The 68,985-nt window shown below is 40.9% G+C and overlaps 2 protein-coding genes across 2 annotated transcripts; both read left to right on the plus strand.

Annotated features, from left to right (window-relative positions):
• The first annotated feature begins 797 nt into the window (after positions 1 to 797).
• RNF128 (ring finger protein 128) lies at positions 798 to 27,180 on the plus strand. The gene is given in 8 exon segments (XM_088527423.1): positions 798 to 1,212; positions 14,774 to 15,021; positions 19,673 to 19,744; positions 20,276 to 20,358; positions 23,166 to 23,262; positions 24,090 to 24,258; positions 25,789 to 25,898; positions 25,900 to 27,180. Coding segments are annotated over 8 exon segments (1,227 nt in total). The 3' UTR covers positions 25,933 to 27,180.
• A 4,832-nt stretch (positions 27,181 to 32,012) lies between these two features.
• Positions 32,013 to 63,333, plus strand: TBC1D8B (TBC1 domain family member 8B). Its single transcript, XM_088527435.1, has 21 exons — positions 32,013 to 32,222; positions 38,427 to 38,537; positions 41,513 to 41,631; positions 42,141 to 42,366; positions 43,269 to 43,509; positions 45,108 to 45,315; positions 47,036 to 47,203; positions 47,846 to 47,995; positions 50,084 to 50,234; positions 51,368 to 51,582; positions 52,012 to 52,129; positions 52,822 to 53,107; positions 54,698 to 54,827; positions 57,464 to 57,562; positions 58,701 to 58,769; positions 58,976 to 59,216; positions 60,229 to 60,294; positions 60,577 to 60,660; positions 61,717 to 61,773; positions 62,032 to 62,129; positions 62,468 to 63,333. The coding sequence occupies exons 1-21, from the start codon at positions 32,093 to 32,095 to the stop codon at positions 62,876 to 62,878; spliced, it is 3,378 nt and encodes a 1,125-aa protein (XP_088383561.1). The 5' UTR covers positions 32,013 to 32,092; the 3' UTR covers positions 62,879 to 63,333.
• Positions 63,334 to 68,985: the final 5,652 nt, after the last annotated feature.

Below are 68,985 nucleotides of genomic sequence, written 5' to 3' on the forward strand. Positions count from 1 at the left end.
AATTGCGGGCAGCACTGATACCGTGCATTGCTGAGTGCTCAGCAAATATTAACTCAGCGGTGCAAAGCGGGCTGGTTTTGGCTGGGCCCTGGGTGCTGATGGTGGTGGGGCTGCCTCGTGGGGCTGCCGTGGGGCTGGGCCCACATGGGGGTCCCGCAGGCCTGCTGGCAGCGCTGGTGCTTGGCTCCCATGGGGACGTGATCTGGGGGGTAACCTGGGATGGGAGGGGGTAACTGCCCTGGGAAGCAATGCTGGGGCAAAATCCATCACCACAGGGGGTCGAGATAGGAGGTGGGATCCAGCGCCTTGAGGTGGCTGAAGGGTGCAAAGCATTGCCCCCGAGTGATGCAAGGGGAACCCACTGCTCCCCACAGGAGATCCAGTGGATGATCCACTGGCCAGGACCACAAAGGAGACCTTGCCCGTCCCCGGCAGGTGATCCAGGGGCTGAACCGCGGCCCAGGAGCTGATCCGTCCCGGGAGGCGGCTCGGGGGCAGACCTGCTGCCCGTGGAAGGCCGGGGGGTGGCGGTTGCCGCCTTCCCGGGAGGTGGCTCCGCTGCGCCGGGAAGCGACCGGGGAGGCGATGGCGGCGGGCGGGGTAGACCTGCTGCCCGCGGGTGCCGGTGCCGGAGCCCCGTGCCCCGGGTCGGTCCGGCGGGGGCTGCGGGGCCGGGCCAGGCCGGAGGGGGCTGCGGGGGGCGGGCCGGGCCGGCGGGGCGGCCCCGCTCCTCCCCGTGGGCGGCGGCCGCGCTGATTTAGGCGGCGGCGGCCGCGCGAGCGCGGAGCGGGCGCGGGATGGCGGCGCTGCTGTTGCTGCTGCTGAGCGCGGCGGCGGGGCCGGGCTGGGGCCCCGGCGGGGTGGTCGCGGCCGTGTGGACCGCCTGGCTCAACGTGTCGTGGGAGGGCGGCGCGGGCGACAACCGGAGCGGCTGGGAGGCGAGCGAGAGCGGCCTGTACGGGCAGGACTCGCCGCTGCAGGCGGCCGCGGGGCTGCTCGTGCTGCCCGACGGCCGCGACTCCTTCAACGCCTGCAGCGCCCTCACCAACTTCAGCGGCGCGCCCGGCGCGCAGTGGCTCGCGCTCATCCAGCGCGGCGGCGGCTGCACCTTCGCCGAGAAGATCCGGCTGGCGGCGGCGCGCGGCGCGGCCGGCGCCGTCATCTACAACTACCGCGGCACCGGCAACGACGTGCTGCCCATGTCGCACGCCGGTGAGCCGCGACCTGCCCGGGGGGACGGGTCCCCGCGCGAGGAGGGTGCGGGGACCCGCCGGGAGCACGAGAAATCCCGCCGAGACCCGAGCGCTGCCTTCCCGCCGTGGAAGCGGGAGCGCGGGATGAGCTCGGGCCAGGCCAGGTCTCTTCAGATACTGTCAGCTCGGGTGCCGAGCAGCGTTTGGGGTGTTTCCTCATGGCTGTCCTGCTGTACCAGCACAAGAACGCATTTCTGTCTGTGCTTGTCGGCCTTGCTTGGCCAAGGTGCTGCTGCTGCTGTTGAATTTTCTTTGATTAATGAGTAACAAAGCTTGGTAGCTGGAAAAGCGGTGGTGGGGTGAGCTAGGGCAGGAGCTGCCCTGCCTTTTGAGCCAGGGTGGGCTGGGCATAGGCTCCAGGCAGAGGTGAAGGCAAGGCCTTCACCTGGACACACTGCACCTGGTGTGTTTGGGTTTCCAGCACCCCTGTTTAACTTGGTACATGGCTAGCTTATGCTGGACACTTAAAGCTAGTAAAGCTAGTGGACTGGATTAGATTTCCCCCACACTTGGACACAGATTTTTCCCCATGTTCTACTCGCCAGCCAACTCTGAAACAGGCAGAGTAGGAGGCTGATTTGCTCTTCCAAAGGTCATTTTGGGCAGGCAGAGTGCTGTCTCCAGCATGAGGGTTAAAGCCCTCTTAAAGGGTATTTCCATTTTGCAGAGGCTGATGGAGTTTCTATTCTCTTGCTATAATAAGCTTCCCACTTGCCAGCAGTGTTTTTTTTTCCAAATTGCCCATCATTCAAATGAAGAATGAGCTTTGGCAATGTTCAAGCTAATGCTTCCTGAAAAATAGCCCATGGCTGAGAGGTGTATGGCTGATTTCTCTTTATGTAAAGAATAAGTTTCCTTTTTGTGATGGAGCAACATGAACTTTTTCTGACAGCTATGTCCAGTTCTCATCTGTTGTATTGACGTGCACACACCTGGTGTGGATGTGTTCTGCTTGCTGGCAATGTTTTGAGAGTCCAGATCTTGGCAGAGGTAGAACAGTGAGAATGGGCAGTGAGTCATCTTAAACTTCAGACTGTTTTGAAAAATAATTATATACTTACAGCCATGTGTCTTAGAGCAGGTGAGAAGGACTTTTGCCTGTTAGAAGCAGAGATAAGTGAGACAAAGAAAACAGCAGATGGCTCTTGAGGTTTGTTGCGTGGAATCGTAATGAGCAGTATGACTATACTCGGCTTTACGAATTTAAAACGTACAATCTGGATAGGCTCTGACCCAGGTGGCAGAGCTTTCTTATGTAATAAAATCACCTGCTGACAAGTGCTGTTGAGATGTGGGTATTGCTGAGCATGTCCCTCTTGCTGAACTGACAGTGGCGTCTCTGCCTGAGCCCTGTTAATGATATGACTGTGTAATCCAGCAGCTCTTTTCGTGCTGCTGACCCAGGGAGGTCAATGCTGATCCCTTCTGGAAGGGTAGTGTTGAGTGCCCCCCAGCTGCTCGGCCAGCTGGGCCCCGAGCAGACCTGCAGCATCTTTGTTAAGCTTCCTAGAAGCTGCCTCTCGTTGAAGGGAGCCATCTGTTCTCTGCAGGGTCTGTTCGGATCAGAGCTGCCTCCCTCCCTGTGTTGTGCTTAAGCTTTATGCGTGGGGACTTAGTTTTGCTGGCTGTAGCTCTCATCATCCTTTGTGACTGGTTACAGGCCCAAGGGCATGTTGAAACTTCCCAGCCAAAACACCGATAAAAAGAGAAGGGCTTCCTGAAGATGACTATTTCTGTCAAACTGCTCATTTCGTCTGTGTGAGTCCTTCTATCTTGTAGTGCTCCTATCTCCTAGTGGGGCTAAACTTGTTGCTGCTGTTCCTATTCCTTGTCCTTTGTTTATTACTATCTCTTCTCTTGCATGCTCACTTTCTTTCCTTACACTTGTTTGTATATTCTGTTGTCTCAGTGAACCTTTATGCCCCCTTGTTGTTCCTCCAAGGGCAATCTTCTTGCTCCTGCCTGTGTGGTTTACCTGACTGTTCGCTCCTCACAGGAGGGCAGAGTCTCTGTGGCCTCTGGTTCTCCAGTGAAACTTGGTGCTGTTGCAGGCTTTCTGCACACAGCGTGGTCAAGAGGAAGCGGAGTCTTGCTAAGTGCAGGATTTTGCTGACAAGGGACACTGCTGTAGTCTGAGTTCAAATGTAGGAGATGAACAGGTCAGATTGCCTTTCTCCACACTGCATTGTCTTGGCTTCATCTCTTCTGGCTTCTAACGGTGGTGCTGGGATGCTTCAGCTTTTCCTGAGGCCATGGGGAACATAGTCCTTCTAATGAAAGCAGAGCTTTTGTGCAACTCCACTTCCTGCCGTTTCTGTAACGGCGGTAGCTGTTCTAACGGTGAAATCGGTCTGTGTTTCCTAAATGACTTCATTTCTCCTTTAATTGGGTCATTGTATGCTGTTGCATGAAATCAAGCAAGGACAAGCACTTCCTGCAGCCTGTGGCTGTACGGAGGAGTGCAAGGCAGTGGTGCAGCTGATGGGGTTGGGAGAGCTGAGCCTTGGAGCTTGCCTGGTCTCCAGCTGTGCCCGGGTAATCCCTGTGGCTGCGTTTGCTTTGGCAGCTGGCACGGCCCCAGGCTGGGAGCTCTGTCTGCTTAGCAGAAAAGGAAAATCCCCGTCTGTGGGCTTTGGATGTACAGCACAATACACTCAGTTTTCTTTGTGGAATTTCTTTAGCAACAGAATGCCTTGGTTGTTAACAGAGACTTATGTAGTAGTGTGCTCCATGGGTGTCAAACTTGGCTTTTTTAACGCAGCTTTTTATTTAGAGACTCAAACGTGTCTGCACTTGAAAGTAGTGTTCGTCCTAGTCATCCTTATTCTGCTATGAGAGACTTCTGCTGTCAAGTTATAATATGTTTAGTCTGATGAATTCTTTATTGCTTATATCAGTCCTCTGTGTGGAAAATTTTTGGTATGCCAACTTACTAGAAGTGCCAGTCAAAACAGCAGAATACAATAAATAGCCAAATCAGATATGATCAAATCCTGCCTAATCCCCTCTAACATGTAGAATGTCAAACATCTAACAGAGTCCAAAGTAATATTTGCTTAGCAATTTTATAAGCTCAAAACCTTATCAATTAGCAAACTTCAGTTTTAATTGTGCTCATTTTAAGAAGATGGTACCTCTCTGTGGCAGGCTGAACAGAGTTTCAAAGTACAGTTCTGTGTGCTTATAATTGCACCTCTCTAATCTATATTGACCTTCCGAAAAAGGCATTTGATTGGAGAAAAACAGCAGTGTGTGTGTGTTGGGGGGGAGGAAAAAGTGCACAATAAGAGTCGGTTTGTTTTAAGGGTGGACCTTGGTTTAATGCTGTTGGGTGGTTTTGGTGTCAGGGTATGTGTATAGCTAAGGAAGGTTTTTCAGTGTTAAGTGCATCTCTAAAGCTGGCAAAGGAGGACTCCTTGCAGGTTATCAGGTGCCTGGGATAGTTTCTTTTGTTTCCCCTGCTCTCCTGCCTTGAGCAAACCAGTGCCTGGTCTGAGTGGGGCTATGTCCTGGGCTAGCACAGGGGAGCAGTTCTCACAAAAATTAACAGTAGCAGTGTGTCCCAGGCTAACAAGATTAAGGGCCTGATTCCAGTCTAAACTTGCATCAATGCGTGCAAGGGTTAGGAAAAGGTTAAAAATGTAGCACTGCCACTTAAAACTTGTTCTGCAGGAATTCCAGAAGGGTGAAGACTAATAAGCATATGCATAGAGGAAACAGCTAGGGCCAAAAAAAAAGCGTAATTATGCTCTGTTCAAACCTTGTATGAAGCACTATCTTTAGAAACTAGATAGAACTATGTTGTGATATTAAAAGGCTGATAGGGCCTGTTAAACTGGTCCTGTGGAAGTGAAGATTGAGATGAAGTGGTGATCCCATGGCAGGCTGTGCTTGGTAAGTGTTGTTCAGGCAACTTCACAGTGACTGAAGACTTGAGCTGAGTGCCAGGATGAGGAATGAAGATGCATTTTCAAAGATTGTTGGTTGTCTTCTGACCATGCTGGGTGCATTTCTGCAGATTACTTAGCCCCTGCTACCATCAGGACCTGATTTGGAAGGAACTTGAATGGATCCATGTGTCTGGATTCAGTTTCATTGGTACCTCGAGTTTGATCTCTCTGCAACTAAGAAAAGCTATATGTTCTGTACTTATTGCCTTTGCTATATGCTCCATTTGGTTCTCTTGGCCCTCTGGTACAGCTGATTAAACTAATGTCACAACTGGCATTCAGACTGCTGAACAAGGTACACTAGTCTGGCTGAGAGCCCTGATCTCACCGCCAAGGAACCTGGTGGGGTTATGGTGACAAGTTAGGGTTGCCCACAGCATAGCCCGGTCTGTGCTGCTGGACAGCTGCTGCTTCCTGGCCTTTCTTGTTCAGGTCTAGCTTAGGTACCTCAGGCATGGAAGACTCAGCCCTGGAACAGGTTTAAGTGCCCTTGCTTTTTGGTTTGTTGAGCTGCCGAAATAGAAGAGGATGAATCAAATCCTACCTGGCAGCTGTGGTAGCAGAGGCTTCGCAGTGGGGCACCCGCAGCCCTACATCAACAGCAGCGTGTGTTTGTGCCACAGAGCAAACAGTGACGTGGCTGCAGTCAGGCTCAGCGCCGTCCGAGTGCATCAGTGTCACCTGTCTCTTTGCAGACTGATGCCCTGTAGTTTACGCTGTGCTGACTTGCATTATTTTGCTATTAGCATTCTCAAACTTGCTTGTTTCCAGGGTGTGTTTGTCTGCTGCCAGTATGTTGAGAGGAAGGAGTATTAGCTGTGGGCTCAATCTCATGTGCTAAAAAGCAAGCTGAAATTTTAATTGTGCAAGCACTGCTGATAAAGCATGACAGTCCTGTGCCACGTGCTCTAGGTGACCCTGCGTGTGCACGGGGTTGGACTAGATGACCTCTAGAGGTCCCTTCCAACCTTAAGCATTCTGTGATTCTATGATTGAGATCTGGAGGACAGCTCTCTTCACATCTTCGTGCCCTTAAGAGAACTGCTTTGGCTGATGTTTCATATTTTCTCTGATTTCATATTTTAAATGCTGTAAGAAGTGGGGCCTGATAGTGTTTATGTAAATATCTCAAAGGCTTAGAAGGAAAAAGCCTGGCAATTGGATTCATTTGGCAGATGATCACTTCTAACGCTACTCGAACCAAACAGGGTGTGGGTGGATTTCCACTTCCAGAACACACTTGGAACCATGGAAGCTCATGACATGTAAAAACCACATTTGGTCTTGACATGCTCCAACAACACCCAACCTGTTTAGTAAGTTTTCCACATTTGCTAGTGTGTTACTTGCTAGCAACAGCTGTGTCTGGTCTGAAGGCCAAGCTGCCAAACATTGTCCCTAAAGAAACAGGGATGGTGGTACCTGAGCTGTATGGTACTTATTGCTGCCATGCTGGACTGAGCTTCCAGCTCTCGATGATCAAGACAAGCCTTTTCTCTTTACTATTTAACTTTGCAGATAGTGTAGGAAGTGTTGTTCAGACAGCATCTTCTGCTTGGTTGAGTAGGAATGTGAAAGCTTCATGTCTGAGCGTTGCGCAGAGCAAGATGAGTCACTAGCCACAACTGGGTTGGGAGCCCGTTAACCAGAGATTGCTGTAAATAGCTGTAGTGCTGGCGGGGACTGCAGACTGACCCAGGCAAAGGTAAGTAGGTCCTTCCAGGAAAAGACTGCTGTGGACATGAACTCTCCAAGAGAGTTTCTTCTTTGGCCCAGTGTTGTTACCTGTCAGGAGGTTTCTCTTGCCTCTCTTCTATCTGCACAGTTTTGGGATCTTGTAAGGCTGCTTAATCTTTAAAGAGAAGGGGCATTAGAGAAATGTACTTCCTTCTTTGGGAAGCTCTCGCTTTCGCTGCCCACTCATGAGCACTCCTGCCAGTTGCTGCAATGTTTTCTACTGTCTTGCATGTTTAACTCTGAAGTTTGAAAGACTTGTGTGATGAGGATGAAGAGATCAGGCATATTGTCAACTCCCATGTAAAACAAGCTGAAAATGGATTTCATTAAGTGTAGGTGACAGTGTCAGCAAGAAAACAATTCAATCCAAAAGCTGGGGTGGAGTGGCTTATTTGCCTTAATTACTGAATAGTATCCTGGAAGTCAGTAATTCTTTTATCTTTGCACTCGGCAATATTTGAGGTGAGGAAGAAAGGAGTGCAAAGCAGGAAGAAAAGGGAGAGGACTACCTGCATATCAGCTGATCTAGGCTAAAAGTGCTCCTGGAACTGTGACTTCAGTTGCCCTTCCTTCTTGCAAAGGGAAGAGCTTATCGCATGCTGCATAGGTGCCTTGTGTCTATGGCTGAGGGCAAGTGCTGGGATAGGTGCTCTGCAATCAGATCTGCTGTAACAGACACCAAACAAACTGTTACAATTGTTAACTACCAGAAATAACATATCTCTTGTTGTTCCAGTGCATGGTGATAAGCAGTATTCAAAATATTTCACGTCTAAATAAAAAGTAAAAAGTAAGGTGGTATAGCAAACATGCTGCTTGCCTGTCAGAACTGCCAGCTGTGCTAGTCCAGGAGGAAACTGTTTGGAGTGTCAACTGACAGTGGCATCTAGTATGGTCTGTCTTTTAAATACAGAGATGCTGGATTGCTCTCTTAGTGACATTTTGTTCTGGGTTGGAGAGGTGTCTAGGTGACTAATGAAAGCTGGTGAAATACTAGTTCCTTCTGACCAAGATTGAAAGCAGAGCTATTTCTGTGATATGAACACCATATCATGTAGGTAAAGACAAAGATCCAGCCACAGTCTTGACCAAACACAGGATTTCTATAAGCATTTCATTTCTCTAGAGCCTTTGGATGGTGGTTCTGCTGTGGCTAAGGGGAGAGCCTTTCTTTGAGAATTTACACTCAAATCAAAGCTAGCATTTTTGCTTTCCTGTTTATATGTGAGAAACTGTAATCAAAAGCATTTTTGTTTTCTTTTTTCTCTCTGAGCCCATGGCTTGCATGATGATCAGCTAGGCTTTAAGTACTGGAAAAAGGGTGGTGATGAGTTACTGCCATGGCACTTTGAACATCATGTGGCTGCACTCTCTAAAGATTTCTCTACAAGGTAATGCAAGCTTTTTAAAAGAAAAATCCTTCTTTCCGTAGTAGTTCTGACAATGCAGTCTGTTGTAGCAGAATACCTAGAGTCTTTACTCTTAATTTGGCCTCTTAAAGCAATGACTGAAAACAATTAATAGGCCCACTTCTGAATTGCTATTTAATTCCTTTGGGGAAAAAAGGAGATCCTTCATCCTACTTCCCCTCATTTCAGGGGTCTGGCCTTTGCTATACAAGAAAAGTTGCACTTGAAGACTTACAGATATTGCCCTAGGTTATCCTTGTCTTTAAGCTGAATTGTGCTTTAATTTAAGCTAAATTTGCTTAATTAAAACAAGTTAAGCAATGCAAAACAGTTCCAATGCTGAGTTTCATCTGAACAAGCTGAGAAAACAATTCTGTGAGGGTTAGTGGAGCTAACTTTAACTTCTGGTTTTGAGTTAGCTTCAGTGATGTGCAAAATGGTCAAACAACTAGAAGTTAATTATTCACCACAAAAGGCTTTGCCAGTGTCTCAGGTTTGGCAATCACTCTGCATTTGTCAATTCTACCTTGCAGTATTGCACAGAAGATGTTAGATATTTTTTTAGATTGAATTATGTTTTCTGTGGCAATAGATACTGAAGGGTAAGAGCACTGGTATATTCTTAGTTGTGGAGGAAGATGATATGTGCAGAGACACCAAACTTCCTAACTGACTTCCTTGCTTAATTCTCAAAGGCATGTGATGTTTTATGTTGGTTACCAGTATATTAGACCTTAAAATGCATCACTCCAGAAATCAGTGTGCGATGTAAGGAGCTGGCATTGCAGTTAGCAGGCTCAGCCAGTGCTGCTTTCCTGGTTATGGAACTCGGTGGTGAATAAGAAATATGGGAATGAAACAAAGGTTCCTTTAAAGTAAACTTGTTTTCAAGCAGTTAATTAGCTGAGAAACTTAAATATGTCCTTAATGACATGAAGAGTTTTGGTAACATAGCAAAGATGTTAATTACTGTAGGCTGTTTTCTCCCCCTCCCAGATTGTGCTTCACTTTTATTAAATATGCAGAGTGAAATACGTAATGCAATTCACCCTGGAGAGCACATTGCTATAACAACCCTTTCTCCTAAGGGAAGATTTGCCTACCAAAGCTGCCTCAGAAGAGATGGTCATTATGAAAGTAGGAATGGGTGAAGCGTAGAAGACTCCTTGTTTTGATGCGTTGATGCAGTAAGAGGCCCTAAACTGTGAGGCTGGAAATGCAGGACACTAGAATTAAATTTTACTCATGGTAAATAAGGTAATATTCAGCTTTCATCCCAGGCGAGGATATCTTCCTGTTAAACTTGTTTACGTGGATACCCAGCAGCTGTTCTTGAAGGCCTGTCATGGCCTTCCCATGCTGGTGGGCTGCCCAGTTGCATATTTTCAAGTAAAAAAAAGTGTGAGCAGGTTCAGTGATGCCCATTGCAAAGTGTCTCCTGGGCAAAACTTCTTTGTCGCTGCATGCCAGAGCTGTAGTCTCTGGGCTTTTGAGTCTTACTCTGCTCTACCATTCTACCTCTGTTGTTGGTAGCTCCCTTCAAAGTTCTGTCTTCTCTTTCTGAATCACAGTAAGGGCTTAACAGTGGTGTGTCTTTAGGGCTGGGCAGAGAACCTCCAGCTACATAACTAATAGTTACTATAAAACCTGGTGCATTGCATCCCTTAATCTCAGCTCCTCTTTGTTGTGTAATTCCATTCCATTTCATAAGCTTCCCAGACCACATGGAAGCTGTCCTTACAGCAACCTGAAAGGGTGAATAACCTAACAGGTCCCACCAGAGAAGTGAGAAAGGAGTGTGCATTACTGCCTGCTGCTTAGGATCTGCACAAAGCCTGATTCCATTTTCATTTAAAAAAGGCAAAAAAAAAACCCTAAAAAAATTGTTTTTTGAAATTGTAGTTGTACTTGTGATATGCCTGAAATAAGATGTTTCCTATCAGCTGCTGGGGGTTCCCGTTCCCATACTGTCACGGGAAGGAGGGAGGGCGAAGAATTAGGCAAGTCTGAAAGTCATCTTGTGTTGGAACTGGCTGGTGCCTTGCTTTGGCCTGACCACTTTGTGCCACTCTTCAGAGTTGCTCCTATGGGGGGGGACTTTGTTAGCTCTGCAAGTCACGGAGACTACGTAGGGGTGGTGTGGGTGCTTCTGGCAGGGACCTGCTATGCAAGTGTTGCCTTGATGTTTACAGCAGTCTCACCCCTCTTAGCGATGGTGCATAGGAGACTACTCACAGAATCACAGAGTTGGAAGTTGGCAGGGACCTCTAGAGATCATCTAGTCCAACCCCCTGCTCCAGCAGGGACACCTAGAGCACGTGGCACAGGGTGGCATCCAGGCAGGTTTGGAAGATCTCCAGAGAAGGAGACTCCACAACCTCTCTGGGCAGCCTGTTCCAGGGCTCTGCCACCCTCACAGGAAAGTTCTTCCTCATATGGAGATGGAACTTCAGGAGCTTTACCCACATCATAGCTAAAGTGATGGTCATCCTGTATATTAAACAAAGTTGGAGTGGGCAATATCTCCAAGGCACAGCTTTGCCATACTTTGTTTTGAAGCAGAGAACTTCTATTTGGACTCAAGACTTAATCCTTGCTGTGATATGTTTCAACCTATTAACAGATTTTTTTTTTTCTCTCCCTACAAATGACTGCTGCTTAAGGCATTGATTAGGCTTTATTGTAGTCTGTGGAACATCTGAATGGCTGTTCTCAGGACCTGCTTGGTTTGGCTCAGAGTTAATTTATCTGTAGCACACACAAGAGTAGTGCTTGACTGCAGTAATCCTGTTAATGAAGGTGAAAAAACAGACGTTTATGGTGTAATTTTGTTTTTGCAGGTGTTTATTGTGGTTACCGCTCAGGGTTCGGTACATGTATTGGGCATTGCATTTCTCCAGTGAATCGCCAAACTTGTAACTTAATGTTTACAGACAGCAGAAGTGTAATGGTGGAATAAGCAAGGTCTTCACATGGCAGAGTTTAATATAGTTATTTAATATTGGCATAAACAGATGCAACTCTGCTCTGCATCTAACCAACCCTAAACAACAAGGTAAAACACTGCTCCCTAGTCATGCACTCTTGTGTGCCAAATGTGCTTGTGCCCCATTTTTTTCTGTGCCCCAACAAACCATTTGAGGTATTGTGCTACATTTGTGTCAGGCAGTGTCTGAAAAGAGCATTTTTTCAGACTCAGGAGCATGCTGACTGGTTTGCAAGGTACTTTCTGCAAAGCTCCGTCTCTACAGAGGCAGATTGTATTTACTGAACGGACCTGAATCAGACTCTCTCTCCTATTTCATAGGAGATAGAAGTGAGGCTGGGAAATGTTTAACTGGAGCAGATTTTGCTTCTGTGTACCATGACTCCATTATTAGCTAGAGAGGCAGCAGTTTAATTTTACTCTCTAAATTCCCTTAAAAAGTGTTACAGAAAGCCTACCTGAATAACAGAGGGCAACTCTTCGGTCAGGATCTTGGGTTCCTGTGGGAGTATGTGGTATTCTTTTTTCCTCTGCGCAAGTTAGTTTTTTTTTTCATTCCCGGAGGGGGAAAAAGACAGTTCAGGGTAACTGCCATGGTTTAGATACTTCTTTGGATGCCATCTCAGGTGGCTTTTTTCAATGAAAATCCTCAAGTGCTGTCAGAAGCTTCTGTCCAGGTTGATGGTTTTCAGGTCACAGGGACATTATTTCAGCACATGTCATCTTGATGGAACTCCTCTAGCATCTCAGGAGGCATTAGGTATGGATCAACCTAGCTGCCTTTCCTCTAGAAGCACAGCAGTAGACACAAATAACATTCCGGACTTCTATCTTAGCTCCAGGCTAATAAGGTATCACTCAAGCTCCTGTTGCTGGCCACAGAAAGCCCAGTTTCTTGCCAGATAAGGACTGTTCCCGCCATGAGAGACTGTGTCATAGTGCCAGAGCTTTGTTTCTTCCTTTCCCGAAAGGAACTTCTGAAGTGAAGTCACTTCCCGAGCGGTACCAAACTGTTTTGCTATGGGTAGTCCCACTGATCTGGGCTCAGAAATGGGTTCATTGCCCTGTTTGTGGCACAGGGTGTTCAGTTAACTTTGTACAGTGCTAGGTTAGCTCTCTTAAGATCACCCTCAGGAAATAATAGTTGGTTCTAAATGTCTGCCCCCAGAGCAGGAAATGGTGGAGACTGCTGATTTGTATCATTAAGTGCTTGGCCTAAGGCAAGGAGTGCAGCTGCTCTAGGAAATGACCATCCTCTCAGTTCTGCCCTGGCTGCTCGGTGTCAAAGCTCTCACCTAAAAGCAGGTTCTTAGCAGCCCTGTCTGCAGCCTGAGTGCTGACTCCAGTGTGCCCCAGTTTGCTGTTCCTTGATGAAACAACCCACCTTCCCTAGATGTGGGATGCACTGAAATGTTAACTGAGGGGAAAGAAAGCAGGCCAGCAATCTCTGGCTTATAGCAAGCATGTTTGTATGAGGAGCAGCAGGATATATCCACTTAAATTTCCTTTCTTTAGCGACTGCACTGAGTAATTCTCTGAATGCTAATAGGTGGCTGCTCACTTGTGTTGCTGTAAAGCATTACCAACCTGAGCTGAAATTGCAAAAGGAACCCTGGGCAGAGGGAAGGAGTCAGAGAAAAATGATTTAAAACTGTCTAATGACATCCTGCATCATTAGAAGCCTGAAAATTAATTTTTTTTTCTCTCTCTCTCTAGTATGGGCTGGTAAATTTATAAAGTTAGTTAATAACTGATGGGTTGGTAGCTAAAGTAGTTTTGCAGACTGATAATGACATTACATTTACATGTGGTACTGCATTTAACCATACCCTATATTTGCCTGTGAGGTTTATTCAAGGATGAAAGGGCAGAAAGTGTTTCTTGCTTTTTGGCAGTTTTCTATAGTGTCTTGTCACAGCCTGTTCTTTCACCTTTTCCTCCAGGGCTATGAAAGTAAGAAGCTCCTGGCTTGAGCCAGGCTGAATTCCTGCAAGCTCTTGACTCCAGCTCATTTCATAACTGGCCTGTAAACCCAAGCTCATCATAAATGACAGTAGCTGCAGCCTGGCTGACTTTCTTCTGTGTGATATACTTCTTACAGGGCACTTTCTGAATAAAAAATGAGTTTTAGTCACACTGCGGAGAGTTGCTAGACATGATGCTTAGCCATCTTGGATCAAAGGTATTACATGAACAAACTGGAAAATTAATAAGTGCTTTCTCAAATGACAACCTTGGTGCTTTAACACAGATATTTGGGGTTTTTTTGGCTAGCTGAAAGTTGGTGAAGTTTCTCTTCCTGGGGAGGGGAGGAATTTGGACTCCCATTAAAAATTGTTTTGACTGCATTAGATTAAAAATAGCAGTTCCGTAATGGCCTTTCTTCCTTCTCTATGTAGTATCCATTATGAAAGTTGCATAGCTGCAAGTTTAATGCTTTGAGAGTCCTGACTGGCTAATCCTTGAATTTAATTTTCTTGTTTTAGAGAGAAACCAGTAACAACTGCATATTGCTTTTTCTTTTCTCTTCTCCCCATATCCCTTTCTCCTGAGGAACTCCTTTTACTAGGATTGCCTTAAGTTCCCACAGACACTGCAAAGGGTTCTTGGCATTATTTGTCACTTGAAATGAGAGCAACTTTGTTCTGTGCTTAATGGCCAAATTTCCTAATGTTCCTTCCTACCAGAAAACATCAAGGGACCCCTTGGTCCCTCTGGTTTGTCATGATGTTCAGCCAAGGAAATTCAATGTTAAAATTGTGATGGAGTGTCTGCCGCACTAACAGACTGCTTAAAGGTCAACCACACCTCAGGATTGTCTTCCCTCCAAATTTGCATGAGAAACCCACAAAAACACTTAACTCACCGCTGAATTTCACTGAAATATTTTTCTTCCCAAAATAGAAAAGCGAAGGGTTATCCACGTTTTTTTTTTTTTTTTTTTTTTTTCCAGTGCTTAGATAAGTACTAAGCATACTTTCCAAATCAGGAAGGAGGTGGTAGGAAGTAGCAGCAGAGCAGAGGCACACACAGGAATGTCCCTAAGCCACAAGCTGTGTGCCCAGGGTGCGAGTGCTCTGGGAGATGCTGTAATCTCTAGTGACCTCACTGCACAAGATACTGTTTTGAACTTCATGCTGTTCAAAAGCATGTTATAATGTAAATCACCAAAGTGTTGCTTCTGTAATAATTGAATGTTCCAGGTGGGAATGAGAGGCTTTGTGGAGAGGAATGGATTCTAACAGCAGCTCTTTTATGCAGCCCATAGGTAATGAATGCTTTTCAGATGAATGTGTCACTTTGAATCCCCCAGCTCATGCTAAATTTGCAAATGCCACTTCAACTTTCCAGTCTGCTGTATGGTGCTTGAATTAGAACTGTGAAAATCACTTCTGTTCAATGCTTGGAAGCTGAGTATGGATTCCCTTTCTCTTGCAGGTGCAGGAAGCATCGTTGCAATTATGATCGGCAACCTGAAAGGCACAGAGATTTTACGCCGGATTGAGAGTGGCATGAAAGTGACTATGGTTATTGAAGTGGGGAAAAAGCACGGCCCTTTGATGAATCACTACTCAATATTCTTTGTCTCAGTGTCATTTTTCATTGTCACAGCAGCAACTGTGGGCTATTTCATTTTTTATTCTGCCCGGAGATTCAGGATCACAAGGGCCCAGTCCAGGAAGCAGGTGAGTGTGTGTTGCATTGCTTGTTAGTGCTCTGAGATAGCTGTGGATCTTGAGGGTGACATACTCGTTGAGCATCAGAATCCCTAAGTTTGTTACTTCATCATGAAGGAGAGTGTGATCTTCAAAATGCTAATAGGTACATTTTTAAACACTTAAACCTTTCCACAGATGTGGGCAAAAGACATCTATCTAGGGAATGCAACTGATTATGCTTATTTTTTTTGTCTTCTGCAAGTGTCATTCCCTGAATGGTGATGCAGCAATAATGCTGAGATACTGAAAGAGACCAAGGGAAGTGATAGGAAAGTGCCTGGGGACCTTGACCAGAGTTGAATGCTGGGCTCTTTCTAACCACAGAACTAAACTTGGCTGAGTTGGTGTGTGTTCTCAGTCTGTTGTCTAAATGTCATCTTATGGATGATGAACATTTACTGTATTTACTAATTGAGGCAAGAACTCAGTGAACTGAAACTGTTTGCACCTGGCCTAATCTACAGCTTCTGTCTTCTAGGCTAGGCTTCCCATAAGTGGTTTGTTTTAAGCTTGTTCTTGTGTTCAAACATCATGTTCCACCTGGAAATGATATGAGTACGATAAAGGAATAGTTGGAAAGAGCAGCATGGGAAACTATTGACTGCCTGTAAGATACAGCAATGTTCCAATGCTGAACAGACTTGGGCAGGAAGACCTGGGAACCCTAGAAGCCGGTCAGCAAGTGTCACTGAATTGAATCATAAAAGTCTTCCTTCCTTTGAGGATAGTTATAGCAGTCATGGAAGTCAAGCTCTGCTCTGAGCTTGCAGGCTTTCAACAAGCTACAAATGCTCTTAATGCCTCAGTGGTAGCAAATACTGGGAAAACAGTCTGCCTGGCTCGTACCCTCACAGACTATTTCCAGCCTGGCTCCTATGTGCACAAGGAATTTACTTTAGGTTGAAAAATAACATTGGTAAATGACATGCCATTTTCACCTAATTTCAGCTGAATTGCTAAAGATACAGACTTTAGAACAGTGGCTTGTGAAATATAAAAAACAAAGGAAGCTCCTCTATCATTTTGAATAAAGTACTGTCTTATATAAGCAAAGCTCAGACAACCCAGATTATTTTTTTAGTACTTTTCCAATGGTGGTATCTAAAAGCTGTGACCTTGCAGTGATTAGGTAAGTAAAGAAAATAAAGGTGTTGGTGAAGGTAAACTGGCAAAACAGTGTTTCTGTGGCTATTCTCTGTTAAACAGCAGGTTGGATTTTTTTTGTATTACATGCAAAGTCTCAATTAACACTTTCAGTTGCTTGGCCCACTTAATTAAACCCCAAATATTAGTCAAACACTTATGAGCTTTCACCTTACACGTGGAACTTGCCTGTCATCATTCAGCCTTAGAAACTCCAATTACTTGGACTTTAGTCTGTTGTTCAGAGGTAGGGAACGTGTTTTTCCTCTTGAATCATGAAGATGCCTAGGGGTTATGCATCCTTCTAGGGGGTGTATTTAAAAAAAGGAAGTTAGGTGTCTTGATAGTTATAAAATATTACATATTTTCTTTTCCAGAGGAGTGCTACAGTTCTGAAAGTATCCCTTTACCAAGAAGTATTCCTTCTCAGATCCCTTCATTCCCATTTTTTTTAACATACCCTGAGGGGAGAAAAATGAGTTGTTATTGAAAAGTCTCAAGTCAGACTTTTTGAGCCAAAAGGGACACTTAATCGCTTTGTACGGAGCGCTGCAATGAGTGAGTTAGAGAAGAGTGTTACCACATCCTACTTGGCCTCTTGCTGCTTGAGATCCTTGCATACTTGGCATACTCCTGTGAAGTGATCCTCAGACCTGCGGAGCTCAGTCTGGACTGAAAAGGGCTGTGCCATGGGTGGGACAGGAGGGACTGTTTCCTGGAGGCTTTGTCCCTTCTGCCAAGGCCTCTTCATAATCAGACTGAGTAGCAACAAGACTTACCCAAGACGGAGGGATAAGCACAGGCTTAGTGGCGACCCCTGCTTGAATTGGGTAGTTTTCAGGTGTTAAAATATTGGCAATGTTTTCTTCCTTTGTCTTGAGGAATGATGTTCAGCCTTCAGTGCTTGCGGAAGCAGGCTCCTGTTTTATAGACAGGCTGTTCAGTACACTTAAGCGTCACTGTTTGTCAGCGGATTCTGTGCTTCTGTATGACTACTTGTGTTTTCTGGAAGAAAGGTTCCCTGCAATTGGTTTGATTTCATCGAGCACTTTCTGCAGTGTTTTCTTGAAGCTAGCACGTCTGGCCCTCACTCAGCTTGAGCAGGAATTGTGTATAACTTAGTATTGTAAAACGGCCACCTCCTTTTTTGAAAGCTGAGTAAATATTGAAAAGTGCTAGTCAAGCATGTTGTGTTGTAATTTAAGTGAAAGCAAAAATGTAATAACAGGTGATCTGTCTTAATTGAACTGAATTTGAGGAGCTTTTTCCTTGTGAGTCAACTAATTAAGCTGTTAACAATCTACTATATTTATTTGAATACATTTTTCGTCTGGGCTTAATGCAAGTCACCACCTCTGCAGAGTCTCCTACTACATCATAGGGTCAAGGAGGAAAAGCAAAGGAAAGTTAGTGTGATAGGTGGCTTGCTACTATTCCAGTCACCAGAGTAGTGACAAACTTAACTCTGTAATACTAGCTTTCCTTAATGCATCAAAATTGATAGTGGTATACTAAGGCTTGGTTTCTAATTTAAGTTTGAGTCTTCACTTCTGTTGATTTTATGAAAATTAGATGTTGCTGCTGAAAAAATGACCCATAAATGGCCTTGGAGCTAAACTGCTCAGCTTGCCACAATTCAAAATTCTTTCCACAACAGTATCTGTGGGAACAGTATCCTTAGCTTGCAGGAAGGAAGCAGGAGTTCCTGACCTCTGCAGAGCTTGCCATGCTACACTGTCCTCATGGAATTCACGAGGCACTAGGGAGGCAGCCTTACGGAGCTGGAGATGGGATTCGCAGTCCTGGATTAGGAAAGACTGGAGACTAAGCAATAGCAAATCTAACTTGCCCAGTTAGGTGCCTCTCTACTCAAACATGCCAGAGCTCAAAGAACTTGACCTCATAAAATACATTGACATTCCAGTCTTGAGTATCCTGGATCTCATGATAGGCTATCCCATAAAAGTTTCTGCGTGCAACCTTACTTCACCCTGCTAGAGGAGTGTTCTGATGTATTTCCTAAAATAAGTGTTAAAGGTGACTTTGCCACTGGTGTTTTTCATGAACGGCTATTAAACTTGTGCCCAGGCAAAGCTTAATATTGTTTCAGTAAATTATTAATGATGCAGCCAGTTAGGTCTTGTCTAATAGTCTCGACGAGACATTAGGTGCATAGGTTAGGTACTATATGAGGGAGTGCCCTCCTGGATAGTTTAGTTTACAGCTTATAACAAGAAGTTGTGACCTGTAGCTCTAGCTGCATAGAGAAGTGCAATATTGCTGCACTCCTGATGACACCACACGAGCTACTGAAGCCCCAAGTTGTTGTAATGAACTGAAATTTGTAGGTGGAAGTTGGACTGGAAATAGGTGTTGTCATCCTGACCAGTGTGTTTGATTATCTGTGGAACTTTACTCCTCTGTCCCACAGAACTGCTGTGTTGGGCCAGCATGTGGTAGTGCTGCAGCAGAGCTGGAGTTGCCTGACTTGCTCTGTGTTCGAGGCGGTAACTGCAGCAGGAAGGGAGAGGACTGTCATTCTTGGTGTTGGCGCAATTCTTGTGACCTTTAAACAGATGTTGCTCCTGTGTTAATTAAATGCTTTGTAGTGACAGCTGAGCAGAAGCAGTTGCCAAGCAAGCTGGGCTCCCGATGTCTGGTTGTCTGTGTCTTAGTGCAAGAGAACATCAAACAAATCGGATGAAGGAAAGTGCAATTCAACTTCCTGCTCAGCTTTTGTTAGAGCTGTCCTGTGATTCACCTGAGGCTAGTCATTTGATTTGTCACACCTTGTTTCAAGAATTTGTTTTTTTGTTTTAAAGGAGAAATAGCTTTGAGGGAAATAAGGTTCTTTTGTTTGTTCTGTTCATGTTCCTTTGAACCAATATTAAGATAAAACTGAGTTCTTTCACTTGACAGGAGTGGTCCATGCTGAGCAGTGGGCTCCTGAGCTGTTAGTGCTCTGTAGAGCAGTCATGCCAGAGGACTAATTCAGGTGTGCTGGTGGCACTCAAGCTGATTGATAAGGAAACTTGTCTTTGTCAGGATGCAGCTTGTGCCAGGAAGCTGTCATAAAACCACTAGTTAAACTTACTGATTGTCTGTCACAAAACATTTAGTCCTTTGTACCAAGTTAATTTGGAGATTTTGGTTTGTTTTGGCAATCTGACCTCCCAGTTTCTAAGAAAAACCTCTGACATTCCTGTGCTTCACAAAAAAAGCTCAGTAAAAACAAAGCATACCTTTTTTTTTGTTAGTAAATCATTTGAGTTCAACGATGTAAAACCTCATTTTCTAAATAGCAAAGTAATGTTTTTTTGAGGTAGGTTTACTGGGGTTTGCGTGGTTTCTTTTTTTCTTTTAACGTGCGTAGTTTAAGTGGGTGCCTGCTTGCATTAGGTGCTTGGGTAAATATTTTTAACCACTACTTCTGAGAAAAATGATTCTTTTTAATCGAAACTGCTTTCTTTTACAGCGGCGATTAAAAGCTGAGGCAAAGAAGGCTATCGGACAGTTGCAATTGCGCACCCTGAAGCAAGGGGACAAGGTATAACTGGCTATTATCTCACAACGTTATAATGCACCTTTGGCACAGAATCTTAGTACTGGGGGAGCAGAATACAGAAGCCTCCTTGAACCTCTACCCTTAGCTTCTTGCTGTAGGCTTGATTTGTCCTTCAGACCAATCCCTTTTCAAAGTTTCAAGTTGGCACCTTCTTAAATCTTAGCAGCATCTCAGGTAAGCACCTGAGGCAGAAGGTGCTGCTTTTCTGGCATGGGGGCTTAAGGGCAAACTAGTATAACTAGTCAGCTTTCCAGGCTATTCTTTTTGTGCCCAAATTTGAAGGTGGTAATTTCTAAACCTCTAAAAAAATCCAGTGATGACTTGCAGCTGTTTCTAAATTATGGACTTAAACTTTGGATGTTTCTGTTCAAATATCTAATCTAGAAAATGTATTTGAGAAACTATATACTGAAGCTATTCAGATTGCTTTAAGTAGACCCCTTTGCAGTAAATCTGACTATAGTTCAAGCAAAGCTTTCCAAGGTGGTTAACGCTCTGAATTCCTTGCTTTAGGAAACTGGCCCTGATGGAGATAGCTGTGCAGTGTGCATTGAGCTGTACAAGCCAAATGAAGTCGTGCGCATTCTCACTTGCAAGTAAGTTGTCCTCTGAACTGCCCTTAATCCAGCATCTTGGAACATGCCTCTCCTGATTTTTCTCCTGCTAACAAAGCTGAACAAACTTTAGTCAAGCTGTTGCACAGCAAGAAGTCTTGAAACTGTGTTAAGCGGTGTTTTAAACTACAGGAACTATGTAAATACTGCATTTGTGGCGTGCTACCAGTTGACAGTGTTTAAAACTTCCACTGTGAACGGATCAACAAGTAGAATGTAGCTGATCACAGTGCCTGTGTGAAGGATTCTAAGGGCATATAAATTTTCCTTCTTTGCTAGTATAAAGATGTTACCTCTGAATTACAGATGACTGGCAAAATATGCCTATTTCTTGTCACTGAGTTTACTGATTCGTTGGTTACTGAGAGGACCATATGGATGCCAGTCTGGTAATCTCAGTTTGTTAAACCAAGCTGACTTCTGTAGTTTGGAGGAAAGCTGATCTATTCTTGCATGCATTTTTTCCAAAATAAAGACCAAAATAGAGCTCTTGACTTTTTTATTACTATTAGTATTCCTCTAGAATTTGCTAGTACTGCATCTCAGTTCTCTTCCTGTGGGAGCTTAGTTTTGTAGTACCAATGTTTTAATTTGTGGGCCCATTTAGGCTTGTTGATATTTTGCAGTACTTGCATGTAAATAACTGTAGCTTTGAGTCTACTTTTGAAAGCTATTTATAACATGTCTCTTCCTTTACTGGAAGTACTGACCAAAACAGTCCACTCCCCCTGAAGTATAAAATTGCTTCTAAATTGAGGAGAAAAGCTTTGTTAGGGCTTAAGGAAACTTTCAGTGTGATTTCTGCATAAGCCTCCTGAACAGAACTGCTTTGGCAAATCTTCCAAAATGAGCTTCTTACAAGAATGCCTTAATTGAAATGCTGTTCAAACTGCATGAATTTTGTATGAGCATGCTTGAACATGGAAAGGGTTGCAAAAGCAGTTGGAAGATTTTTTGACACAGGAAAAATCAAGCTCTGAAGGATGGAAAAAAACAGAAGCTGTTGATCAGCTCTGAGCAGTGCTACCTATCAAATGTTATCTAATTTGAGCTGTAGTCATCTACAGCCTTGGACAAGGTTAGTTTTGCAAAAGCTTTTTTTTTTTTTTTTCCAAGTAATAGGACTTCTCTGCTGTTTTGGTACCAACAAGTCAGTCTATTAAGGTGCTACCACCAAACTTCCTTGTTCTAGTGCTTAAAAGTTTAGAATAAAACAAAAGCGAGTAAGCTTTCAGGAATGTTTGTTAATGATTATTCAGTTGTCTTGTCTGGTTTATGCTGGTGGGTAGTCCTGTTTAGTAATGCATTAAACCTCATGGGTGGGGAGGCATTTAGACAAGCTCTAGATACTTTTAGCTGATAGCAGAGCTGACTTTGCATGTTAGCTCCCTATAAACCTTCCTAACCTTGATTATAAAATTGTGAACAAAATGAGTTAAGAGCAGAATAACTTATTTTGAATGTATTCTGGATGTATGGAATGTACATGGATTCTGGATGTCTTCTGGATATGTTCAAAACTTTGCTGTATACTCAAAGTTTTGTGGTGTGCTTTGTCCTGAGACTGCTTTTGAATATATTTGTGATGCTTCATTCATCTTGAGCCCAAATGTAGCTCTTACAAGCATTAGCTTAAGGCGCTTGTGCTAGCTTGATAAACTCTGCCAAGACTGTATTGAATTGCTCTCATGTGAGCTGTTAACTAATATTTACTGCAAAAACCTACTTGGTGGTGGTGGTAGACCTCAACACTGAGAGTCCACTTGTTAAAAGCTGGTATCTGTGAGGGAAACAGGCCATCAGATGCTCCTGTGAGTCTAGCTTGAGTCACATGAGTGTTATCTAAGTGTGGGGTGTATGTGTTTGCAGAAGGCATTCTCATCCTGATAGTCAAACCCTAGACACTTACAGCAGAGGCGTATGAAACCAACGCTAGGTACAATTACTTAAAATAGCCTTGCGTCAAAGAAGTTTATTTTTAGTGGAGCTGGAAGAATGTGCTGCTTATAGTGGCCTATTTGGAGAATCTTTGTAAAAGATTGGAGTGTAATACTGATACTTAGCACTGAATGTGGGCACAGTCTTGACTTTTCTCATAGTAGAGTTCTGATTGATATTGAATGGTGCCTGCCTGCTGTGCTGAAGGGATAGATATGCTGCAGCTGGGAATAGAAAATTCAAGTAGTTTTTCAGGTAGTCTTCCCATCATATGTCCTAATTGAGACCCATTTTGGAACCAAGTGTCTTCACAACACCCCACAATTGCATTTCTAATGGCTGAACTGTTATTTATGTTCCTTGTAACTACTTGAAATAGACAGTGGTTCCATAGACAAGGTAAGTGCATGACACTTGGGTTTATCTTGAGGAGTCAACTTTCTTAGATGATTTCCTATGTAGCTTTAACAGAAACAGCGACGTTTAGTCATGCATGGCAAAAGTTGACCTTGGAGCTATGACTGAGGTATAGAATTTCATGTCAGTACTTATACTTGCATTAGTTATCAGCTGAGAACCTATTGTACAGATTAAAAGAAGTTTGTAGAACAGGTGATAGTGCTGAATGTTTTAATGAGCTGTGTAGAGGTACTATTAAGCAAAAAAAAAAAAAAAAAAAAAAGCTATAGGCTGAGTGATAAACTTGTAATTAGTTTAAGCAGTAGCTTGGAACAAAATAAGTCATTCTAGAATGAATGAATTCATAGTGTTTCCAAATGAGCCTTGACAGCAGCCGTATAAACACTTTTCCTGGTGTGAAACTAAACTTCTCAATTACCTTCTCCCCCTAGCCATCTCTTCCACAAGAACTGTATTGACCCCTGGCTTCTGGAGCACAGGACATGCCCCATGTGCAAATGTGACATACTCAAAGCTTTGGGCATTGAGGTAAGTCAGTGTTCTTTGCTTGTGGCAAATGCCACTAGCAGTATTAGGCTTATGTGGTGACAGCGTATGAGCTGTTTTCTGCTGCCTGTAGAATACAGATAAGCGCAGACCTTGTGTGTCAGCTGTGGGATGCTACATGACTAATGATGGAGCGTAGGCCTGTTAGTGAAGCCTGCAGCCAATGTGCTATCTGAAGCTATCTGAGCTGCTATCTAAGCCTCAGGGAAAATGACAGCCTAAATCGGTGGTTCTGTGTGACTGAAGAATTGCTTTTAGTTTGCAATTACAGGTATTTCTCAAAGTTTTAGGCATACTCGGATAATAAATACTGCCCTTGGAACCAGCCTCTGTTCAGTTATAAAATACCCACGGTCCTTGAAGAGAGGATAGGTTAGTACATGTGGCTTTTGGGAAGCCATGTGACTTCCCAGGATACACAAGAAATGCCTGTGTGTTCTGTCACTGCTCATGGTGCCAAGTGCTGCACAATAGTGTTGCTATTGCCTACCACAGCCTGGACCAGCTGAAATGCATGCCAGAAACCTTGGGAGGAGGTGGAGAACTGCACTCAGTGAAAGGATCTTCCTGATACTGGGTGGGAAAAAGGGAAGAACAGGCTGAAGCTGCCTCTGAACCTCCCACTTTAACTAGTCAGTGACTGGCTTTCACTTATTAGGCTGAAGGTTTGCAGTAAAGCTTTTTCAATTTTAGACATCTTCCTGGCCAAAAGTCCCTTAGATTTCAGTCTCTGCAAGCATTGCCCTCCTGGAAAGGTGCATCTTCCTACAGAGCTGTAACTTAATTATTTTTGCTTCCCTTTCACAAAGGCGGATATAGAAGATGGGGCAGAGTCTGTGCAAGCTACAGTGTCCAGTGAAGCATCAAATGTCACTTCAGTTAATGAAGAGGATAGTAATAGTGAAACTGCATCATCTGGATATGCTTCTGTACAAGGAGCAGATGAATCTGTCCTGGAAGAACATGCACCATCAGAAAGTGAGTATATTGGCTTCACATGGTTTGTAAGATTATGTTGCACTTTCATTGCTTATGCTATGGAATAGTTTTTGGTTTTTTTTTTTTCTTTGAGTAACATCTAATAGTGCTTGAACAGTGTGAGGTTGTTTTTCAGAGTAATCTTAACCTTCTGTTTTGAAGCAGTTGCCATTTATACTTGCTAGCTGTTCTCTACTGAAGTACAACCTGAGCTTGTTAAAACCTGAACCCTAAGAAAAGAGGAGCTGAAAATCAGAGGCTATTTAAAGGTCAAGGGGATTTTTTTGAAGATGTCCCACTTCTGGAAGTTACATACTGCAAAAGCAGGTGCTGCCTTGCCACTAGATCTGTCTGCATTAAGCAGTTAATTACTTACATGCATTAAGCAGTTACATGCATTAAGCAGTTAATTACTTACATAAAACTTCTGGGGAGTCAGTCTTGCACTAGTATAGATGAAGAATAGAAATGACAAATAGTTCATACTTAATTTCGAATTTTGCAAAGGCTGTGTCATCTTTGAACACTTTCACAGAACTTTCCCTGAAAAAGACTACTACCTTTTTTTGAATACCTTACCTTTTTAAACAAGAACGCCTGTATTGTATAGTGTTTTTTTTTTTTCCTAGTGCTTAATTTTGCCAAGAAGTACTCAGTGTTGCTGTTGATTTTAAGTGTAAAGAAACTAGGTAAACAGATGAAAGCCAATGTAGTTCTCCCCTGACTGTAGAATGCTTTTAGAACAGCAAGGGGTGAGGTTTACAAAGGTGAACAGCAGATATTCGGGTTGTCTGATTAGATTTTCCCACTGGAGCCATCCCTAGGTGACAGGAAAGCATGGGGTTTGCTGCCACCTGTGGGACATCATGCTCCTGCAAGTAAAGTGTATATGGAAGTGCTGCTGTTTAGGCATGCCATTACAAGAGAGAATATTTCCTATAAGCAAAACATCAGAAGGTTAATTTGTATCACTACAAACAAATTAAGTGATTTTGAACTATTTAAATTGTGCATACCTTCATATGTATTCTCACCCTGAATGGCAAAAACAAGTATTAATGTCAGCCTAACAAAGTTAGTCTGGAGGGAAAGAATTCCTCTCTGAATCATGCTGTGTCTCAAAGTTCCTCTAGAGACTCGTCTTCAGTTGCCCTTAAAGCCATATGAGATTTTGCTCATATGTAAGTCTCCTATAAATGTTGTAGCCTTACATTGCCTTCTGCCACCTGAGGTACACACAGCCTAGGTTTGTTCAACCTTGGTGAGCAGTGAATTCCAAAGTCTAGTCGACCAATCTAGAAATAACTGGCAATGGGTTCACAAACTAGTGAAGGGCCAGTAGAAGAGTGGTAGTTGGGGCATGGTTTGGATTCCTAGTGTTCATGGCTTTGGGGTTTCAGTGTTTAAGAAGTGTTGTGAAGAGACCACTACAATAGGCTTATAAAAAGATTTTTTTCCCCAAGCAGAATTCTTTTTCTTAAGTAGTGAAGATGTATTTTTAACATGTTTTTTTTTTCTTGCTTTGGATAGATGACAACATGCATCTTGTAAATAATGAATCCCAACTCTCAGCTGTGAATGTCCTTCCACATCTTGACAACCCAACTTTTGAAGCAGATGAAACACAAACTCGTGAAGTCAAGACCTAAGAACATGCCTAGAAACTTGGTGTAAGCCTTCTGCAAGGAGCTGCCAACTGCTGTCACGTGTACATCAAACACCATAAGAACCTGGTGGATGACTGTAGCAGCAAATGTTGCCTTGGAAATGTCAAGATCAAGTATACTTACTTAAATCATAATTACATGGTTTGCAATACTTAAAGCTTTCTCCTATGTGGAATTTAGTTTTAGCACTCTTAAAGCTGTCTTAAAAATGTAAAGAAAAACATCAGATTTTAACACTAAACCAAATGTTCCATCTCTTGACAAAGGTTCTGTTCAGTATTTGCATCCTTTACATAAGGAGAAGATTCTTTGTTAGCTAGTAGGTGTCTCTACTGGGAATTGTTTGACTTTGTGTGTTTTGATTTAGGTTTTTTTATTGCAGACAAATTCATTCTAATCTGGTCTAATACTTAGCAGACACAATTGTTCAGTGTAACACTGTCTTACCATTTCTGTGCACTAATTTGACAGGACAAAATAGTCTAGTGTCTGTCAAACTGGATTTTGCCCACACTGTCTTTGGGTATTTGGTAAGCTGATTGAATCTCTTTACTGCTCAACTCCAATCCTTTCCTAAAGGAGAAAAGGGCTTCAGGCTGACAGGCCAAACCTGACTTGCACAATACTGTAAAAAGAACAATTCCAAGAACTTTTCAAACTTGTTAATAATAGACAGTCTGAAAGATCCTACCTGATTTTGAGTTCTGATCATCTCTAGCACCAGCAATATGCAGGAGTCCTGGCTTTGTGGAAGTCTGGGATGACTTCAGGAAGACAACGCAAGTGGAAAGGATGGATTCTTCTCAAAGGATATGCTGTGCTTTATTCAGGCAACATCAGGAAAAGAGTCCAACATCCAAATAATGCTGCTCACGATTGCTGTGTATTGTCTTGCCTGGAGCAGTGGCAGCTGATGTCCTGTAAATGCGACAGATTATTGGAGAAGTTTTCTGCCATCTGTGAGGAGTTGAACCGGGGTCAGGAGGAACACTGGGTGCCTCAATATTAAGTCTATGGCCTTGTCCATCAAAGGTAACTAAGGACATCTTGCATATGCACTTTATTTTTATTTTTATCTCTGTACCTATGGTTTATTTCTAATTCTAGCAGAACTTTGTCTTACAGTCTATAATAAAGTATTGAATTGGGAGGGGAAAAGAAATGCATTTTCTTAACTGTAGTGTAATTACAATTGTTGTAAATATTTATGATTTGTATTGAACTTGAAATTGTAAATAAAGCTATATTCTGATGACCTGTTCATGACTGAATGTTTGGTGCCAGCTCTTATGTAGAAATTGAAGTTGTCAGTTATCCTAGTTTGCCTCATTCCACACCCCCAAAACTGAGTTTTGAAAGGCTAAAATGTGGCACAGATTTATCAAACTACCTGGATTAAGGACTGCTAATGCTATGCTGAGTGTTAGTACCATATGGGGTGAAACTGTTGAGAGGCCTAGGTCTAGGAGCTGAGCTTTACAAGGAGGAATAACAAGTGCTTTGGGGCAAGGTTATCAAGACTGAACAACCAAAAGAGGTTAAAGTGTGTGAGAAAGGGAGTAGCACACAAGATGCATTTTGTCTTGAGCCATATTCTGTCTTCTGTGAGAGGCCTCCCATCTGCACAACTACAGAAGGACCCTGAGGGAGCTGCTTGATTCTACTTCCAATCTGCTGTTCTGGATGCAGGCTGGCATGCTACCAGATCTACCTGATCTCTCCAGATCAGCCAGCTCGAATAATTCCCTCTTCACTATTGGGCCTGTCTTTGGCATTTCTCCCTTTAAAAGTATTTAGTCACTTGGTCTTGAAATATTTTTGAAGTATTTACTTTGCAGATGTTCAGTACTGCAAAGTTAAATATAGTAAAAAGGTGTCAAATCCCTTAGCTGATTCAGTAGTATTTCCAGCCTTATGCTTCTGTTTTTTTAGCTTATTCCACAGGGAAGGCACGGCAGTGACTACATGAAGTACAGGAATGCTGCCCTGCCAGCCTGCCCTCGATTCTGTTTTGCAGACTTTCAAGTCCTGTGCGGGACGTATTAGTTGGTGGTGGCCTCAATTTGTAAGTCTGAGTGTAACCTGACTTCACTCTGAAGCTGTGTTGTGCTGGTAGCCGTGATCATCTTTCCACTCTACAGCTGAGCAGAGAAAGATGCAGCCCACTGGTAAATATGTAGTTCCTTAATAATTAATTTCATTTTCATTTCAAAAGCTATATACAAATTTATTGTGATGCATAAGCAGTAAAGTAGTAGTTCCATGATAATATGCTGCTATGAAATCAATTCCTAGTCTTCTGTGTTTTAACAGAGAAGCTATTTATATATATGTATATTTAAACCAATGGGGGAGCTTCAAGGTCAATTCTATATTTGAAAAGTGCTTTGGGACTTTTTTCTGTTTTAAGCATCTGCAGTGCTTTGTGTTTATGGATTTCAAGTCTTTCTATTTACTTTAAGAGCAATAAACTTTTCCATTGTTGATATTTTTTGTTAGTAAGTCCAAGAGTCTGGTTTTATACAGCATTTTCTCAAGAAATGCAATGGTACTGGAGGCTGTAGCAGAACAACATAGTAAACTGACTCATAAACAACAAAAAAAAGATGCTGTGTGTGTGTTCTGTAAATCTGTGAACCTGTTCAGAGTTTAGGACAGCTATGTGGGATGTGCTGAAAAATTCTGAACATTCTTGCATTGTGTCTGAAGTATTCTAAAGAGAGTAAAAACTATGCATAACTAAGCAGTATTTGGAGTACGGATAAGCAGAAAGTCTCTTTTTGGGGGTGGGTGGAAGTTTTGCAGCATAGCATGGGAGTCTGACATGTTTTTGTGTATGCAGACTCTGCAAATATTGGGTATGGAGACATTTTGTTTAAAAATGAATGTGCAGATTTCTTGCATTCAGAACCTATTGCAGTGAGATCAGATCTGTTGCTGTCTCACTTAGAGAAAATGTTAAGAAAATGAGTGTTTCTTACTTCATTCAACCTTTCAGAGGTTTTTCCTGTGAGAGCATCGCTATAGTTCTTTCCACTTTAGTGGAATTTCAAAACTGCATGCTTCATATTTTTAAATTTCCATGGATAGTGGTTGTCCCAGTAGGGTTGCCTAGTCCCAGCTATGCACAGAACGTTGTGCAGTCGAGGTTGTATTATGACACTCTGGAAATAGCTCAGTGTCTGTATATATGTCCTAAGTAAATATATGGTGTGCCATAAAGGCGTCTTTCCTTTGGAGTCTACCCGAGGAAAGGACTGTTCTTGAAAGGCAATGTAAGCTTCCATTTATTGTGCAAAGGACTTGGGATTTGTAGTATATAATAACATTTATATGCCAACATTTGAATGTAAGATGGTAGAAATAATGTGCCTACAAGTGGCAGCAGTTACTAAATGTATGCCTCTCTTGACTTCAGTATTTTTGTTGGATCACATAAACACTTCAATTATTCTGCCCCCAAAGAGAAAGCAGAACAGATTAAGTCTCTATGTGTTTATTCACCACTGTCGTTTATCCCTTCCTCAGGAGATGCTGCTGATGTGGACATTTCACTCAAATTATTCCATATTTTCTAACGGAGACTGGGAAAGATGTCCTCAGCAAGAGAGGAAGGGCAAGTAGCCCCACTGAATAGCTATGTAAATCAGACTTTACAGCTGTGTGATCATTATTGTAAATACAAGAGTGAAAGAATATTTGCTCACATAGAAGGAATTTTTCTGGTGTCACTGTAGAAATGTAGTTATAACAAATTTTGCTTGAGGGAAAAGTAGGGCTTGTCATGAAGAACTGAAAATATATAAAAGCAGCCTGAGTCAAAAATGCAGTTGACTTTATAGAAAGCAGTGAGATCTAATCTATCTCAGACTTCAGATGGAAAGATCTGCACTTACTGAGTGACCTACTAGTAGGGCAAAATAAATGTGCACATCTTGGCTGTCTGATTTAATGCAATTTTATTGCATGTTTAACAAAAGACAGCTCTGCTTTTTCACCTGTGTTTACATGAATGTTATTCCTATGCAGATTTGAATATTGCCATGCTCCCAAAGAGAGGTAATGGTGGAAAATCTACTGACTTTGGCGATTTAATCCTGGGTCTACGGGAAATTTAGGTTCATATTCATATTCAGGTGGCTCTGCTGTGTCCATTTGTTGCTGGTTAAACTAGTCCTTATACAGACAGAAGTTAACATCTAGTTACGAGCTGGTGGTCTTGGCTATGGTTATTTCAAGCAAAATCATTTAATGTTTTCAGGAAGCCCTTAATACAGGGAAAGAAAGTTCTGCAGCACTCAACGGATTGCTCTTGCTGTGAAATGCATTAATTAATCTGTAGGATGACTGCGCACTGATTAAGAATTTGTGTCTATAAATAAATTCCTCCAAGAGGATGTTTTAATAGTGTTTGATTATGAAATCAACTCCAATGGGAATGTAAAAAAGTAAGACATCCAGCACCTTGAATCCAGTGAGAGGAAAACAACTGACATTTTTTAATAAACAGAAGGTTTTTCTTAAGCTATTTGATTAACAAAGCTTGAAGAAGGAGGTGATAGATGTCATATGTCCAGGCAGTGTAATATGCCACACACTCAGCTCTGGGTAGGAAATGCCAAGGGCATCTCTCCATAGAGTTAGCATCAGCATTAGAAGATGTGTTAGATCTTGCATGCCTGTTTCATATCCAAAGGCTTGTATAATTGAGGAAAATTAAATCTTAAACATTCCCCCTGGAAATGCTCTTAGAACATCTGCACCCAAGCAGGAATCATTTGATCAGTTCTGCTGGTGAATCTCCAGGAATGGCCATAGAAATAACAACATTAACTGTTCCCATGAGTATGTTGGACTCTCAATTGCTTCAGGTGGCCTGATTGAGGAAACTCCCTTGTGAACAGCAGTCTGCCAGCACATCTTGAAGTTGTTTGCCTTGCCTCGTTAATGTTTCATCTCTTAGATACTACATGTTAGTTCATGACTTTTAATTCATTTTCCCTTACTACTACTGGCTGCTTCCTACTCTGTTCTGTCATAAAAACATAGAAAAGGAAAACAGGAATATTAGCTAACTCTATACTCAGCCACAAAATTAAATCATTTTAATACTGGAGCTTCTTTTGCTGCGATGTAATGACTGCTTTTTAATTCTTGTGGAATATACCTGTGGAATATACCTGAGGCTGGCAGAAACATTCCTGGGAATCAAATGCATTTGGGTCTATGGAAAGCGACAAGGGAGATAAAGCAGAAAGTGACAGAAGTGCCAAGTCTGCAATCTGTACAGTGTGAGATGTGCAGCTTTTATAAAGGGCTCTAAGCAGAGCCTGGAGCAAGAGGTTGAAGTTCGTCTACACCTAATGCAGGAGCTTGGCAGTGAGGACGGACTCCTGAGGGTCCTGTAGACAGATCGCAAAGATACCAGGACCCTAGGAGCCAAATCGTTGTTAGGGCAACGTAAGCATGGACGCAACGCCAGCTTGGATGGTGCCAGTTCCTTACAGATAAGGCAACCACTGTTCTGTCACAACGTGAAGCGCTGCCTGTGTACCGGCTTAAACGCTTCTGTGGCAGGACTGTGCTCCTCCCAGCGGCTATGCAGGCAGCCAGAGTGACAGGGACATTTCCAGTGCCATTCCTGCTTCCGAGGTTTTTGTGTCCTTCCTCCTGTGCCTCTGTCTGCTGGTTTGTAAGAGCACAGAATGTCCTGCTGCCTCAGAGGTGGTGTAAGGCTTAGTTCTGATTAGAAAATAACATAAAATTACAAATGACACATTATTCTGGGGTGGCTGAAGGCCTGTCTCTCCTTCGGCTTGTCCGAGATTTAAAAGAAACTCTTGATTAAAAACCGGCTTTACGGACACACCTCAGGCGAGGAGCAACTTCGTGCCTCCCCCGCTGCCTCCCTCTTAGCAACTGCCCCAACCGCCTCCCCGCCAGCGGCGGGGCAGGGCGGCCGCGCGATGCCCCACGGGAGCTGTAGTGCGGCGGCGGCGGCGCGGCGCGGGCGGGCGCGCGGCGAGGACTACATTTCCCAGCAGGCCCCGCGGCGGCTGCACGGCCCTCCGTCCCTCCGCCCGCGGCGGCGCTTGGCAGCCTCGCTGCGTACGTGGGAGCGGGCGGGCATGGGCGGCGGTGGCGGGGGGACGTGAGGGGCCGCCGAGATGTGGTTGAAGCCCGAGGAGGTGCTGCTGAAGAACGCGCTCAAGCTGTGGGTGCTGGAGCGCTCCAACCAGTACTTCGTGCTGCAGAGGCGGCGGGGCTATGGCGAGGAGGGCGGAGGCGGCCTGGCAGGTATCGGCCCCCGCCGGGGGAGCGGGGCAGCGGCGGGGGCGGTGCTGGACGGGACAGCCGGCTCCGCGGGGGAAGGGCTGGCCGAGGTTGGGAGACGTGACCTTCCTGGGGGTTCCCCTACACCACCCCAGCGGCCTCGGGAAATGGGAGGTTTGGGGAAGTTTCCTGGTGTGCGCGGTGGGCAGAAGTGCCCGGCCAGGATGGGCATCGGGTCTCCCACAAAGCTCGGGTGAGCCAGAGCAGCCCGGTGCTTTCCGCGAGCTGAAGGGCCCTTTGCGCCAGCAGAGACCCTGGCCGGACTAGGTCTTCAGCTCCCCGGAAAGGGAGAGGTTTGAAATGACCCGTCTGCTCTGCGTTGCATATTTCCGAGTCCCTCTTCCTGCCTGAATCAGAGTCTGCCTAAAATAAGCTCCTGCTTTGGAGTTTGATCCGTCCCTTTGCAAATAAGCATATGAGGGAGCTTTCCTCCAAGAGAGGATGGTGATGTACCAGGAGACCAACGGCTCATTGACCTTAGTATAATAAAGTTTATTCCGTAAGAAATTCAAGATATGAAAGAGGCTTTCTATTCTTATTTATTGTCTGATGGAATCATTATGCCTACAGAGACCCAAGCCACTACTGGCTTCTGAAACCACTGAAGCTTCTGTTGAGGTTATTCTGTGTGTCTGTCAAGAGCGCAATGTCCAAACTGTTGGCTGAAGTATTTCAGCTGTAGAGATCTCCCAGATCAGTGTAGGACATCCTTCATTGGTATGGGAGCTACTTGAAGGGAACAAGGCAAGCGTTAAATCATTACAGAATCCCAGCTCCCCCTCTTCTAGGAATACCATACTGTTATAGGTAATGTGAAGGTCTGGCTGCAAAATCATCGGTGATACTTTAAAACTATTGAGGAGCTGCAGGTGAGGTTGGCCATTCTCTGCCTTGACATCTTTGGGGCTTAAATTGCACGGAGCTGATCTTCCTGCATGGTAAAATTCACTTATAAACTGTGACTACCATAAGAATTAGAACCATGTGTTCATGCTCTTAAAACATATGTTTTTTTAAAAACAACTTTGTAGATTTACAGCTGGAGAGATTTGTCTGGCTGATTTATCCTGCACCTGAGATGTCTGTTACTAGTCTTCTGTTGTTAATGATGTTTGACAGTGCAGAAAAATGCATGAATGGGGTAATCTCTGTAGTATGCCTTAATTGTGGCATTGCACATTTTATTTCTTTTTTTTTCATAGTGTTAGTTTTATACAGATTCTGTCTGTGCAAGTTAAATTTTTCAAGAAACTAAAATAGTGAAGTGCTGCTGAATTAGAACTACGAATAAGATGAATTAAGAAGAGCATTGCAGAATAATGTAGTTAAATCTGTGTTTGTAGGTATGAAAATATGCAAGCCTCCTAGGTATAACATAATTTGCCATTGTCTGATTTTAATGTTATATTGCTACACGTCATTCAAGAAGATTAAAGCTCGTTATTCATTAGAACAATGAATAATATAGCTATTGTGGTATGAGATCACCTCGAATGTGCCAAGGGAAATTTTGTTCCGTTTCCCCTGAGCAGCATTTCCCAGCAAATGAGACATAAGGTGTGAGGTGACAGCAGCAGTGCCAACGCGCGGGAGGGAAGGGAGAGGTTGGGCTGCAGGATAGGAGTGGAAGAGGAGATACCCAGTGCTGCAGGGCTTGGATGGTAATGGGGACAAGCTGAGGTGGCTGTAGCCAGGGATTCCCAGGAATGCTGCAGCCCACACAATTTAGAGCGTAAGGAGGGGAGAAGAGTGTGGTGTGAGGAAGCAGCTGGTAGCAGAAGAAAGGTGCAGACTAATGAGAAGGGAATAGATGACAGCAATGACACTTACCTGAAGGAAGGCTAGGAATTCTTGGGCTGTATCAGACTTACAAGGAAAGCCCTACTTAGATTTGGGTGGGTGGCCCTTCTGGTTTGACTGTTACAGCAGGATCAGTCTGTGATCCTTGGGTGATAGTTAGCTTCTGTGGCTTGTGCCCACACATAGAATAATTACTAGTTGACAAGTGTCATGAATAAAAGTATTTTGTGCTATTCTTGCTTAGACTCTCCTTCACATATGCACCTGCTTAGCTTTACATTTCATGTTCTTTTCTTTCTTAGACCTTACCTACCATTACGGATAGTTTAACCTATTTGACCGGTTCTACTTCCTGATAATTCAGTGTGCAGTAGACTATCCCAAAATAGCTGCTGTACTGTCTGGCAGGACTGTCTTGTGACCAAGTCCTCTCTGGTCATTTTGTCTTCTGCAGAGGCGCTATGGGAGAACTACTTCGGTTTCTCACAGTGCATTGATAAAGTTGTGGCTAGGCAGAATGGCCTGCGTACCAAAGCATAGATATGATGACTTAATACCTGCATTAAGAATACATGTGCTGTAATCAAGAGATGGTTATAGTGAGGTGAAGCATGTTGGCCACAAAAATGTTGCTTTGATTACCACTTAGACAGAAGCTTAATTAGAAAACAGTTATTCCTGGAGTAGTTATATAAATGAGTATTTGCTGTCACAAAACATTGATCTTTCACTGAAGCATCAGAAAGCAAGTTCTTTGTTTTCTGCTTCTATTGTTTTCTTTTGTCTCTTTCTGCTTGAGAAATTTCAGTAAAATGGACCTGTGAGAGATACAAGTTTATTGATTAAATACATGGTTGCAATTAGTCTTCCCAGCTTGCTGTATGTTCCATGATTGCGGAAAAAAGGTTGTTCCTCAAGCAGGGAAAAGTCCTGACTCTTCAGTTCTGGATTCCTTGTGTCAATTATTGCAGTCCCGAATCAGCACAAGACCCTGCTGGTGCAGCTGCTCTTTAAAAGATACAGCTTTTCATCTGCATCATCCCTAGCTCCCAAACAGGAGGTGGGAGGGAGACTCTGCATGTGTTCTCGGAGGAAAATTTTCCTTATCTAGTGTCTATCCAAGGCGTCGTGTTAAAGTGGTATCAAGAAATGGATATCGATGGTGGTGAGCGTGTCCCTTATGGAATTTCACACTGGACTCATTAAAAAGCACTTGGTGATTTTCTACAAACCTAGTTAAATTTATTTTAGTAGGAACAGCAAGACAGGAGGTGCGACTCGGGCTATAACTTGGCTCAGTGTGCAACAACAAAAACAAACGAAAAAGGTGCTTACTTTTCAAAACATAAAGGTCTATGCTGCGGTTTTGCTAAATATACAGTAATAACATAAATAGCAGAGACCATTTATACCTGCAGCTTTTTCTGGGACATCCTTGTAGCCGATTCCCAACTGTGATGGGAATTGAAAGGTAAACCTGCTTGCTGTATTTGTAAAGGTCTGGAAAGATCTGTGCTGCCTATTTCTTCAGCTGGAGCAAAGATTACTTTGCAGTGAATCTGTTTGCGAGACAAATAATGCCACACTGTTATGAAGCATATTTACAACTAGAGATGGAAGGTGGGAAAATGACTAGGGCATAATTTGCAGGATATAATCTTTAACTTCCTGAATCACAGCACTGAGCGCATTTTCAGCATGTAGGAGCTCAGCACCCTTGGAGGTGTGAAATCAAACTACCAACAGTTGTGGGAGGTGTTATGGTTTGCTGAAGAAATGGAAGCTGGAAAAGTAGTTGGATTGGATGCAAGGTTGAAGGCGCATGGCTTGCGCTCCACCGTTCTCTTCTGTTACCAGTACAGTCTATAGCACTGTCCCAGCAGTGGGGCTTGCTTTAGAAATACTCAATAAAAGTACTGGAATCTCTGACAGCCTTGCAAGCTTCGCCGTGTTTGTACCTTCTGCCAGGAGCAGACAGGGCTCTGTATCTCTGCAAATAGACCGGTGGGCTGGAGATTAAAGGGCTATGACTGGGCCCTTGGAGGTGACATTGCATTGCAGGAGTTCTTGTCACCTCTGTATTAGCTAGGATTTGGTACTGAAGTCTGCATCTGTGCTGAACAGAAGCAGAAAGAAGCAGGAGCTATGATGTCTGTGAAACTTAACCATGACCTTATGTACTTAATTTACCCAAACACTTACATTGTGATTGACTATAAACCTTTCATTTAATATGGGAATGCTGCACCATTCTTCTGTATTATTTCTTGCTCGTAGGAAATTATTAACATTACCAGCTGTAGCCATTGGCTGGATGCGTTTCAGACTACTGGGAGTCTTTTAGGGTAGGCTGCTCTGATGCTTGATTTTTTGGCCAGAAATGAGTAACGCATAATAAGGAATTTATTATATTTTTAAAACCAATGGCTGTTCAACAAACCATAGAGTTTGTCATATGTAAGGTGAATAAAGCTGGTTTGAATTAGCTTTGTTAATGAGTATATGTATAATTCTTGAATAATACTAGTTTCTGGTCCTCTTGTTCCCTACTCTTGTGTTATACAGTTAATATCCTTGTAATTAGACAGGTGGGTTTTAAACCTTTCTTGTTGGTAACCCTGGGTATGAATCATTTATTAGCAGACATGTGTGAATGGAATTAGCAGGGTGCCAGTAAAGCTCTTAGCGTTGGTCACAACTCCCTGGGTGAATACAATTCTGATTTCCCATTAGGATATAGCGATAAAAGGGAGTGCTTGCTGAGATTCTCTGAACGACTTGTAGTTATGGAAACCCTCCCTGATAATACAATATTCCAAAAATTTACACCTAGGAGTTAGAGCACTTCAGCACCAGAGTAAGAATATGTAACTCTATGAACTATGAATTTCACAGATTTGGTAACTGGCATAACTGCAAGTAATCAGTAATGTAGTGAATATCTATTACTTTAAGTGCAAACCTGTAGTCTTTATGACATTCCTGGACAAGGTAGTATTCACTGGAGAACTGTTGAAGTGACTCGTATTAACCTGCCACAGTTTATTGTGTCTAAAATCTTATGACCTTCCAAATGGACAGACACTGTTCTGGTATTTTGAGGAGTGCTGCTTTCTAATGCAGTGTCCTAATCATCTCTTCAGGCTTAGCCATTGTACCAACCTCATAAATGGTGCCTAATGTCCTTGTACCATGTATCATAACAGAAAATGGTATTAAGAGAATGGTGAGAGAGATAATAAAACATCTGCTAAAACAAAGCCAACTTGGAGATGAGCTCAGTGTTATGACTCACTCAGTAAATCAAAGCGCCTTAAGCAGACATAAATGTTATGTTATCTATTCAGTGTCTGTTTTCAATTATAAACTATATAAAAAAATCTACTTTGTAAGAGGATATGATGTTTGTGGTTGCTTAAAATCTATGGGTTGCAGACAACACAAGATAATATTTTTGATTCATGTGATTTACTTGTCTTTTTTTTTTGTATGTGTGTGTTTTGTATTATTAGTCATTTCCATTATTTTAAAATAAAGCAAAATCACTATGAAACTTGAATAGCCACAGTAAGATAAGTCACAGAGGTTTCGTGTTGTAAGTGTATCCATAGGAAAATCATGTTCTGCATATTAGGAGTTAATTCAGGATCTATTGGCAAGAAGGTGAGTCATGTAGGTACTCACCTATATATCTTGGCTGTATAATAAATACTAATACTAATTACTAATAAATAATAATGCACTTTATATTATGCATGTGATAGTAGGGTGAAATATTAGTGTTCCATACTGCATATGTAAGTTATCTGATAAACTATTTGTGAAGAATTGCAGACTTTTTATAACTCTGTACTTACCATATTGAGTGCATATACAGAGAATGAGCTGCAAAATGGGTATATGTGCAGAAAGTATGATATGCTGTTCTTATTTGAAAACAATGCAAGGTATTTTTATAAAGCAGTCATAATGAAATTGTGTTTTCCTTTGACTAGAAAGGAAGACAATGTATGAATTAATAGGTTTAAATGCTGCGTGAGCTCCTTAAAGGCTTAGAGCTATCACATTACTTTTTAGCTTGGAGTCTGCATTGGTATCACTTTCATGGGTGTCTCAAAACCTTCCTGATCCTCAGGTTGTGTTAATGGCTTTCACCAGTTCAGAATGGTATCATCGCCCCAAAAGGTCCCTCTGGGAGCACATTTTGCTTTCTTCATTTGTGTTTCTTAGTTTCTCAGAGATCATGAGGGAGTAAGTCTCTACTCTGGGAGCATTCCTATTTGATAAGTAAGGAATTAGAAGGCGAATGTACGTTTCAAAACATTAGTTTCACTATGCTGTATACATTTTATTTTTAAAATGCAACAGGTCTTCTTGTGGGAACCCTAGATGCAGTGTTGGATTCTACATCAAAAGTGGCCCCATTTCGCATTCTGCATCAGACACCAGATTCTCAAGTTTACTGGTCCATTGCTTGTGGTATGTATTATTATTTAGAAGTTAAGCGAGTTTATAAAGTGAAAAATTGTTTAGTCAAGGTACGAAGAAAGGTATTAACATTTGGATTAAAGTAATCTTATCATTATTCACTCCAGTGACTTCTAAATGGTTTAAATTTATTTGATAATTTGGTAATGATACTCCTGAGATTACAACCTGTGATTGGCAGCAATATATGGTTCTAAATTCTCAGGGTATATCTATGGACTCTTTGTATTCAAGATTGCCTGCTTTTTCTGGCAGTCCTTTAAGTGTCTTAGAATACTATTCTGTTGGAACAACAGTGGTACAATCTTTTCCTTTGTAACCTATAAATAACCTCTGTAACTTGGCAGAGTTCAGGATGATGTGTAAAATTTGGCCTTCGGGAGTGCTGAGCATATACTGTGTATAGGAATAAGCAGGAGCTGTTTATCTTTTTTTTTTTTTTTTAAATCTACTTTGTCATTGCTGCTTGTCCCAGTCGTGGGAAGAGTTGAATTAAGATCTCTCTCTTTTATAGGGTAATATGTTTTTCCCTTTTCTCATGTTGTATTATTGAACAGTAGAAAGTGGAAAAGAAAATTGACCTTCAGAGTATGTGTTTTTTGTTTTCCTTAATGAATGCTTTTGGATACTGTGAATTTTAATTACTTAACTTATTTTTATTTATTTATATAAAAGTTTTGCAGCTTTACCTGAGAATAAAATCTATTTCCGTTCTACAGGCTGCTTACCTACTGGGTGTATCCAGAGATACCTCTATTCCAAAATTTAAGAGGAATGTTCTATTCACTGCTTACAGCTTCCTAGACATGTTCTTGTCTTCATATTGAAATTAATTGATATAGTCTTATGGTCCAGTGTTCCAGACTGGTATTTATGCATTAGACTGACAGCATGCATAAGTTATTTCTGATAGCTAATGATGACTATAGATTGTTCTTGTGTGATTCTGATTACATTCTTATTCCTGCAGAGCTTGTGATGACCCTTGCCTCAAAAGGTAGGGTTTGCCATGGCGATGCAGAGAACCAGTTTATTTTACAGGCTTTTTGTGAGAAAACAAGGCATTAGCCATGGTCTTGTGTTCTGAAGACTTACACCATAGCAGTGCCATAGCGTGAAAAGTAGGTTCTTTTATTAGTGCTATAACTTGGAATGCCTTTTTTGGGGTATTATGATATTAAAATTATGTTTAAGGAAATCAAATCTAGCAGAGGAAATTGTAGAAGCTGCTGTTTTCCTGACCTATCCACAACAGTATAGTAAACCTGTTTGGCAATGCTAGCTGGGCAGCTGCTGTACATGTGGCTGAAAAATGTTGGCTGATTCATATTCCAGGACAGCAATTCTTGAGTTTCTGAAGGAGGAATTCTAGAGGGAGTGCTGAAATTTATGCAAAGTGCCCAAAGAAATTAGTGGAGGGTGGCTGATTCCAAAAAGGATACTTGATTTAGGAATTTATTCCTCATCCAGGTGGCTCTTGAAAATCATATACAGTGTGTTTCCAAAGCAATGAAGCACATTACAGAATAAGTAAGTACAGCAGAATAAATTTAAAAGGTGAACTAGGTGTTCTGAAACAGGATTCAAAACTATTTCTGATAGTGTAATTTCTCCTATCAGTTTTTTTTTCTTTTTTTTTTCAGCAGTCCCAGATACAAGTTCTTATTAGAAAAATGCTTTTAGATTAGTATTATTAATAATGACAGTGTTCCTAATTTTTTAAGTACTTACCAAAAAAAAAAATCACCCTGACAGTGTCACATCTGTGGCTTAGATTCTAACCATGACTCAAAGGATTGTCTTCTGTGTACAGTCTGAGAAAACAATTAGTTTGTAATTTCATTGCTGTATTAATTACTCTTTATATCATTTTTGAAGTGCCATTGCAAATTTGCCATATATAGCGTAGTCTAAATATTTCATGATGTTTAGAACAATTTCTGTTCATTCCCAAGGCAATTTTAATTCTCTTGAGTCTGGTGGAAGCTGTTTAATTAGTCTTTACAAAGTAATATGAGAAAGAAGTAATTGTTGATGTTGTGTCCTTCAGGAGGACTGATGGTGTGTAATCTTGACAGTTTGTTTGTGAACATTCCTGTGGAGGATGAAACCACCAACTAATTTGTGCTCTAGAATCCCTAACAGTGATAAATCTTTTCCCTCCCTTTCCTTCTCCCTCTCCCCCACTGTCTGGTGGGTTGGAGAAAACCACCTATCTTTAAAGAACTGACTCAGTATTAAATTTGCTGGCTCTTTACTGTTGTTGTTTTACTTGTATCATCTCTGCTTTATTATCTGTTACTACTGGCATGCTTTGTAACTTAGTGTATGAAAAAGATAAGCAGAATTATCGTAACAGTTGGCCTACCGCATTTTACTGATTAGAAGTAGCAGCTAGTAAGAGATTTCTTTTGCATTTGAAGTAAAATACTAATCTAAATATGTTTCTCAAAAGCTCAAATGAGTTAGGATTTTCTTTGCTATGAAGTTGCAGTGACATTTGGTATACAGTTGGTGATTGCTCTGTGAAACTGAGATTGAAAGCACTGTAAGGTGAATAAAGTAAAAAGCTTGATTTGTCTCTAACATTTTTAGAAACAGTTTTTATATTTTGGATCACTGAATTTACCTTGGCTGTGTGTTTCATACATTCCTTGAGGTTATTGATAGCAGGATTTCTGAGATATTCCTCCTCTTGCATGTATGTAAAGAAGTGGAAGGAAACATTCTTTATTCCCATAGTTGGGGTTCCAGAGAATCCAGAAGAAAATAGTACTAATTCTGGAAGTGTCAAAAGTTATTTCAAGGATCAAGCTTTTATAAATCAGTGTTTCTTTTTTCTTCTGGAATTAGGAATTAAATTGGATGTGTGTTTTCCACATGAGATGCAGCTATGCTTTCTTGTGAAACATTATGTTTAAAATCCATTTTAATTTTAAGTACTATTAACTTGTCCTTTCAAACAGGAGCCAGCAGAGAAGAAATAACAGAACACTGGAACTGGTTGGAACACAATGTTATGAGCACTTTATCTGTTTTTGATTCAAATGAGGATATTACAAGCTTTGTCCAGGGAAAGATAAGAGTAAGTAACAGGCATAACTTGCAGAGGCCAAACTGGTTTTTCCTTTCAGTGTACTCTAATAATATGGCCCCTTTAGAATACCAAAGTTCAATATTATTCAGATGAGTTTAAATAGTGGTTTAAAACTGAAGATAAAATATTTCAGTTTATGTTGATACTGCCTAGTAAGCATATACAGGTTTTGAGAAGGTTTTTATATAAACAGATATTTAGGAATTCTTGTGAAAAAAGTGAGGAAAATACTCTTGTTTTCAGATGAAGAAACCTGAGAATATGTGTCTTGCTTAAGGTTATACGGGAGGCCTAAAGGTGAGTGTCCATCCATGGCTGTGTGGAGACCTAGAAATAGCACAGATTATTTGTAACGGTTCTGTGTTTTGGTCATCAGACTACTACTCTTGTTTAGAAACTTGTCCTGCTAGGAGAATGCTGTGTTATATGTATGCATCTGCACATATGACACCTTCCCACAAGGACTCTTCTATAACTAACTAGTTCTTTTGTTTTAGGGTTTGATTGCTGAAGAGGGAAAAGGTTCTTTTGTAAAGGAAGAAGATCCTGAGAAGTTTCGTGAAGGTCTTATGAAATTTGAAAAGTGTTTTGGATTACCGGAGCAAGAGAAGTTGGTTACCTATTATTCATGCAGTTACTGGAGGGGCAGAGTGCCTTGTCAAGGATGGCTTTATCTTAGTACCAACTTTCTTAGCTTTTACTCATTTTTGTTGGGAGCAGAAAGTAAGTAAGCCTGATTTTTATTATGTGTCTTTCAGATTTGACAGAATTCTTCCTATGCCCTGCCTTATTACATATATGAGCAGATTTCAACACAAGACAGAAAAATAAAGCAAAGCAGAAATGCTGTATGGAAATAAATGCATTTGGAAAACTTAAAACACAGCGTCATTTAGGTTTCTTTCTCTATATAAGCTTCATAGAGAAGGCAGAGCTGTTGCAGTTAACTGTAAATAAAAGTCTTCATCTGTGGTCCATGCTGCAGGTGAATTCAGCCTGTGAAATTACAGTTATTTCTTCATACAAAAAGATTTGCTTATTTTTTCTCTGGACATACTCTATGCCAGTAATACTTTCACCTTCTTTTTCTATGTGATATTAGTTTGAGCTACCCAAACAAATGTGTGTGAGCAATAACTATATATAATAAAAAAACTAGAAAATACTAAGAAAGTGTAGGATGCTTTCTGAGCAGATACATGCAACTACTTCTCATTTGTAACGGCAAAGAGGCCTCTCTACATATACAATAAATGATCAATTTACTTCAAGAACATCTGTTGGTAAAGTGTTAGAATAGGATAGCTTACATGATGCTATCTGTAATTTGCAGTTTCACATTGCATCAAAGAATAGAAGATGTAACATTTTATTTTCATTCCTGGTGTGTCTTTGATGTATTTCTTTCTATAAAATTCTAGCTAGCAGAATTATTTCAGAGGAATTATGAAGAGTCTTTGCTTTTGTTGTTTGTGGATTGTAGCCCTTTCCAAATTGGTTATGATGTAACTGTACTGTTTAATTATATGTTATTTAGTTCTGCTGTCTACTGCTTTTCTTTGCCTAATATGAGAGTAAGCACCTAAAGAGAAGTTACTCACATCTGCTTATATTCCTATTTTCAGTAAAACTCATTATCTCATGGGATGAAATATCAAAGCTTGAGAAGACTTCCAATGTGATTCTGACAGAGAGCATTCATGTGTGTTCCCGTGGGGAAGATCACTACTTTTCCATGTTTTTGCACATTAATGAAACGTTTCTTCTCATGGAACAGCTTGCAAACTATGCTGTTAGGAGGCTTTTTGACAAAGAGACATTTGAAAATGACCTAGTCCTTCATGACCCTTTGCAGATCACCAAGAGGTAATGTGTTATTTGTAGTCTGGCTGCCCTTTGCTCAGTACTTTTTTTGGCAGGTAAAGGAAGTCTTTGTCCCAAGGAGATACACAGATGCCTACAAAGCTGGTGTTCTCTTAAGCATAACTTAGTAAAATTTGAGTTCAAAAAAATATGAGGTATTATAGTTTATTGTTACTTTGTAGTATAAAAAGCCTATATGAAGGCAGGATTTGATCACACCTTCAGCACTAGGTTTCAGCTTAGGGAATATAGTAGTTTGCATTTCTAAAAGGTATTTTAGCATCAGGTAGATGTAAAAAAAAATGAAGAATTGACCTGCGGGGTCTCCAAAGAGAGACCTGATGTTCAGTATAAGTAATTCAGTACATATGTACAGGTAAATACTGTGTGATTTTTTTTTTTTTTTCCCCAGCACTGTAGATCAATGGTAAAATCACTGAGTTGCAGATTGGTGCTTGGCTTTCTTTAACTGGGGAAGTATTTGGTACTGTGTAAAAGATGTGCTTGTAAAAAGGCTGTTGGTTAAAGTGTTCCCTTCTCAGTCAGTGTGTGGTTATTTCTTGTGATAAATTTATGGTTCCTCTTCAACTCTTATCTGTTGAGGCAAATGTTACCTTTTCCTTAGGCATTTTGAAATTTCAAATTTTGATCTGTGGACCTATGGACCACAGCTAGCACCGTGAAAAAGTAACCAAGAAAAGTAAATCTATTGTCAGGTAATTCAAATTCACAGAAAGGGGCCTGCGTCTGTTGGAGGCACACTGTCTATCTGCAAATCAGAAAAGGTGATGAAGCATTTTTTTTAATGAAGCATGATGAAGCATTTTCTAATACATTTCAGTATTAATCTTATTAATCTGACTCTTTTTTTTTCTGGTAACTTCATTTTATTAGTTTTTAGTTATAGATTCTTACACCCATGATTTAAAAAAAAATGCTTTTTAATCGTTTATTACACTGATAATTGAACTTGTTTTAGGCTATATTTTCTGGATAGTTGATATTTCAGCCTGGTAGCAATGCTGGAGATGGATGTTGCTGTTCTGCCAAAACATTGTTTCTGGTTGCAGTTATCTGTGAGGAATTATCCCATGGCAGATGTTTCCAACATGTGTGGCATTTCTAGCTAATTAACTCTCTGTCAACCCAAAACTTGTTTTAAGTTTAAATGTGATATTTTGATGGGTTGGGAAGCAGAGCAGATTGGACTATTAGTATTTTTTTTCTCCATTACTTAGGTCATGATTCACTGAAGTGCTTCACTCTGTCAGAAATGATCTTTAAGTTAATGAGGTTAAGCACATTGTAAAGGAGACATCTACTTAAGAGCATGCTTAAATCTCTTAATATTTAGTGAAGTATTTAGCTGTTTTGTTATGTGGGTGTCTATAGATCTGGTCGTGCACTCTCTTGCCTGTTAGAACAAAAGGTTGAACTTGTGGCACCTGTCTACATCAGCCCACAAATTATGGTACAGTGTGATGTAGTACATGTTAGTAAACTAAGCTTTTCCCAAGGCGTTTTGACTTTCATGTACATAAAGAAATTTTAAATGTCTCTTGTTTTTCTCTTTGTTACATTTATTCATTTTTCTAATCTAGAGGTCTGGAGAGCCGTGCCCACAGTGAGCAGTTTAGCGCGTTCTTCAGGCTGCCCAAAGAAGAGACTCTGAAGGAAGTTCATGAGTGCTTCTTATGGGTTCCTTTCAGTCATTTCAACACCCATGGGAAAATGTGCATTTCAGAAAACTACATCTGCTTTGCTAGCCAGGATGGCAGCTCGTGCAGTGTGATCATTCCATTAAGAGAGGTAATGCAAACTGCAGACAAAGCTAATTCTACTGAGAGTTTTGTACTTGTGTCATTTAATGCAGGGGTAATAATTTATTTTTCTCACTACAGGTTTTCATTAGAATCTGTTTATTTTGCTTGATGTTGTACATTTCTCCTAATGCATGTAGGAATTCTGTGACTTACAGAATTGTTTTCCTGTTTCCTCTTTTTTTTTCCCTATACCCTCTATAAACTTTTGTTTTAAACCAGCTTATGCATGATTGTTGAATTTGAGTTAATGAAAGTTTTTTATGCTAAAAGTAAAGAATTGGAGAGGGTAGAGGATGCTGAAGGCTGGTGACTGGTTTGCCATCTTTCTTCCTTAGCTCACTAGCTCAAGTCTTCTCTTTTCAGTAGTTGAGCAGTTCCGTCTGTTTAAAGGTCTATGGGGAAATGCACTGACAGTCTGAAAAGGACAAATATCAATGCCATTTATGCCATCACAGCTGACATTCACAACGGATAAAACAGGGACCATAACGTAAATGACACATCATTCATTCATAGGTCTACAGGGTACTGTACTTGGCATGTGGTGTAAGTTTTAGAAAAGAAAACCTTGTCTTGACTGCATGTGATCTGTGGACATTGCTGCATTTCAGTCTTTCAATGTTACAGACATTTCAGTACCACCTGGACATGTTTTAAAATAGTGCAGAAATTACCAGGTTCTGTAGTCTGTACAAAAGGTCTGTGCCTACTACCTGGCGTAGACATAAACGATACCTGACACAGTGGGGTGAATTCTCACTGGGTATGATTTACTGTTGTATGTCATTGTAGCTATAGCAGGTAGCCCTGCCTCAAAATTGACTTTTCTTTTTCTTATCTTAAATTAGTTATTTCTTTAAACAGAATTTTAGAATTACTGTTATCAATTCAGATTAATTTCTGGTGTAATTGAGTTAATTTCAGCGATATATTTGGTGTTCCCCACCCAGACAGTGCAGTTTATTTAGTTATCTATTTGTAGACCTGGAAGCAACAGTTATTTCCGTAAGCTGTGATAAGCAACAAGAGAGGTTTTGTTAAATGAATTGACTCTAAATTCTCCCTTGGGGGTTGTCAGGCCATCACTATTCATTCTACAGTACTGCAGACTTATTTCGCTTCAGTAATCTTTTATTCTTTGCCTATAGCAATGTAAAAGCAGCAGCAAAGGCAGTCAGTCTATGTATCTGTGACTTTCTTATGAGTTTATTTCCCCAAAAGTACTTACATTAATAAAGTATATTAACTAATCTGTAACTGTTCCATCATGACACTTAAAATCAGTTCCAGCTGTCATGTGTTGACAGCTGTCTTTGAAAGAGTATTCTCTGTGGAAATTAATTCCTGCAAAACTTGCTTCACTTGGTTACCTGCAGGAGCCGTATGTTGTCTGTTCTTACATGATAAGAAAAAAAGTAACAGCTTCAGCATGTAGGAGGACGCAGGATTTTCAAGCAAGCTCAGCACTTAAAGCTAGGAACTGAAAAATCTATCCCATAATATTTATTACCTTGTGCTAAAATAGCTGCAGATTATGGTGATTAAAAGTGGTAAATTTAAGTCACCTGCATTATTAATTCTGCTTGCGTTATACTTTGTAGTACTGTTTCACATATACATGTATTTTTAACCCTTTTTCTCTTTTGGAAGCAAGCGGATAACTTGGCTGAGTGGGATTGCTTGACTTCGTATCCTTGCTTCCCTAGGTTGTGGGAGTGGATAAGGCAGATCCAACCAACAGGGGAGTCAGCATTAGTACCAAAGGAAAAACAGCTTTTCGTTTTACTGAGGTTAGAGATTTTGAACAGCTTGTGGCAAAGCTCAGAATCAAATGTGGTGCAGCTTCAAGTCCACAGCGCATCGTAAATACGGAGGTAACTGCTTAGCTAATTCTGATTTCTTACTACCTATTTTTAGAAAGGGGTTGTCTAGTCTTACTAAGAGTTTATTTTATTTTATTTTATTTTATTTTATTTTTTCAAGCTTGAATCTAGGTGAAGGATGAGCAACAATGTCTGCTACCCCTCTAGATTTGAGGTTATTACCTCAATTTCAGTGTTACTTTTTTTTTTTTTTAAATCATGTTGCCATCTCTTACTTTCAGGTCCTTCACATTTAGAACAAAGTTCACCAATCTGGTGTGAAATCATATGTAGCTGAGTACAGCCCAGTGCTGGGAGACCTGAGTGATAAGGTCTGCTGCTCAAGGGCATTCAGCTTTAGACTGCCCTTGCTTGGGTTATATCTGCATTATTTTGACAACCTCTGCTGAGTGTGTAGCTCTGTTTTTAAGGTGTGGAAAAATAAAAGACTATTCCCACATAAAAGGGAACAGAGTGACCCATAAAGCCGCTGCGAATGCTTAATGTTTCAGGTTATTTAACTGTATTTTCTATCATGTTTTGCAAAGCAATTCAGGTTCTATAACACTGGATTTGAAGTGCCATCAAACATTTATATGTAGTTCTTGGCATTTATGACTACCATTATTAAATTTTTTTCCTTTTTTTTTTAAGACTGCAGCTAGTTCTGACTCTGGCAATCCAATGGATTTGGATGAGGGACAGTCAAAGACGGGTCAGAGGGATAACAGCAAAACTGTCAGTACGGAAGCCCTGATGACTGTCTACCATCCTCAGGATGCTGAAAATCTAGACTCTAAAATGGTAAGGAATAAACTGACTGACAGCTTTTGGAATCTACATGGAAAGGCTTTAAGTATATTCAAAAAGTATTCCAGCAAGGCTGATGATTTCTTCTGGAGATTTGCCAATACTCTTTCATCTACATACACTGTATTTTGAGTCCACAGGGTGCTGCTTCTTGGCTTCATTTGATTTTCTGCTCATCGTGTTTAATAATGATATGCCTTATCTTCAAGGAGCAAATTCCTCCAGCTCATCCACTCCCTCAGGGGGAAGAAGCTGTTTGTTTTGTGATAAGGAACGTGTTTTGTATCAGTCTGAATTATCGAGATACAAAGTCACTACAAACTCTTTGGGAGCAAGGAGAATGTTATCAGGCAGTTGACTTTATTTTTTTTGTCGCTGCTTTCTTCACTTCTGTTTACCCAAGTCATGCTCTAGAGATTATGCTCTAGAGATATGCATTTATATGTGTACATATATACGTGTATGTGTGTGTGTATGTATTCTCTTTGCAGCATGGTCTATTTTGATTCTCCATGATGTGTGCAAGAGAGTGAAAAAGTTTTATATTAAGATTAGTCTTTAAGCAAAATAGGTATAATCAGATGCAGAATTTTTGAATAGGAGAAATGCTAGAAAATAAACCCACTTTCTTTGTGGATTTTTGGGACTTTTTTTCAGTGCAGCTTTTTACAGCATGTTGAAAAAAGTAGTCAAAATCTATTTTTCTCTTTTGCAGATTATCTAAAAAATGTTGAGTCTAACTGCTTCATATATAGAAAATGTAGCAGTATTGTTTACCCTCTCTTAGACCTGGAACCTGGATTGGGGCCTCTAATCGTCTTCTCAGCTACTTTAGAGAAATTTAATTGATTTTTAGGTGCATAAACAATAGTTTATTAGTAATCTTGTACCCTACAAAGGATCTGTTTCACTACTGTCTCTCTCAATTGTCTTCTATTCTTCAGCCAAAATGCTCATAACTTCAGTTTTGCTTTACTTTTCATCCTGGGGAAGCATGTTTTCCTAACAATATAGTCTTGTATTTTAACAGAAATAGTTAGATTGTAAAATGTTCTTTCTTACTGGTAAATAATTAAATGTAACTCCCATATGCGCATAAGTACTTTGAGTCAGTAGTACCCTTTAATCTAACCAATTTTTCCTGATTGTTGATTCTATCCTGGCAGTGATGATGTCGTTTTTGTGTGTGCATTTGTGTGCGTTCTGTTCCAAATCTGTCAGACTAATATAATGCATCATATCATCATGAATCAGAAGAGAAGAGCAACCTGCTTTGACTTCTGAGTGTCTGTGATATCTTGTTTCGTCTTTATCAGAGCTAGTATGTTTGTTGCTGTTGCCAGAGAATGTTCATAGACATGTTGAAAGTATGTTAATTTATCCAGATGATTAAACAGGTGTGTGTGATGCTGTGCATTGACTTTGTAAAGCTCTCAAATTAACACAGAGATAATTGCTACCACAGACAAGCAATCTCAGCCTTCTCTTCCTATTTTTCCTGTTTTTCTTTTCTACTGCTTTCATTCAGTTTCATCTTTTTCCTTCTTTTCGTTTACTCCTCATCAAGAAAATTTTGTTTGTGACTTGAGAAGATGGAAGTTTTTCTGGAATTAGAAAAGCGATATTTATGGCAAAAACTGCTGAGGGCTGTTAAATTCAGACAGATTGCCTCTGCTCAGGAAGCTTCTGAGCTTGAATTTGGTAGAGGATGGAGGAGTATTTAGTAGATGTTTACTTGACTTTGCTGTGCTTCGGCACTTACTATTGCTTCCTATCAGATAGGATACTAGATAGATTTAACTTTTGTCTAATCTGGTATAGATGTTCTCACAATAATGTTCTTTATAGAATAGTAGGTCACATGAGAGAATACACTGGGGTAAATATACACAAAGCTTATTCTATACATCGGTTAGACTTTGCTCTGATTTGCGCCAACTTAATTTTCAGATACCAATATTGATACCACAGCTGCTATTTCCAGTTTATATGAATGTTAGAGAGCAAATTTGTTTCTGTCCTCTGAAACATGAAAGAAATCTCCTGGCATACTTACTGACCTTCTGTTTTACCTATTCACAGTTGAAAGAAAAAATGAAGGAACAATCCTGGAACATCCTCTTTGTTGAGCGGGGACATGGTGTCAGTATGTTTCGGACCAAGAAGACTCGAGACCTAGTTGTAAGGGGGATTCCAGAGTCCTTAAGAGGAGAACTCTGGCTGCTCTTCTCAGGTATTGTGTAACAAGTATAATTGATTTACTTCGCAGACTCCTGCTATATGAGTGTTCTGGATACTGACTGAACGGATTCTGTCCCCAAAAGTGCCCTGCAGTAAATCACCTGGATATTTCTAAACAAAAACACTTCAAAATAATGGATAAAATTATACTGTTCTGCACTGATTTAAGCTAAACTTGAATTTGTGTTTTTGCCGCACACTCAGGTGAAAAATGGTGATAAGACTGCATGTTCTGCTCTTAAAATTCAAAGGGACAGTCAGTTTCAGTAAAGCTTCTCTAATTGCTTAAAATAAAAATATATTTGTGGGACTGTTTTTAAATGCTTTGATTTAAGCTTTCTGATATTATAGCATTCCCAGACAAATGGTGTTTTTCTGGCAGAGAATTTAGCCTCAGTAGTAGTGTCTCTTTGCTATATTGCTTGGTACAAATAATGGCCTTACAGAAATTGTGGGCTTATCATATATATGGAATCTCTTTATGAAGTACTGAGTGTTTTTGTGGCTTTCTTCTTTAGAATCTGCCTGTGTCAGAATACTTACCAAGCAGAAATGGAAGTCCATGGAATTAAAGTACTTTAATATAGAAAGGCTGTGTCTGACCTAGAAAATTAGCTGCAGATTTTGAGGAGCTACCCACGTCACCTCCTAGCTGTTCTCACTGGTTCCCTGGGTGGAGCTTTCTACTGTCCATCTAGAAGGAGCTGTTTATCATAACAAATATGTTTTAACCTGTTCTATTCACCTATATATCGTAGTTATTTTTGAGGACATGGGAACATGGATTGATTATTGCCAGCGTACTACTTTACGTAGACGTTTATATCTGTTATCAGACTGGTATCCCTATTTTTTTGGATGGTGTTGGCAAAGAAATTATGGATAATTACAATGGAAAGTGATTTAGACTTGTTCCAAGCCTTATTTTATATTACTTTTCTCTTTTTATTGTGGTGTTGTCCCATCACTTTCAGTGGAATTACTCTGATATAAACTGCATTAATATCTGGAGATTCATGAGGTCCATAACCTCAGTGGTCACCCAAGTTTTTATTAAAATTGCAGAGAATCGTGTGGATACTTTAGCATTGACTTCTAATAATGTGCAATCAAATGTATCGGCAGGTGCTGTAAATGATATGGCATCCAATCCTGGTTATTACACAGAGTTGGTGGAAAAGTCCTTAGGAACATGCACTTTAGCTACAGATGAGATTGAACGAGATTTGCGTCGTTCCTTACCTGAGCATCCTGCTTTTCAAAGTGACACAGGAATTTCTGCACTAAGGAGAGTCCTTACTGCTTATGCATACAGGAATCCCCAAATTGGATATTGTCAGGTACAGTAGTCTTGAGACCCTTTGTGGTGTTGTCTAAACATTAGCTCATTGTAGCAGTATAGTGGCACCTTATAAAATCAATACAAAAATATTTAAGCTTTCTTGCTCTGTGACTCATGTTGCTCATTTCATCCCGCTGAATAACATCAACTCTCACTTTGTGCTTGAATCTGCTGTTAAATGCTGCCATGTCTATTGAATTTATGTCTCTCTGTTTCTGCTAGACTTCTAACACTTAAAATTTTGTGTAGCTTAAATAATATGCTCTGCATTTGGTGATACTGAGGTAGGATCTCATAGCGGATACAGCTGTGTTTTATCCTACCACACTAAAGATATGTCCTTTAAAAATTCTAACACCTGACAAACTTGAGTTGTGTTTTTGCTATCTTCTCTTGTGAATGCTTCCTTTCCTGTGAACCATTGCAGGCAATGAATATTTTGACATCAGTGCTTCTGCTGTATGCTAAGGAGGAGGAAGCCTTCTGGCTGTTGGTTGCTGTCTGTGAAAGAATGCTGCCTGATTATTTCAATCGCCGAATTATTGGTAATATCTTTCTGTCTTTTTATCTACCTAGAATTGAATATAAATGATCACTGATTGACAGTGAGTGTTAAGGAGTGATCTGAAGCCTGAACATTGGAGAGAAACTTTGGAGAATAATTCAGTGTTGTAAAGCAGAAAATTGGAGTAACAGAACATCCCTAGACCCTCCTAAACTATGAATGGATGTGACTTTCAAGTATTGTCATTGCTGTATGGGTGGCTGTTCAGGAAATGGAGGACTTATTACACTCTTCTCTTGAAATTTTGTCTGAAATTGAAACTATTAATTTAAAATATAGACATCTTAAAGGAAAAGTAGCTGTTCTAGGACTCATGCTTAATCTCTGATCCAGTACTCAGTGTCTGCAGATGTGTATGCAAGGAGAAAATTGCACATGAAATGTCTCTCATTGCTGAGAGGGTTTATCATCTCTCAGGAGAGCCATCAGCAGTAGCCATGCACCCACAGAAGTACCAACATACTTCACAGCATGCAGCAAGGCTCTGCATCGTGCATTGGGTGCACAGCTCCCAGCACAGGGGATGAAGTTGATGATGCCCTGCAGCCAGGTCTGTGTCTTTATAACAAAATTGCAGTAGGATAAGGTTTCTATTTCTGGCCAGCATTCTGAGAAACGTGTGCTTCTCTGTATTAAGGTCTGGGTGGTGGTTTTGTTGTCCTCTCCCTGCAGGTGCCTTGGTAGATCAGGCAGTGTTTGAGGAGCTCATCAGAGTTCATCTGCCTCAGTTGACAGATCACATGACGGACATGACATTTTTCTCCTCGGTCTCTCTCTCCTGGTTCCTTACCCTTTTTATCAGTGTGCTGCCTATTGAAAGTGCAGTCAATGTGGTGGACTGTTTCTTCTATGATGGAATAAAGGCAATCTTGCAGCTCGGCCTCACAGTACTGGACTACAACATTGAAAAGTTGCTTTCTTGTAAGGATGATGCTGAAGCAGTGACTGTCCTCAACAGGTATCACTGTAACTATTATTTCCGTAGGCAATATAGCTATAGATATGTCATTGTGGGGGCAGCTGAGAAGACATCTGGCCAAGTCCTCCAGAGGCTTCTGAGGAATTTGGTTTTCATTATCTGCCTGAAATTCTGGAAGGAAGGCTGGAAATGCTCCTGTTTTTTTTTTTTTTTTCTTTTTTTTTTCTTTTTTGAAATTATTTTGAAAATTATTTTGAAAATTATTTTGAAAATATTACTTATTGAAGGGTTTCCTTAATGACCAGGTCATCTAGAAGATGATAGATTTTTTTTCCAAGTATTTGGCTTAATAAACAACTTCCACGATTCTGTTTTTGTAGTTCGGGCTACTACCTCCTCTGTTACTAATAGCTGATAGTATATATGGGACAAAAACTGTTGGGCACAATCATGAGCATGCATTACAAGTGAAACATGCACAATATTGGCTTCACTGCTTTCCTCAGTCATTTCTGGTGCTGCTGTGATTGTGCGTCACTGAATATTAGAATAGCAAACATGATGCTGAGACTGTGCCATATGAGTCACAAGCTCTAATTATTGTGCACTTATAGTAAGAATTTTCTTTTAGCCAGACTTTAAAATATTGCATGTTTCAACAGGGTAAGAGCTACTGACTTATTGAGTAAAATGTATTTTTTATTTTAAGAGATCATGTACCCACATATTTGTTGTAAAATCTAATTGTGCTAATTTAAGATTTTACCATTTATAAAAATACCAGTAGTAAATGCACTTTCACCAGTTTACATACCTTAAAATTTATAATATGAAAGTAGAGTGAAATTTAGTTTTCTCTTGATCCAAACAATTCTGAGTGAAATTTAGTTTTCTCTTGATCCAAACAGTTCTGCTGCTTCCTCTTAGAATCTTGTGAACTCCTTTTGAACTCCTGCTTTCACCATTTTATCTGCTTGTAGCACTCCTGTTGCACAGTTAACCCTGCTAGCAGCATTCTAGCATATTTTTAAGCACTAGTTAACAATAGTTTGCCTCTCCTCAAGAGAAAGGAAGCTGTTTCTCAGGGGAGCTCAGCATTGCCCAGTATTGCGCTCTTTCTGTTCCTTAGTGTTGGCAAAGGCATTGGATGACCTCCATAATGGGAGTACTCAGGTTTTTGGTGCATGTGTAGGTGCCATGAAGCCTGTCTTGGCTTGTGCACCCGAGGGAACTAAGATAACCTAGTTCTCAGTTCAGCACAGACCTCCTTTCCTCTCTACATTGCTCATCTCCCAGATGGATCAGTGAAGCTGCTTGTTTGCACGGGGTCCCCAGAAGTCTCTAGTCCAGGTTCATGCTTGTAAAAAGAACTGTTGCCAGCACTAGGTCACCTCAGCCCTGTTGCTGTCTAGCTGGGTCTCGAAAACTGCCAAGGTTTTAGGCTCCCCAACGTTCGCTGGGCAGCCAGTTCCAGACTTGCATCTCTCTGGTAGTGTTACAGCAAATGCATGCTACTCATGCCAAACTTCATGCTGAATTTCTTGCATATCCAACTTTTCACCGCTGATGGGATCATTTTGTTTTGATAAACCAAGGCTTGCTAATTCTTGCTGTGCTTGCTTCATGCAGGTTTTTTGACAGTGTCACCAACAAAGACAGTCCTTTGCCTCCCACAGTGCAGCAGGGCTCCAACCTCAGCAATACAAAGAGTGACCACCCAAAAGTGGACATTACTGATCTGATCCGAGAGTCAAATGAAGTATGTGTTCTTATTGTGGGTATGTTTTCCCATCACCTGCAATGTTTGCAATTCGTGGGATAGCTTAAAAATCCTGCAGCTGCATTGCACGAACTAGAGAAGTAAAAGACCGCTCTAGGCTGGCATAGATTGGGCTCTCTAATTGGCTGATGCTCAATGAAAACCTTGCAGGTTAGGCTGTGGGATAGATTTGTTTTTGTTGTTTTAATATATATATATATTTAACTGCCTGAAATGTGCTTGATAGGCTGCTCCAGGGTGGAATTTCGTGGGTTCTTCATAGGTCCCTTGCTGGCAGTGAAATGAATCCCTCGTTCACTGTCTCAGTCTCTGTACACTGTCGCCTGAATGACAAACTGAAGGTACAGGAGAAGCAGCCTTTGCAGTTACCAATTTGAGACTGCTTACTGCCTGTTGCAGATAGTGGTAACATCTGACATAGCAGCCAAAGCAGGAAACTGGGTGTGCTAGAGAAGTTTATTGTTCTAAGGAAATGGACATTTTGATATGTACTGAATGAAAAAAAAAAAAAAGCCAGTTATGATATTTTGCCACTTCCTTCCAACTTGTAAATTTAGTTTCTGTAGAGTCTATCTTTTGCAGCTCTCCACTGGGGAAGAAATAACTTTAGTTTCTTCTTCTCCTTTTGTCCTCAAGTATCCGTGAAGCATTTCCTTCCTTGGCATGATTTAGATGGGGATATTTATCCATTTTTAGATAAGTTCATAGTCTACATTTTTGTTCAGTCCATGTGAAATGAAAGGCAAGCCGAGGGGAAAAAAAAGATGCGTTCATGGTTTTTGTTGTTGTTTTCTATTAGCCTGTTTCTTTTATCCCTTCTTTCTGACTCTCAATCATACATTTCCAGCAAAAGAGCCAAAATACATCTCTTCAGAAAAAAATATCATGGTCTTAACTCAGAAAAGATTAAATAACTATTATTGGTGTAATTTAGGGGGGTGAATTTGTCTCTCCTGATTCTCAATGAGAAGAAAGCTTTGCTTTATTAGTAAGAACAAAAGGCAAGAATCAGGAATTCAAGTTCTGTTGAACTCTCTCTGCATTGTTGGGCTAATCATGTAAAACGTCTGTGCGTCTGCAGTCTTGTTTCACAAGAGCATTCTGCCAATCAATCGTATTTGTAAAACACTTTTAAGATCCTGTAAGATGAATTGCACACTCATATGGGTCTTTCTTGTCATGGTGAAACATCATGATAATGACAGAAGGTGGTTCAGGTTAAAGAATAGAGGTGGTCAATAATGTTGTGTTGCATTTTGAAGTGAAAGTTGAAGCTTCAACAAACATGGAATCATTACTAAAAGACCAGAGAATGCAAAATAAATTGCCCCTTTGGTTCTGCCTTTGCAGGCAGGTTGTTGGCCCAGGAAAGTAGCCTGTAATTTGGTTTGTTTTTTAAACATTGAGTTGGACAGAACCTTGAACCTGAATTTCTCACTTCCAATTTGGCAAGTCCTGTTCTTAGTCCTGTATCCCCATTTCTGTCTTGTGGCCCCTCTTCTGGCTGCAAATTTTGTCTTCAGTGAATGAATTTCTGTAAGGCTTGTAAGTGTCACAACCTCTTGTTTGAGAACTGTTGATACAAAGTAAGAGTCAATTTGTCATTTCCCATTTTGACCAGACAGTTCATTTCAACATAATTCTGTTGTAGCAATAAGTTTTCTCTTCCTATCACTGTGGAATGAAAATAAATTTCAAAATGTGAGTATTGCTGCAAAGGAGTTGTCATCGCACAGATAGGTCTAGCTACTAATCGTGAATAAGTGAACAGAGATATTCTGTGTGATACTGTTGCATCACATGGCTCTTAGGAAGATAAATGAGATCAAATGAAAAGATATGGACTCAAATTTTAAAATTATGTTCCACTTATGGGTATATGTTCCAGGCACAAATGTATGATTCATTCTTTTACAGTCTAATCTGATATGAAGAGGAACATGTTTAACTACTGAATGGAAGAACATGTTGCTTTTAATTTACTCTGCTAATTCATGCTTAGATTATACTTCTTGTTTTCGATTCTTGCTGAGGCCATTGCACAATATCAATGCCCAGACCAGAGGAAGAATTATGATTCAGAAGTGCAGTTTCTGCTTTGCTTCCCTTTTTATTTTTCCAGGACTAAAGTATACTCCTGAAGTATGCTTCTTTCATAGAAACATAGAAATTCTGGAGAAGAATTCCAGGGTCATGTAGTCCTACTCTTTGCCCAGTGTGCACCTACATCATCACTGGAAAATTTGCTAACTTCTTAAAACTTTGCAAGAAAGAGAACTTGCAACAACTTTAGCCTGTTGTAGTGTTCATCTACTTTCAGTCTGAAAATATCCTAATATCCAGGATAATTCTCTTAGAGTATAACGTTCCAATATGCAAAAATAACCCCCTCTGGCTTACTCATGAAGCTGATTTCCTTTTCAAAGCCACTGAGGAAAACCAATTGCAGTTGGGTAGAGAGGCAACACAGTGTAAGGTCCCTTCCTTTGTTTTCACCACTACAGTAAACTACTTTTAAGAATAGCACTGTTTAGGGCAATGCAAGCAAGCTAGACATATCTGCTTCACTGTGTCTAGCGGCAGTTGATTTCACAAATCTGTACTTCTCCCCGTAGAGATACGGCGATATTCGATACGAGGATGTTGAGAGCATGCGCAGCAGGAACAGGCTTTATGTTATCCAGACACTAGAAGCTACAACCAAGCATAATGTGGTGAGTGTCTTAAGAGAGCTCAACCCTTTCTTCCGATAAAAATTTCTCCCCTTTTAGAAAATTCAGAAATGAACTGCATTTTCTAAGGCCAAGTAAATCATTTTATAGGTTGCAATTGTTCTCATCTGCAGGCTGTCTAAAATGAGGCCTATGATGTTTTCAGTCTGTAAATCACAGCATGACCTTCTGCTCTTGTTACAAGTAACATCACAGAGAGCTTCTAAAGTCTAGTATCTCTCTTGGCACTCTGCATTAATTGGAAAAGACCGACGTATATATTTTTTTTTAACTATGGTGAAATTATTAATGCATTTCTCTTAGAGACATAAAGCCCTGTAAAATGTCAGTAGTGCTACAATAAGAAAAATTTTGCTGTAGGGAGTGACCATAAATGTCACTGAAGAGATTATTTTACTGCAGTTTAACAAAGCTTGTTTCTTCTGTCTGTAGTATGCATAAGTGTCCTGTAATATATATGTGGAGTATTGACTCTGTAGCTGCCATCATCCTAAAGTTCAAACTCCTAAATGAAGGCAAAGGTTGCAAGAACCTTCCTTTGTTTGCCTGTTTTGTTCTGTGGCTCAGTTCCAATAACTGGTGATAATAATGACACACTTAAAAAGCTGTGCTTCATTCTTTACTAAATGTGGCTTGTAGCAAATAATACTAAATGCTCTTCTATTTTGTTTTATAAAATGTATCTGCTGTGAAGATGGATCCTGGTTTTGTAGCTAAATTTGATCTTCAAAGTTATTGTTTTCTTTTTTTTCATTAAAGAAATGAGAGTTCACTTTCACTGGTAAGGGCTGAATGTGCATTTGTGTTTTATAAAAGAAGCTATATGTTGCATTGTTGTAAATATTTGACACTCAGATTTTGTCTCTTTTGTGTCAGTGTAGGCTCAGTATATGCAAATAATGTGAATTGCATTAAGCTTCCTTTTCTATGAGAAATTGTTTTTTCCAGCCCATCATCTTCTGATTGCTTTTAAAAAGAGAAGTTCTCTTCTTCTAATTGTAACATGCCAAAACTTCATCTTTTAATGTAATAGTAAGTCGTCCAGAACTTTATTCTACAGGCTTATCCCAAAGATGGGACGACTCATCATTTAGTTAATTTTCTCTTCCTTTTGCTTCAGCTGCGTGTTGTGTCCCAGGATGTAAAATTCAGTCCTAGTGACCTTGAAGAGCTTTATGAATTATTCAAGGTAATGTGCTGTTTTCCTGATTTATCAAACACCCATCTAATGTCAGACTGTAGTATTGGGGTATAATAATTTTAACAATTCCAAGCTAAATTCAACAAGTATGTTTTGCCTGTCAACTTTAAATCAAGTGGCATAATTAACATCTCACATCTTTCATCCCAGGAGATAATTGTCATATCATCTATCATTTTGCTTTTCCTTTACAGAAGGAGCACTTTCTTTCCTGTTATTGGAATGTAAACAGTCCTGCCTTGCAACACCATGATGCCAGTCTGCCATATCTGGACCAGTATCGGATTGATTGCCAGCAATTCAGGGTTCTCTGTCATCTCCTGAGTCCATGGTCACATTGTGCAAACAGAGACTCACTTGCAGTGTGGATATTCAGACTTATGGATGAGAACTCCGACTGCCTTATAAATTTCAAACAATTTGCCTGTGTTCTTGGTATGAAAACAGTGCTTGTTTAGCAGCTTGACAAGGGAACTCTGTCCTGGATGGAGTCCTGGAAATGCATCTTGTATCTTCTTCAGTGCTATATCTAAGGAACTTAAGGAGGCTAGCCTCTTAATTTAGGGTTGAAACAGTGTTGTCTTTATTGCATAGCATTAAATGCAAAGATTAAATGGTAGCTCAGGTGCTCAGATTATATTAAGTTTGAGCGTAGGCATTACATTCTTTAGGTGGATGATAAGAGCTTTTAATGGGAGAACTGTACCCTTGTTGATTTGCTTGTCTATATTTGACAGTGAAATGACTAACATCAGGCTTTATAAATCAGTAATTCTTCTGAAAGGTAGATTCTGCGAATCCCTCTGAGATTATATTTTTAAATGAATTTACTATCAAAATGTCAGAAAGTTGGGAAATAGTGCAACCATATTGCCCAAACTTTTGTGGTTGATGATAAATTCTTCCTCACACTGTCACTACCTCATATGCAGATCATGCAAGATAACCAAGGTCTGATATCTCTGGGAAGCTGAAGGTTGTCTAGATTTACTGCTGTGTCTCTCACATCTTATTTTCAAAGTGCTATTGTGCAGGAAACAAAAATGTGAAGGAAAACACTGAGAAGACATTAGTGATATATTTATTTGTTCCTGTGGCTTCATTTTAGTGAGTGGTAGGCATTATTCTATGCTCTGGCTGTACTTTCTTCTGTAACCGAGGTTTTAGCTCACCCCAGAAGATATGTTACGGTCTGTTAAAAAGCCATGCTTTTGTGTTTCTCTAGATGTTCAGACATACTTAGGAATAGGATAGTATGATGAAATGTTGTAAAGCAGTGTAGACAAACCCCAGGTTCAGCTGCAGGGGTATTGCCACCCTTATCCTTCATCTCTAATTGTATGCAGAGTAAGATAAGACATATATCCAGTTGCAATTGTTTAGGTTAACAGGGTGTTTTAGAGTTTGGTCCAGCTGATCAGACTGTCTTGCCTCTCTCCTGTAACAGATACCATGTATAATGGAAGTTTCACTGAGAAACTCAAGCTGCTTTTTAAGTTACATATCCCTCCAGGTAAGTGAAAAACGCTGGTGTTTACGGAGGGCTATTTCTGTCTTTTAAAATCTTTGTGTGATTTTTTTTTTTTTTTAACCTTTCTTCATGTTGTCATTGTCCCTGGTTACAGTACTATCCCATAGCTGTAATACAGATGTGTATTTTTTCTTGAGTAATGTACACTTTGGGAACTTAATCTGCTCAAACACCATTTCTGATTTGTTCATAGGGACAGTAAGTCTGTACAAGCTTTTGTCTGTACTAAGCCCTGAAAGCAATTTATTAATTTATTTATTGCAGCTTTTACTGAAGTAGAATCTCTAAGCCCTTCTAAAGGTGGTGATCTTTCAAAAGAAGAACTGATCCACTTCAGCCAGCTCAGTGGTAAGCTCCAGAATGTTTGATTATGCACACATCAGAAGGTTTCTCTTAATTATTGTATGCTGAAAGATGGGGAACTCTTCTGAAAGCCTTCAAAAACTGTTTCAAAATCAGCTCTTCCAGCAAATCGTGTCACTGTTGACATGAATGCTATGTGAAGATCTTCTCTAGATAGGTATATTTTCAAACACCGTAGCGCAGAATTTCTTTGTGGATAGGCATTCTTTTTTAAAGCATTTCTTCTTTAGCAATATGTGGTTTAATTGTTATTTATAAGCATATAAACTGTATATGGTAGCAAGCCTCAATAGCAGGTCATTTCAATACCACGTTACAAAGAACAACAGTCCTTGCCCTGAATTGCTCATGTCTGATGATAGAATTCAAAAGCCACAAGCATTTATGAGGAAATAGGGTGGTATATTTGGCCAGTATTTTTCATCATAGCTGACAACTATTCTGTTGCCATGCTTTCTTTGTTGAAGTGCTGGTTATTTTCTTTTTGCATTCAAGGCAAATTCAAGACATATTTCCTGCTTTAAGGATTTTGATAGCCTGGTTCATAATTATATTTATGGAGTTGGTCAAGTATTCTTTTTGGAAAGCTGTGCCTTTTTACTTGCTTGGTGGGCAAATCCTTTTAATTTTTTTTTATAAATTATATAACATACTCATGTAATATGAGTATGTTCTCACTTACAATTCAACATACAGCCACGAGCATTATCAGGATCATCTGCTTGATGATTTATGTGGTTTCAGTGTCTTTTGAGATCTCCAGCCTCACTGTGGCTCATGATGTTCGTTGCTATTGTTGTACAATTGTACAGTTTGAAGTGTACAGATCCAACCATGCAGTTTATTCTTGGCCTGGATCCAGGGATCCAGGAGGGTCCTGCTTCTTAATCAAGAAATTTCTGATAGAAATAAGTGACCCTGCATCTGCAGGGGGATTGAATTAAATGAGCTCTAGAAGTCCCTTCCAACCTTTATGATTCTATGATTTGCTCTTCCTTTCTCAAATAAATAACACATTATTTTTCTCCTCCTAAACTGCAGTTTCATCTACTGTGGATAATCTTGAAAGTGATGCTCTGAAGAGCAGCCCAGAAAAAGGTAAAGAATCCTGGAGACAGTTGGTAACCATGTGTTTTGAGGGGGAGAGGAGCTGAGAGAGTGTATGTTGAGAAAGTATAATAATTAATATCTTGCTGTCTTGTGAAATCTTAAGCATAATGCTAATGTAATACCCACTTCTTTAACTGTATTTTTGAATGGCCCTGAGGGCACCGCTTCTTTTGCTTATTTGCTCGTCATCCCTCAGGGGGAGGTCTTAGCTCATGTTTGCTCTTTTTTGCATTTTTGGTCAAGTAGGGAAGGGGAAGGTTGATATTCAGGCATATCTGAAGCAGTGGCAAGATGAACTTCTTAAAAAGGAAGAAAATATTAAGGATCTGCCAAGGATGAATCAGGTAAAACTGCCTATGTCTTAATCTTTCACAAGTCAGTTTTTGTTTGCTGTTTGTTTTTTAAGTTTTGTTAGTAGTTTTCCAAAAGACTCTTGGTATCCGTTAAATTTCAGACCTTCAAATTAACCATTAGATTGTATTTTTTAAACTAGTGCAAGTTCAAATAGAAAGGAACTTTCAGACGTACCTCAGTTTATCAAGGCTAGTCCAGGTCTCTGTCATCATCAGAGCTGTTGTTATATTAGACACCTAGGGGCAGCATTCTGGGGTTGAAAGCAGTGAAGCAGGAGAGTTGGGTTGCTGATTTCTGAATAGTTTCCTCTCTCTCTCTCTCTCTGCAGTCGCAGTTCATCCAGTTCTCAAAAACCCTGTACAATCTATTCCACGGGGACCCCGAGGAGGAGCTGCTCTACAGGGCTATAGCAGTGGTGACCAGCCTCTTACTGAAAATGGAGGAAGTTGGCAGAAGACTGCAGAGCCCAGCGTCGCCACTCAAAAGTCCAGGTGCTGTTACAGAGGTGCCCAATGAAGCCCCAAGCAAAGGGCAGGAGGAAAGCAGCTCTGGGCAGGCTGAAGGCAGCAGAGCTCAGAGCTCAAGAGGAGACCACGAGTGGTCTTTTGCCTTTGAACAGATTTTGGCATCCTTATTAAATGAGCCAGCCTTCGTGAGATTTTTTGAGAAACCGCATGAGATAAAAGCTAAAATAGAGAGTGCTAGAATGTTACAACTAAAAGCAAGAACCAGAGTATAATTTTCTTCACCTTTGCACTCTGCATTAACAACATAAAGCACTTAGAAATGAAGGTTTCTACTATATCGAGTGTGGAGTTTACATAGGAAATGGGATTTGAAGAGTTAGCTTTAAATATCACATACCAGTACGCTTTTGTGTAAATAAAGATAGTTTCAAGCACAATCACTTTCTTGCATTGTTCATACGTTTCAGGCCAAAAAGGACTGAAGAATAAACTATTTTTACCATGTTATTAAAATATGCAACATTGCTAGGAAATAATAGGTGTTATCTGTGAGTGGCACTAGGACAAACCTTTCTGAATGACAGCTCTTACGCTGTATGCTCTCCAGGTTCATTTCTATTATTGCAATGAATGTAATAACTACCACCCATTTTCACTCGAAATGGATAATGACAGCTAAGGTACTGATTTTCAGGTTAGTTTAAATAGTTGTTTCTAAACCTATGTGTGGACTGGAATCAAAGCAGGGTGACGACTGAAAATAAAGGCCTTCAAATGGTAGCTGTGTTGGCTACAAGAACATCTGGTTAGAAAAGAAAGTTGATGGACACTTGATTCCCTTGCTCCGGTGTTACAGAAGCCTGGGCTGCTGCAGAGTTGATGGACACTTGATTCCCTTGCTCCGGTGTTACAGAAGCTTGGGCTGCTGCAGATTCCAACAGTTGTTACTTACCAGCAGTTTGTGGACTGCATTCTCCCAGCTCACATATTTTTTTTTTTTTGCAATGTGGCCCTTAGCTAACACCCTTACATCTAGTTTCCTACTTTTCTAGCTAGATGTGAGTTACTATATCCCATTTATATACCTGTCCTCTTTTTCATCTCACTGCACAGTCATTATTGTACATCTTGCAAGAGGGGACATTGTTGACTCCTCAGGAACATGTCGATAAAATGTATGGTTTTGCTGTGTGTTTTTTCTAGTGTTTGCATAGGAGAACAACAGAATCATTTTTTGCTGTTTCCTGTTCAGCTGAACACTTTGTAGCTGCTATGGACAAATTGCAGTTGCTGCTTTGTCTATTCCTGATCTGCCCCTCAGTCTTGTAATTCTTCTGTCTTCTGTAGCTCTCTGGATCATTGCTGAGGTTATATTTCATATATGCCAGGTTTAATGGCTGCAAAAAAATCCAGAATCTGAATTGGGATTTTTAATATATATAAAATGATATAGTAAACAACGTATGAAGGCAAGCTCAAGTACTGTTTATGCAGTTAAATGCTCAAGCTACCTTGAGCCTTTGGTATCTTGTGCTGGAGTGGGGGTTTTAAAGTACTTTATTTTTATTTAAAAAAAAAGTAAACTGGACATCTCTGTGCTGACCTTAAAATGGGTTAAAAATTGCTATTTCTAAAGGCTGTACGACAATTTTTCTGTGCAGAACAGCATTATTTTTATAAGTTTTTTTTTTTTTTTTTACAGAAATGGAATGGGGATGGGAACACTGAATGTTGGATGTCTGTTTTGCAATACTAAAATGAATGAGGAATATAATTAAAATCCCACTTATGTTACAAGCAGTTGTTGAAATGCCATCATTGCAATGGGTATTAAAGTTCCAGTGCTGCTTCTAAAGAAGAGTTTTGATTAACAGCAGTGAATGTATGAATTATTTTCCATACTCCTGCACTATGCTCTCAGGAATTAATGTAAGACAAGTTTTACTGAACAAAGAGCAATTTCAAATAATGTATCATATATTTGAGAAATGAGGCAGCTTTCTTCAGAAGCCTTCATAAATAGTCATGCTTGGCGCAACACGTCTGCTTTGTCTATTTATGCATAAAATATACAAAATTATCTATTCATATGCATTTTTCTAAGGCAAAGTAGGACACTGCTGTGATAGATTATGAAAACAGTGAGTACATAGAGTTACAAATGTTGTTTTAAAATACAAAGCAGATAATACTGATGTTCTAGTCCAGGACTCAATCAGATAAGGTTTGCTCAGTGAGTAATTCTTAGGCAAAGCAATCATGCTGAAACCAGTGTCATTCCTTGAAAACAGATGCAGCCACTCATACAAAAAGCCTTTGTAGAATCACTGTGGATATTGTTAATTATAAGATGTACTCAAAGATATGTAGTATTTGCCAAGCAATGCATCACAGAGACCTGAAATTCATAGAACTCGGTGACATTTTTTTGTGGAGAAAGAAGATGCTTGGAAAACATAGTTATATGCAGGTTAAAACAAAAATACAAAAGCTATGCTCATGGAACCTGCAAAATATGATAGGCTGTGATACTACTCGGTTTAGTTAGGTAAAACTGAGTACCTTTTTAAAACATCAGTTTTTATCAATATCAACCTAAGAGATGGTAGAGCCTTTACCAATTTTATAGTTTTTGTCCATAATAGCTATATCTATTTATAAACAGAAAATTACCAGCATAAATATATTTTTAAAAAGTATATATAAGGTGAAAAGCTTGGATGTTTAGAGGTACACTAAAATTTATTAGCTGCATGGATTTTTCTATTAAACTTCTTTATATATTTTGCCCCCCCTCAAATGTAATATCTATTTAAATCCTTCCTATAATATAACTGCAGGTTGATGCACCAAAATTAGTGTCCAGCCTAGCAGGGCAGAGGTTGGAGGAAACTTGCTTGGGTGACTGCCTATATGGCAAGTTGTTGTGTCCTTGTGCCCATGGATCACGTTCTTGGTACAGGAAATCCTGGCCGGAGCCAAGGACTGTGACATGCAGGTGTTTGCTGGGCTGACACCCTGGTTTGTCACAATGTGCTGAAGTTGAGGGACACTCTTGTTTTGGAGAATAACTTCAAAACTAGCGTACAGCTAACTTTTCTACTCTTCCTATGGTGCAGATAGCCTCGCCAACAGGTACGTGTAGGCACAGTTGGGAAGGAGGAGGCTATAGCAATAGAAGGTCTTTCCCAGTCTTCAGTCCCAAAGGAGGATACTTTGATTTTATGACTCTTTTTTCAAGTCCTGCAGGGTCAGGACAGGGAGCTCTGTGCCTTATGGCTCTCTGAAGTTCTCAGCGATGCAAAGATGAACCCAGAATCACATCCTATTGCATGAGGGCATGGGGTGAGCACACATCTGTTGCAAGAGGTCAGCTCTCCATCTAGCTTGGAATTAAACAGAAGTGCCAGCGAGGGCTTTGGGCAGCTGCAGGATGTCTGAACTAGGCTTACTCAGCCCCTTCCTATGGAGGGACTTTCCGATGAAATTGCAACGTGGAGATTTTAGAAGTGTTTTTGGTATTTGGGAGGACTCATTCTCTAATAGGAAGTGTGGTTAGATGAGTAGTAATGTGTCATTCCACTTTTCTATCTGCATTACTTCTTTCTGTAACAAGAAAACATGTTGGCCTGAAGTGCAGGAGGGCATGGTGGATGGAATGAGGAAGTCAGGAGGAATCTGTTGATGACAAGGATTTTCTCTGCAAACCAAGAACTAGGGGACAACATCTTCATAAAGTTATCCTTTTTGCGGGGGGAGAGGGTCCAGTAGTAGGAAATAAATGTCTATCATGAGTACAAAACTAACTAGGATGTAGGTTGCTGACACTAGTGATGCTGTTTTTACAGGATTTAAATTGAATTGCCTGCTGTAGTGGTGCCCAGTGTGAGTGGGCAGCTATGTTGTGGCTCTTTTATCTGCAAACAGTAGCTCTTGGTGCAAACTACACAGTCCCTTCTTGTGGCTGGGCCATTATTATTGTTGCTATGCACATAAATTGCATTTTTTCAACCCAAATCTTAGCCCAAGGGAATGGCAGCAGAGCCAGGGTGGTGTTTCCTCTTGCTGGCGAACTAGAAAGTGCTGCTGAAAGGGACTGTCACTGTCCCCAGGCCCTGGCCACCATCAGGACCCGTCTGCTGACTCCCTTTGTCCGGAACATCCCGGTCAGAGGTGTCTCTGTGGGGTCAGGCCACAGGATTTGAATCCTAATGTGCAGGAACAGCTCAGCTGGTAATCATGAAAACAGAAGTCTCTTCCCCCATGGAGAGAGCGCTGCTCATGTTCAGTCCTAAGCATTTCCTGGGCCTTGGCAGTGATCTTGGCTGTGTGGTTCAGCAGAAGCACTCTGCTTCAATCCGTTCCTAAGAGAAGCCACCCGCTCATCACTCTGATGGCTGTATAAGAACATACAGGTGTTTTTAGAGGAGTTTACTGTGCATTGATTCAATTAAAAGTTTCTCTTCCAGTTGTACTGTACAAAATTCTTGTATATGATTGCCAGTGTTGGAGTATTCGAAAGCATTGGTCATGTTAAGGCCAATTTTAGTCAGTCCTTTCCAAAGCAACGCCCAAGCCATTTAAAAGCATTCAGGGACTCCAATCCTGTCCAAAGTGGAGGGGAAATCAAAATAAAAGAGGAGACCCAATTTTGATGGCTGGGATTAACTTAGCCTTGCACACAACTTGACTCAGGGGCTGAGATCGCTGGTAGCCCAGGAAAAATAGCCTAAGTTATGCTGATTTTTGTAATCAAGTTCTGTAGTGTGCAAACTTGTCTACACTACCTCTGTGCTCTTCCTAATTTGTGAGTTCCCCTGTTGTTTGTGGTGCTGGGTGTGGAAATCCCAGTCTCAATCTTGAGCCCTCCTGGGGTGCACATTTCTTATTTCTTCCTGCACATTTATATGAGCTGCCTGCTTTTTTTGTTCCTCCTAGAGAAGCAGGAGCAGGTTCTGATCCCCAGACTGCCTCACACAGCCTAGTGAAAAATAAAAATTGCAGAGCCGGTTAGAGGTCTTATATATATGCTTTTATTTTTATTTATTTTATTTTATTTTATTTTATTGGAAAATACTATGTACAATCTGTTTAAAGCTTGTCAAAATGCATGAGCTCCCATCCAATGGAGCTGTGCAGGAACATAGATTCAAGACAATAAAATCTTAGCTGTTCATCTTCATAAGACACTTCCTTTTTTCCCATTACAAAATAACTTTTAAGAATAGTAACATTTATAAACGTATCTATATTTGACTTCATATAAAATAAACCAAGATTCATAGACAATTCTAAAGTATTTGTTTTGTTTTCTTCTTTTCACGTGGATTATGTTACAATATATACAGTAAATTTTCACTGTGTTTGTCAAACCAGCCTGATTATATCCACCAGGCTTTAGCTTATATGTACAAATATGCTAAAAGTGCAAGACTTTATTAAAGCTGCCTGTGTTTTCAGAGGTCTGGAATTGTGTGGCCTGTATATATGTGTGGTTATACACACATATCTATATTAAAAACACACTTAGATGTATGTATACAGGTGTTTGTGTGCTAGAACATTAACGACTAAGAGGTCTACACTGACGCTGGAGCCAAATCCCTGACGTGGGAGGCATCTGCCACGTTCCTCCCATCTGCTTGTGACCAAGGGGCCAAACTTGTGTTCTCTTGAAAGCACCTGGTCCACCCAGGGTGAACCAAACCCACCAGCACCCCCAATTCCAAAGGGGTCCCAAAAACACAGGTCAGAGCTAACACCGAGGTAAACAAATACAAATCAACCTGAATAAAGAGCTTGCTTGAGTTGGGGGAGAGGTGAGAGAGGGAGCTTAAGGCAAAAATCCCATGGCCCTGATTCAGTCTCCCCACAGCCTGCAGACAGACTGAGCAGGCCCCTGAAAAAGAGTTGCAGGATTTTTCCCTCCAGCGCGAGTCTGAGCCACGCGGCTGCTGGCGGGGGGCGTCGGGGCCGAGACACGGGGAATACAGTGGGAGGAAGGGGCACGTGATAAAGTGCGTGGGAAATAGTCCCTCATTTTTAGCAAGGCCAACCTAAAATGTAAACATCCTTACAGACATCCCTACAAATCTGCTGGGCAGATTTCCTACAAGGCCGCCAGCAGTGGCCAAGGCTGAGCAGCCCCATGTGCCACCAGAGCGGCTGTGCGCGGGGCACTGCCACATCAGTGCACTTGCCCCTGCCAAAGAAAACCCCAAAACCCCAAACCCAGCCAGGCTGCCCTGCCTTGACTGCCTCCCTGCCTGGCCCCATTTGAAAACCAGCCCCGACCTCCCCAAAGCAGCCCCTTCCCCACCCTGAAATGCATCTGCTTGACACATGTCATGAGCTGGGCTCATTTACAACAAAAACTGGG

The sequence above is a fragment of the Tinamus guttatus genome, unplaced genomic scaffold (genome assembly GCF_059628265.1).
Source record: "Tinamus guttatus ecotype Peru unplaced genomic scaffold, ASM5962826v1 Tinamus_guttatus_pri_ptg000287l, whole genome shotgun sequence".
Lineage (NCBI taxonomy): Eukaryota > Metazoa > Chordata > Aves > Tinamiformes > Tinamidae > Tinamus > Tinamus guttatus.

Bases quoted from the DNA above. Each gene is read 5' to 3' on its own strand.
- TBC1D8B (XM_088527435.1), top strand. From the start codon at position 32,093: ATGTGGTTGAAGCCCGAGGAGGTGCTGCTGAAGAACGCGCTCAAGCTG. The intron at 38,538-41,512 runs GTATGTATTATT...CCTTTCAAACAG, and splicing joins TTACTGGTCCATTGCTTGTG to GAGCCAGCAGAGAAGAAATA. The intron at 54,828-57,463 runs GTATGTGTTCTT...TTCTCCCCGTAG, and splicing joins TGATCCGAGAGTCAAATGAA to AGATACGGCGATATTCGATA.